The sequence below is a fragment of the Aegilops tauschii genome, chromosome 3, assembly GCF_002575655.3.
Source record: "Aegilops tauschii subsp. strangulata cultivar AL8/78 chromosome 3, Aet v6.0, whole genome shotgun sequence".
NCBI classification, from domain to species: domain Eukaryota; kingdom Viridiplantae; phylum Streptophyta; class Magnoliopsida; order Poales; family Poaceae; genus Aegilops; species Aegilops tauschii.
The window spans coordinates 589,329,423-589,401,511 of record NC_053037.3 but is presented as its reverse complement, the minus strand read 5'-3'; the positions used below and the strand labels follow the sequence as shown (position 1 = coordinate 589,401,511).

General features: G+C 43.8%; 1 protein-coding gene across 2 annotated transcripts; it reads right to left on the bottom strand.

The window, feature by feature from the left end:
• Nucleotides 1-31,589: 31,589 nt before the first annotated feature.
• Nucleotides 31,590-44,590, bottom strand: LOC109733490 (hexokinase-3). 2 transcript variants are annotated; one of them, XM_073511210.1, is made up of 14 exons: nt 44,446-44,590; nt 43,287-43,356; nt 41,337-41,498; nt 41,218-41,260; nt 41,020-41,135; nt 40,301-40,540; nt 34,453-34,600; nt 34,206-34,373; nt 33,749-33,823; nt 33,184-33,339; nt 32,987-33,085; nt 32,777-32,904; nt 32,265-32,346; nt 31,590-32,147 (listed from the first exon to the last, which is right to left on the bottom strand). In XM_073511210.1, exons 1-14 carry the CDS (start codon nt 44,573-44,575, stop codon nt 31,755-31,757), a joined length of 2,010 nt encoding a protein of 669 aa, XP_073367311.1. In that variant the 5' UTR covers nt 44,576-44,590; the 3' UTR covers nt 31,590-31,754. The 2 variants fall into 2 exon arrangements, with proteins under 2 accessions (XP_073367311.1, XP_020148303.1); XM_020292714.4 differs by lacking the exons at nt 40,301-40,540; nt 41,020-41,135; nt 41,218-41,260; ... (1 more) ...; nt 43,287-43,356; nt 44,446-44,590 and adding an exon at nt 37,753-38,285.
• Nucleotides 44,591-72,089: the final 27,499 nt, after the last annotated feature.

The window sequence follows — 72,089 nt, the reverse complement described above, 5'->3', positions numbered from 1 at the left end:
AGAGGTTGGTTTCATCATGACAAATTCTTAGAGAACATTTGCCAAATTATGAACACTTTTGTTTTGTAGTTTGAAGAAAAAAATACTTTGACTTTAATTTAAAATTTTGAATTTTGAACGTGGTTTGAATCAACGCGAGTTTATCAACAGTAACCGTTCTGACGTGGCATCATTAGTAGAGGTTACTGTAGCTTAATTATCCGGGCGTCACAATTCTCCTCCACTACAAGAAATCTCGTCCCGAGATTTAAGAGGGGAGTACGGGGGAAAGTTCTGGTTACGGAATTCTAACGAATCTTCTCGGTCTTGGTTGCTCTTCTGAAGAGGTTGATCCCTTTCGTGGATGTCTTCATTTCTCTGCTTCAAGTCACCATGATCAAGTCGTCATCCTTTCTTCGGGATCTCCAACGTACTTACGAATAGGTAATGGGCAGCTCGGCTACGACAGAATGCTTATGAGGGAAAACAATCTGGGGTTAACCCATGAATGAGCATAAGATTATCTCTCGAGTTGAACATATGAAACACATCGAGAGTAAGGTACGAAGGTACAATAAGAGGTTCCAAGCGGATAGATAGTTGCTCGAAGTCTGAACCAGAATGAGAAAGGGGTTCAGAGTAGCGAGAGTAAGCATTGCGTCTGATACCAGAATAGAGCACTAGGAAGGTGGCCCGTGAATTAAATACGAAGCCAAGAGCGAGGAATAAGTTTGGAAACAGGGAGTATAGGAGAATCAGGTTTCGATCCTGTGGAGCTGTAGGTTATGGGCCCACCATGTGGGTTAAAAGTAGGAAGGGCGGAGACGTCTTGCGTGATCATGTAAGCAAGGCATGTCAGAGGATAGCCTGTCTTTTATGTCGGCAACAACATCGGTACCAAGGGCGAGGGACGAAGAGAACCATTTTCCTGCTCGTCGAAACGAGGCGGACCAATAGGCAAAGTTCTCGTCCATCGGTGGTTACCGGAATATCATCGACAATAGTAACACGGTCTTACTGACAGAATTGTACACCGAGGTGTTTACATAAGCAGGAGAATATTACTGCTTAGATCATATAGATCACCAGAAAGGTTAAACCAAACAATGGAAAGGAAAATATGATTATCAGATTAAACAGAACAATGGAAAGGAAAATGTGTTTAAACACATATTTCAAGGGTATATCCTTCCCAAGGACAAGCAGAGCATGATATCCATGACATGATATAATGTAGAAAACTCTTTAGGTACGGGAGAGAATTTTCATGACATTACCCATACAGCGGTGTTTGGATAATTGAGCAGGAAACATTTAGCATTGGGCTTCAAATGTTCCTATTGAAAATCGGAGTACCATAGACATGCTTCGAGATAGCATTGACATGGTCAACAGGTGAAGATCAGACTTTGGAAACAAAAAGGATCCATCAGGAACAACTTATAGAATAAGTCTTACAATTTCCTCACGGAAGAATGACTAACCTTGCCAAAAAGGAAACTATAACAATAGGTCCTCCGGCCAGGTGTGCTAGGCATGACATCACCTTACCGGGCCATATAAAGACCAATGTAATAACTCTTGGAAATATGTTCCAACCATCATATCTGACCGAGATTCAGATCTGATTGGTGTTAGGATAACTCAGACTTAGGATGCCTGAGAAGAAAGGTGCAACACAAATTGATGGGATGACATTGTAAGATTCTCGGGAAATGAACTATGAAAGCAAGTTCCGAAACAAGAGTTCATCATTAACCCAAGGAGAGGTGAGGAGGTGACTGATTGACTCAGCGACAATCCATTGAGACTTCCAAAAGATGGATTTCCACAACTATGTGAACAAGCAGATAACATTAGCTAGATCGACTTAATGATGTATGCTCGAGGAAAACATACACAGTTAAACATTGGTTGAAATGTGCACTCGAAATATGGGCTAGGTAGCACGATCAATGTTCGAATGATGATTCATTAAGCCATAGACGTAGAATGAAACTATAGACCAATAACTTCAAAGCAATAGGGTTGCTAGAAGTTTAGAATCTACACATCACAAACCATTTGTCGGTATTCCGTTTAGAAACTACACGGGGACCAAGAAAGAATGGTGATGGGGAGAAGTATCACTGTACCAAGATGTCATACGAGGTGGTGAAATTCTTACGACATTCTTGACATAAAAGATGGTAATACTCCAAGGTAGAACATATCATAAGCTAGATAGCAAGGAAATCAAGGTACAACACAAAACACGAACAAGTTTGTGTTGAATGGAAGGCAATAAAATGGTCGATGATAAAACAAATCATCGAGGGCAAGGATGGTATTTCTCATCCAGAATTCGATAGATATCTTGGAAGAGCTCAGAATGTTGATGATGTTCACGACACATTTGTAGCGAGAATTTATGAAGAGGTAATCGATCGGCGATGACATCAAGTCAAAGGAACGATGAAGCGAAAAGTTATTGGAACCAGGGGTACGACACAAACTCGAAATCAAGCTTGTTGTTCAAGGCGAAATGATATGACGAGGAAAATCGACGTAAGCTTAGCTCATCGTCGAAAGTGGTGCTCCGGGAATAAAAACCAGGTAGCACAGTTAAAATCGGCACGATAATGATGTAGCCAATCAGGCTAGGAATGATGTGATCGGGTACAAACTCATAAGTAAAGAAGATTACTAAGAGTTGTTTAATCGCAGTGCGGACTCGATTCAGTTATCGGTGGTTTTGAGTGTTTTAAAACTCGAAGCCCGTGAAAAAATTGGAATCAGGAGAATGTAGCACTTGATGAAGAACTCATAAGAAGTTATGCAGTTCCGTGATAATCTTGAGATACCAAGGGGGTAATACTCGACGACAAATCAAAGTAGAGGTTGGACTGGGGTATTACTCTGCAGAAGACAAGTGCTCAAACTTGCACGAGAAATGGTATTTAAAGGAGAACATGGTCAGAAACCACGATCATAAATGATCGAACCACGGATACAAGATGAACTTATAACAAGGGGGGTAATTATTTTTACAAGCAGCTTCCATGATAAGTTATACATCGTGTCCATGGGCATGAACGCAAGGTTCAAGGTCGACTCCCACTTCTTCAATGTATAACCTTCCATTCACTCCTCGCTTTGGTAAAGGCATTAGTGTTGAAAGTTTTACCTGGTGAAATACCAGATGAGTACGACTCGTGAAAACTTCTGAGTTCACACATATTAAGGAAGGCATAGGTTCAACCCGTCAGGGTATCGTGGAAACATATACCACCAGCTTCAATAGTAAATACCACCAGCTCGAAAACAGAGCATGGTTGACAAAACAGAGGATACAATTTACCAAAGGCATTATATACCCATGGAAAGGCTCACAAGGTTATTCAATAGGAAGGACACTGTCGGATAAAATCCAACAAAGGAACCGATGGTCCACAAGGGATCTGATGTGAGCATCGGTACTCAACCAGAGGAAGAAGAATGCAAGGAGATCTGATTATAGAAACAACTGACTAACTCAAAGTTCAAATGCAAAAGAATTATGATTTCCAAATCAGGGGGTCAGAAGCAACGCTCTGATCAAGGATGGATAAGTTGAGTAGGCTTAGGGGTACAATCGATGGCAATTTGATAGGTCGAGATCCAGCTCATGTTAAAAATGAGGTCTGAGCCGGAAGGATGAATTCTAGAATCTGATTGAGGATTGCGAGCATTCGCAACATATTGAATCAATGGACTCAAAAAGATAATGACAAGGGGTGCTAATAAGATTTCGAGACTTATGGGATTAATCATAATGCTAGTAAGCAAGAATTTCAAGAGCAATAGGCTCCTGAGGATTTTCGAAAGATCGAATGTTATTCTGAACACTTTTGTGATATACTTGAATCAACTGGGGATGAGCGGATACTCGGTAAGTGCGAGGATTATCCGTAGGGGTATTCAGGTGACAAAGAACAGTAAGGTAGTAAGCTCAAAGGATTCTCGGAACAACAGAGAGAATTTCGGGGTATCTTGTAATAACAAGATCAACTGGGAAACAATGTATGAATGGCGAGTATACGTGGTTATCCATAGGAGTTTATCGATGAAAGGGAATTGCAAAAGCGATGAACACAAGTTCTCGGGTTATCAGCGGAGAGTATCTTCAGGGTCTTCACGTGCAGCAGACGATCATCAGTAATAAGGGGCTCTCCGGGTGAAAGTGACAACGAGATCCTAATGTCAGATTTAGCAAAATTCAATTAACCCGAATAGAAGAGAGATCAGAGTCCCAGAGTATAGACAAGGAGTAAAAGATCCTAATACCACCTAATGGCGACGTGGGCCCGTAAGCCACACAGCCATGTTAGTAAAAGTTTTTCAATGACTAGACTCGACTTCGGCTAAGGAGTTGGAAAGGGGACTCCTACAGGCAATCGGCTCTGATACCAACTTGTGACGCCCCCGATTTGACCGTACACTAATCATGCACGCAAATGTGTACGATCACGATCAAGGACTCACGGGAAGATATCACAACACAACTCTACAACATAAATAAGTCATACAAGCATTATAATACAAGCCAGGGGCCTCGAGGGCTCGAATACAAGTGCTCGATCATAGACGAGTCAGCGGAAGCAACAATATCTGAGTACAGACATAAGTTAAACAAGTTTGCCTTAAGAAGGCTAGCACAAAAGTAGCAACGATCGAAAAGGCAAGGCCTCCTGCCTGGGACCTCCTAACTACTCCTGGTCATCGTCAGCGGCCTGCACGTAGTAGTAGGCACCTCCAGTGTCGTAGGTGTCGTCGTCGACGGTGGCGTCTGGCTCCTGAACTCCAGCATCTGGTTGCGGCAATCCGGTATAGAAAGGGGAAAGGAGGGAGAAAAGCAACCGTGAGTACTCATCCAAAGTACTCGCAAGCAAGGAGCTACACTACATATGCATGGGTAATTGTGTAAAGGGGCATATCAGAGGACTGAACTGCAGAATGCCGGAATAAGAGGGAGATAGCTAGTCCTGTCGAAGACTACGCTTCTGGACATCTCCATCTTGCAGCATATAGAAGAGAGTAGATTGAAGTCCTCCAAGTAGCATCGCATAGCATAAACCTACCCGGCAATCCTCTCCTCGTCGCCCTGTTAGAGAGCGATCACCGGGTTGTATCTGGCACTTGGAAGGGTGTATTTTATTCAGTATCCAGTTCTAGTTGTCATAAGCTCAAGGTACAACTCCGGGTCGTCCTTTTACCGAGGGACACGGCTATTCGAATAGATAAACTTCCCTGCAGGGGTGCACCACATAACCCAACACGCTCGATCCCATTTGGCCGGACACACTTTTCTGGGTCATGCCCGGCCTCGTAAGATCAACACGTCGCAGCCCCACCTAGGCTCAACAGAGAGGCCAGCACGCCGGTCTAAACCTATGCGCGCAGGGGTCTGGGCCCATCGCCCTATGCACACCTGCACGTTGCATACGCGGCCGGAAGCAGACCTAGCCTAGTGGCGTTCCAGTCCAATCCGGCGCGCGCCACTGAGTCGCTGACGTCAAAAGAGCTTCGGCTGATACCACGACGTCGGGATACCCATAACTACTCCCACGTAGATGGTTAGTGCGTATAGACCAAATGGCCAGACTCAGATCAAATACCAAGATCTCGTTAAGCGTGTTAAGTATCCGCGAACGCCGACCAGGGCCAGGCCCACCTCTCACCTAGGCGGTCTCAACCTGCCCTGTCGCTCCGCCACAAAGATCCACTTGCGGGTACTCCTACGAGCCGACCCAACTTTAATCATCACATGTGTCATGTATATAGTATATAAGTATATGCCCGTGTTCACCGCCCAGGTGATCACGGCCCGATAGTATAGCACAGCAGACGGACAAGAATGTAGGGCCACTGATGGAAATCTAGCATCCTAGACTAAGCATGTAGGATTGCAGGTAAAGGTAACAACAGTAGTAGTAAGGATAGGCTATGCATCAGAATAGGATATCGAAAGTAGTAACATGCTACACTACTCTAATGCAAGTAGTAGAGAGTAGAGTAGGCGATATCTGGTGATCAAGGGGGGGGCTTGCCTGGTTGCTCTGGCAAGTAGGAGGGGTCGTCAACACCGTAATCGAACTGGGGGTCGCCGGCAGTCTCAGGGTCTACCGGAAAGAAGTAAAGGAGGGGGAACACCATAAATAACAGAGCAATCAAAAGTAACACAAAGCAAGACGCGGCGATACGTTGTGCTAGGGGTGACCTAACATAGGGATAGGTGATACCGGCGGAAGGGGAAACATCCGGGAAAGTATCCCCGGTGTTTCGCGTTTTCGGACAGATGAACCGGAGGTGAAATGTTACAGGTTTGCTATGCTACGGATGTGTGGCGGACGAACGGGCTGCGTATCCGGATTCGTCTCGTCGTTCTGAGCAACTTTCATGTAGAAAGTATTTTCATCTGAGCTACGGTTTATTTTATATGATTTTCTAAAGTTTTAAATCATTTTAAAATTTATTTAATTTATTTAATTCAACATTATCCAGAATAGTGCCTGCTGACGTCATCATGACGTCAGCAATCAACAGGGCGTTGACTGGGTCAAACTGACGTGCGGGACCCACCTGTCATTGACTGATTAATTAATTAACTAACAGTTTAATTAGTTTAGTTATTAGATTAGTTTAATCAATCAAAAATTAATTAGGTTAATTAATTCTTTAATTAATTAATTATTTTTAATATATTTTATTATTATTATTATTATTATTATTATTATTATTATTTTCTTTTCGTTCTTTTTTCTGTTTTACAGGGGCTGTCCCACATGTCATAGGGTACAACTAAAACTAAGTCTAATATAAATTAGTCTAACAAAGGGGCTTGTTTAACTAGGGATTAGCCCGTAAGCTAGCAAAGGGCCGGCCACACACGGTTGTGGCAAAAGCCAGCCACACATACGCTGCACACACACCACACAACACACTTGGCCATGGCCGGTAGCAGCAGCAGCCGGTGGTAGTGGGCAGCAGCAGTACCAGCAACAGAGCAGCGTAGCAGTGGCCTAAGCACGAAGCAGCAGTAACAGCAACTAGCAGATACAGCAGTAATAAACAGCAGCAGAGAGCAGCGGCACAAGCAGTTAAGCGCAGCAGGCAGCGGCGAAAAGTAGCAGTTGCGGGCGCAACGCACGACGACGGGAGCGGCGGGGTGCGGCCAGGGGACGGCCGGTGCGCGGCCTGTCGTGGCCAGGGAGCGCATACCGGGCGTCATGGCACGAGGCGCGAGGGCGGACCGCGGCCAACGGCCGGAGCTTGGGCGACACGGGCATGGCCGAGCGCGAGGCTGCGGCGCAGCCGATGCCGAGGAGCAGCAGCAGGGCAAGCACGCAGAGCAGGGGGCGCGACCCCGTGCAGATGCGCACGCGCGAGGGCGCAGACTGGGGCGGACAGGGACGCGGGGGAAGGCACGGCCACGACGAGCTCGTAGCCATGACGGATGACGGTTGGTGAGCGCGAGATCGACGGCAGTGGCTTACGACGGCCTACGGAATGGATTCGAGAGGGGGAGGAGGGGACTCGAACAGGAGCTCACTGCCATTGCAGGGACGGCCCGAGGACGACTCGAGGTGGCCGGACGCATCGCACTCATCAACAAGATGCGGCTGTCATGGCAGAGAAGACCGCGTGATGGCGAGGTAGTAGGTCGTCCGAGCTCTAACCGATAGGCGAGGGCGACGGAGACGGCGATGGCGGAGTTCCTCGACGTCTTGGCGCGACGAATGGAGGCCAGTGGCCGCGGGATCGACGATGATGACGACGACCGCGAGCTCAGCCTCTTCCAGTTCATCGGATATGAGCGAGGGAGAGGGGGATTTGTGGACTAGGGTTACCAGGGAGGGAGAGGGAGGCTCGGGGCGTCAAGTAGGCGCCGGGGTAAGCCGCGGGATGTCCAACACGCATCCACAGCCGCAGCCATGGTGGTCGGATGCGTGCCACGACCTCTTGTTGTGAACAGGGAGGAGGATGGCTCTTGGTGGGCTGGGCCTTGTGTGCTGAGGCCACTTATGGCCTAGTGGCACAATAGGCTTTATTCATTTTTATTCTTTTACTGTTTTACACTCTCGCTACTGTTTTCTATTTATTCTAGCTAGCAAATGAGTTTTGTTACTTATGAAACTTTGCACATAAATCAGGCACAACAATATTAGATGACACAAAAAGTTTGGGGCCAAAAGGAGTTGTCTAACCAATTTTTAGAAATTTGGAAAGGCCAATTTTAATTGTTGCTGGATCAATAAGTTAAATCCCAGGGGCATTTTGGAAATACAAAAGAGGTTGGTTTCATCATGACAAATTCTTAGAGAACATTTGCCAAATTATGAACACTTTTGTTTTGTAGTTTGAAGAAAAAAATACTTTGACTTTAATTTAAAATTTTGAATTTTGAACGTGGTTTGAATCAACGCGAGTTTATCAACAGTAACCGTTCTGACGTGGCATCATTAGTAGAGGTTACTGTAGCTTAATTATCCGGGCGTCACAGGCGAGGGCGCGAGCGACGACGGGCACGGGCGACGGCGACGGCGACGGCGGGGGCGGCGGGCGGCGTCGGGGCTGCCTGGCGGCGTCGGGGCGGCGGGCGGCGTCGGGGCAGCCTGGCGGCGTCGGCGTCGTCGGGGCGGCAACTGCTAGGTGAGAGTGAAAATTTCCTAAATGTGAACTTATATAGCAAAGCCTTTAGTCCCGGTTCGTGGCACCAACCGGGACTAAAGGTGGGCATTAGTTCCGGTTGGTGCCACCAACCGGGACCAAAGCCCTCTTTTTAGCAGCCCAAAGGGCGGGAAGCGGCGGCCTTTGGTCCCGGTTGGTGGCACCAACCGTGACTAAAGGGGGGCATTGGTCCCGGTTGGTGGCACGAACCGGTACGCATGCCCCCCTTTAGTCCCGGTTGGTGGCACCAACCAGGACCAAAGGCCTTGTGCTGCCCCGCGTCAAAAGTTTAGTCCCACCTCGCTAGCTGAGAGAGAGCCGCACCTGTTTATAAGGTGCGGTGCGCCTGAGCTGTCGAGCTCCTCTCTAAAGCAGGCTTACGGGCCTAACCTCTCTGTACATGCCTGTGGGCCTACTGAGCCTTCTGCGGGCCTGAATCCTGGCCCATGGATGGGTTTCTAGTCGTATTCAGGCCGTGGTGGCCCAGTAGGTGGCATAATTTTTATTTTTTGCCTTTTTTTTGTTTTCTTTTTTGCTTTATTTATTTTGTTTTGTTTCTACTTACAACAAAAAACTTATTTATTTTATTTTGTTTCTAATTACTTATTTATTTTACTTTATGATAATTCTTTTTGCTATTAAAGTTTCTAACAAAAAAAGTTCTTTATGAAAATTATTTTTGCTTTCAATGATTTTGAACAGAAAATACTTCGATAATTTTATTTGCATCAATTTTATATAATTTTAGTTTCAATAATACTAGAGGTTGCTTATAATGTTTTGAACAGAAAATACTTTGATAATTTTGGTTTCATAAATTTTATTTATGTTATTAAAGTTTATTTTATTTTGTTTCTACTTATATATTTTATTAAAGTTTATATTATTTTGTTTCTAATTACTTATTTATTTTATTTGTTATTTTTCATGCATCATTTTTCATGCATTTACTGATTCTTTTGAGCTATAAGACCCTAAAATTGAAAAGCATTTCAAATGAACTCTGAAAAGGTTGAAAGTTGGCATGGTATCATCATTTCATCCACATAGCATGTGCAAGAAAGTTGAGAGGGTTACGGCAAAAACTAGATGCACTTCGTGTACAAAACGGACAATATCTTTCGAAGTATCAGGATTTCATACGGAAACTCGTCTGTTACAAAGGGATTTCATTTTTTAAAACTTATTTGAACTCCTGACTTTTTGTGTGTTCAAGCACCATTCAAAGCCACATCTCATCAATTTTCAACCCTTTCTGACTTCATTTGTTATTTTTCATGCATTTACTAATTATTTTGAGCTATAAGACCCTAAAATTGAAAAGCATTTCAAATGAACTCCGAAAAGGTTGAAAGTTGGCATGGTATCATCATTTCATCCACATAGCATGTGCAAGAAAGTTGAGAGGGTTACGGCAAAAAGTAGATGCACTTCGTGTACAAAACGGACAATGGTATCATACTCGTCTGTTACAAAGTTGGCATGGTATCATCATAATAGTTGCGGGAGAAAGTCTTCAGTTTTTCTTCGCTTGTGTCATTTGCTTATTGCGCCGTAACCATGGATAATCTTCATCGTTTATCAGGATGCTTGGGTCAGCCTTGACTTTGAAGGGAGGAATTTCATGAAACTTTTCATAATCTTCAGACATGTCTGTCTTGCCCTCCACTCCCACAATGTCCCTTTTTCCTGAAAGAACTATGTGGCGGTTTGGCTCATCGTATGATGTATTCGCTTCCTTATCTTTTCTTTTTCTCGGTCTGGTAGACATGTCCTTCACATAGATAACCTGTGCCACATCATTGGCTAGGACGAACGGTTCGTCAGTGTACCCAAGATTGTTCAGATCCACTGTTGTCATTCCGTACTGTGGGTCTACCTGTACCCCGCCTCCTGACAGATTGACCCATTTGCACTTAAACAAAGGGACCTTAAAATCATGTCCATAGTCAAGTTCCCATATGTCCATTATGTAACCATAATATGTGTCCTTTCCCCTCTCGGTTGCTGCATCAAAGCGGACACCGCTGTTTTGGTTGGTGCTCTTTTGATCTTGGGCGATCGTGTAAAATGTATTCCCATTTATCTCGTATCCTTTGTAAGTCAATACAGTCGAAGATGGTCCCCTGGACAATGAGTACAACTCATCACAAACAGTGGTGTCACCTCTGAGACGTGTTTCCAACCAACTGCTGAAAGTCCTGATGTGTTCACATGTAATCCAGTCGTCACACTGCTCCGGGTGTTTGGAGCGCAGACTGTTCTTGTGTTCACAAACATACGGGGTCACCAAGGTAGAGTTCTGTAGAACTGTGTAGTGTTCTTGAGACCAAGAATATCCATCCCTGCATATTATTGAGTCCCATCCAAGCGTGCCTTTTCCAGTCAGTCTCCCCTCATACCGCGATTTAGGGAGACCTATTTTCTTAAGGCCAGGAATGAAGTCAACACAAAACCCAATGACATCCTCTGTTTCATGGCCCATGGAGATGCTTCCTTCTGGCCTAGCGCGGTTACGGACATATTTCTTTAGGACTCCCATGAACCTCTCAAAGGGGAACATATTGTGTAGAAATACGGCCCCCAGAATGACAATCTCGTCGACTAGATGAACTAGGACGTGCGTCATGATATTGAAGAAGGATGGTGGGAACACCAGCTCGAAACTGACAAGACATTGCGCCACATCACTCCTTAGCCTTGGTACGATTTCTGGATCGATCACCTTCTGAGAGATTGCATTGAGGAATGCACATAGCTTCACAATCGCTAATCGGACGTTTTCCGGTAGAAGCCCCCTCAATGCAACCGGAAGCAGTTGCGTCATAATCACGTGGCAGTCATCAGACTTTAGGTTCTGAAACTTTTCTCTGGCATATTTATTATTCCCTTTATATTCGACGAGAAGCCAGTCGGGACCTTCATACTGAGCAGGCATTCAAAGAAGATTTCTTTCTCTTCTTTCGTAAGAGCGTAGCTGGCAGGACCTTCATACTGCTTCGAAGGCATGCCGTCTTTTTCGTGCAAACGTTGCAGGTCCTCCCGTGCCTCAGGTGTATCTTTTGTCTCCCATACACACCCAAGAAGCCTAGCAGGTTCACGCAAAGGTTCTTCGTCACGTGCATCACGTCGATTGAAGAGCGGACCTCTAGCTCTTTCCAGTAGGGTAGGTCCCAAAATATAGATTTCTTCTTCCACATGGGTGCGTGTCCCTCAGCGTCATTCAGAACAGCTAGTCCGCCGGGACCCTTTCCAAAGATTATGTGTAAATCATTGACCATAGCAAGTACGTGATCACCGGTACGCATGGCGGGCTTCTTCCGGTGATCTGCCTCGCCTTTGAAATGCTTGCCTTTCTTTCGACATTGATGGTTGGTCGGAAGAAATCGACGATGGCCCAGGTACACATTCTTCCTGCATTTGTCCAGGTATATACTTTCAGTGTCATCTAAACAGTGCGTGCATGCGTGGTATCCCTTGTTTGTCTGTCCTGAAAGGTTACTGAGAGCGGGCCAATCGTTGATGGTTACAAACAGCAACGCGTGCAGGTTAAATTCCTCCTGTTTGTGCTCATCCCACATACGTACACCGTTTCCATTCCACAGCTGTAAAAGTTCTTCAACTAATGGCCTTAGGTACACATCAATGTCGTTGCCGGGTTGCTTAGGGCGTTGGATGAGAACTGACATCATAATGAACTTCCGCTTCATGCACATCCAAGGAGGAAGGTTATACATACATAGAGTCACGGGCCAGGTGTTGTGATTGCTGCTCTGCTCCCCGAAAGGATTAATGCCATCCGCACTTAAACCAAACCATACGTTCCTTGGGTCAGCTGCAAACTCAGCCCAGTACTTTCTCTCGATTTTTCTCCACTGCGACCCGTCAGCGGGTGCTCTCAACTTCCCGTCTTTCTTACGGTCCTCACTGTGCCATCGCATCAACTTGGCATGCTCTTCGTTTCTGAACAGACGTTTCAACCGTGGTATTATAGGAGCATACCACATCACCTTCGCAGGAACCCTCTTCCTGGGGGGCTCGCCGTCAACATCACCAGGGTCATCTCGTCTAATCTTATACCGCAATGCACCGCATACCGGGCATGCGTTCAGATCCTTGTACGCACCACGGTAGAGGATGCAGTCATTAGGGCATGCATGTATCTTCTGCACCTCCAATCCTAGAGGGCATACGACCTTCTTTGCTGCGTATGTACTGTCGGGCAATTTGTTATCCTTTGGAAGCTTCTTCTTCAATATATTTCAATAGCTTCTCAAATCCTTTGTCAGGCACAGCATTCTCTGTCTTCCACTGCAGCAATTCCAGTACGGTACCGAGCTTTGTGTTGCCATCTTCGCAATTGGGGTACAACCCTTTTTTGTGATCCTCTAACATGCGATCGAACTTCAGCTTCTCCTTTTGACTTTCGCATTGCGTCCTTGCATCGACAATGACCCGGCGGAGATCATCATCATCGGGCACTGGTTCCTCTTGATCTTCAGCAGCTTCCCCCCTTGCAGCATCATTGGGCACATCGTCTGGTTCCTCTTGATCTTCAGCACCTTCCCCCGTTGCAGCATCACCGTATTCAGGGGGCACATAGTTGTCATCGTCCTCTTCTTCTTCGCCGTCTTCCATCATAACCCCTATTTCTCCGTGCCTCGTCCAAACATTATAGTGTGGCATGAAACCCTTGTAAAGCAGGTGGGTGTGAAGGATTTTCCGGTCAGAGTAAGACTTTGCATTCCCACATATAGGGCATGGACAACACATAAAACCATTCTGCTTGTTTGCCTCAGCCACTTCGAGAAAATCATGCACGCCCTTAATGTACTCGGAGGTGTGTCTGTCACCGTACATCCATTGCCGGTTCATCTGCGTGCATTATATATAATTAAGTGTGTCAAAAACCATTACAGAACATCATGAATAGATAATTAAGTGACCAAATTAATAGAAGTTCATCATCACATTAAAACCAAAGTACATACATAGTTCTCATCTAACAACATATATATAGCTCTCCAGAGCATCTAATTAATTAAACCATACATTGAAACTATATAAAACATTTCAATGCGAAAACAAATGCGATCATAATCGCAACCAAGGTAACAATTGATCCAACGACATAATGATACCAAGCCTCGGTATGAATGGCATATTTTCTAATCTTTCTAATCTTCAAGCGCATTGCATCCATTTTGATCTTGTGATCATTGACGACATCCGCAACATGCAACTCCAATATCATCTTCTCCTCCTCAATTTTTTTTATTTTTTCCTTCAAGTAATTGTTTTCTTCTTCAACTAAATTTAACCTCTCGACAATAGGGTCGGTTAGAATTTCCGGTTCAACCACCTCCTAGATAAATAAAATCTATGTCACGTTGGTCGGCATATTTGTCATAAACAATAAATGAACCAAATAGTTATAAAAAGATAATATATATACCACATCCGAATCATAGACAGGACGAGGGCCGACGGGGGCGGATACCAAAACCATCGCACTATGTAATAAGAAGGAATAATAAAAGTAATAAAATTAGACAAGTATCTATCTAAAGTAAGAATTTTTTTTCTTTCAGAAAGAAGGTAAGAACAAGAGGCTCACCACGGTGGTGCTGGCGACGAGATCGGCGCGGGCGATCGACGGCGGTGAAGACGGGGACGGGACGGACCGCTAAACCTAGACAAATCTCGAGGAAAATGGAGCTCGAAGGTCGAGTTTCGAGAGGAGAAAGATTAACTAGTGTGGCTCAGACATTTCATCGAACACCTCATGTGCATAGGAGGTGAGCTAGAGCACCCAAATGCCCTCCCCTCGCCGACCAGAAAAAACAGAGCACTGTGGAGTGCTCTGCTGTGGCGATGGGGTATATATAGGCAACTCATTGGTCCCGGTTCGTGGCACCAACCGGGACTAAAGGCCTTTGGTCCCGGTTGGTGCCACTAACCGGGACCAATGCCCCCCTTTAGTCCCGGTTGGTGGCACCAACCGGGACCAAAGGCCTTGTGCTGCCCCGCGTCAAAAGTTTAGTCCCACCTCGCTAGTTGAGAGAGCTCGAGAGTGGTTTATAAGCGCTGTTGCGCCCACACTCTCGAGCTCCTCTCAACTGCAGGCTTTCGGGCCTAACCGTTCTCTTTGCCTGTGGGGCCTACTGGGCCTTCTGCGGGCCTGAATCCTAGCCCATGGATGGGTTTCAAGTCGTATTCAGGCCGTGGTGGCCCAGTAGGTGGCATAATTTTTTCTCTGTTTTTTGTTTTCTCTTTTGCTTTATTTATTTTGTTTTGTTTCTACTTACAACAAAAAACTTATTTATTTTATTCCATTTTGTTTCTAATTACTTATGTATTTTACTTTAATTATTTTATTTTTATTTATTTTACTGCTGCTATTTTTATTTAATTTATTAAGGTTTATTTATTTTAGTTACTATAGTTTATTTTATTTTATTTTATTAAGGTTTATTTATTTTTATTTATTTTATTAAGGTTTATTTATTTTATTTACTATAAAAAATGAACATAGATGCACCTATAGAGAAAATTCAACCTAAATTCATAATAAATTTCTATGAAATTCAAAGAAATTTACTGTGAATTTAGGTCAAATTCCCTGTATAAGGGCATCTATTTTCACTTTGAGAGGAGCTCAACAAGGCAGAGAGGGACGGGCTTATAAACCGGTGTGAGCACCCTTCGGTTGGTGAGGTGGGACTAAACTTGACCGCTACTAGGACCAACCCTTTAGTCCCGGTTTGTGGTATGAACCGGGACTAAAGGGTGAGCCTCTGGTCCCGGTTCAAGCCACCAACCGGGACCAATGGTGGTGGGCCAGGAGCGAGGCCCATTGGTCCCGGTTTGTCCCACCAACCGGGACAAAAAAACCGGGACCAAAGGGCCGGAAGAACCGGGACCAATGCCCCCACGAGGCCCGGCAGGCCCCTGGCCGCACGAACCGGGACCAATGCTCACATTAGTCCCGATTCGTGACTGAACCGGGACTAATGTGAATATTGCCCTGTGACCAAAGCCCAGTTTTCTACTAGTGGAGGGCAATACATGAGAGTCCTTGGAGGACAAGTAAACGAGTTGTACTCGTACGCGTTGGTACCAATGCAAAGGCCCACACCGTATGTACTACGTCTAGTCCAATACGGTACTAGAATTTGGATCACAATTTAACAATCTCCACCTTGAGCCAAATTCCCTCCAGTAGTCGAAGAAAGTGAATAACTCCATCCAAATCAGCATAAACAGCTTGTGCGTCAAAGTCCATAGGACTAGTGAGAAATACCAACTAAGCCTGAGCAAAGCTCAAACTTATTGGTCGGAACTGGCTTTGTCATCATATCCGCAGGATTATCATGAGTACTTATCTTGCATACCTTCAAATTGCCTTCAGCAACAACATCTCGAATATAATGAAATCTAACATCAATGTGCTTTGTCCTCTCATGATACATTGGATTCTTTGTAAGGTATATGGCACTTTGACTGTCAGAAAATATGTTAGGGCAAGATGAATCTCCACAAAGCTCAGTGTACAAACCTCTCAACCAGATAGCTTCTTTGCATGCCTCAGAAATAGCCATATACTCGGCATCAGTAGTGGAACAAGCCACAATAGACTGCAAAGTTGCTCTCCAACTCACAGCACAACCACCAATGGTGAAAACATAACCTGTGAGTGATCTTCTCTTATCCAAATCACTAGCAAAATCAGAATTAACAAAACCAACAAGTCCATCTCCAGTTTTCCCAAACTGTAAATAAGCATTAGAAGTACCTCACAGGTATCTGAAAATCCACTGAACTGCTTTCCAATGCTCTTTTCCAGGATTAGCCATGTATCTACTGACAACACTCAATGCATATGATAAATCCGGACGAGAACAAACCATGGCATACATAAGTGAACCAACTGCACTCGAATAGGGAACTCTAGACATGTACTCAATATCTGCATCTGACTTAGGACATAAAGCTGATGATAACTTGAAGTGTGCAGCTAACGGAGTACTTACTGGCTTGGCATTATGCATATTAAAGCGACGAAGAACTTTATCAATATATCCCTTCTGACTTAGATATACTTTTCCAGATGGTTTATCTCTAGATATTTCCATGCCAAGTATTTTCTTTGCTGCACCCAAATCCTTCATCTCAAATTCATTACTCAATTGCTTCATTAGTTCATTAATCTCTGACATACTCTTTGCAGCAATTAGCATATCATCAACATAAAGGAGCAAATAAATAGTTGAACCATTAACAGTTTTCAAATAAACACAACTATCATAATTAGACCTTTTGAAACCTTGAGAGAGCATAAAGGTGTCAAATCTCTTGTACCACTGTCTAGGGGATTGCTTCAATCCATAAAGAGATTTCTTTAACTTACAGACAAACTTTTCTTTTCCAGGAATAACAAGACCTTCAGGTTGTTCCATATAAATATCCTCTTCTAATTCTCCATGTAAAAATGCAGTTTTAACATCCAATTGTTCAAGCTCAAGATCATGCATGGCAACAATACTGAGTAAAGTGCGAATAGAGCTATGCTTCACAACAAGAGAAAAGACTTCGTTATAGTCAATACTTGAAATCTGACTGTAACCTTTAGCAACTAACCTTGCTTTATATCTTGTCCCATCATTAGGAGAAATACCTTCTTTCCTCTTGAAAACCCACTTGCAACGAATAGGTTTTTTCTCTCTAGGTAATTTTACTAAATCCCAAGTGCCATTCTTTTCAAGTGATTCCATCTCATCATGCATAGCGGTCATCCACTTATTACTATCACTAGAAATAATAGCCTCAGAATATGAAGAAGGCTCAACATTACCTTCAATTTCTTCTGCAACAGATAAAGCAAAAGAAACAATATTGCACTCTTCAGTTAACCTGTCAGGTTTAGTAGTACCCCGCCTAACTCTGTCACGTGCAAGATTCCAACTGGGTGGAACAATAGGCTGATTTGGAGTGGGAGTGACATTATCATCATTAACGACAGGTTCATCATGTGCATCAACAATTTCATTACCAGATGTATCACCTGAATCAATAACATGCTCCACCTGAACAGTAGGCTCCTGAACAATAGACTGTTGTTCACTCTCAATGGGAACATTAGTAGATGAAACATCATGTAACATAGCAGATTCATTAAAGATAACATTTCTGCTAATAACAACCTTCTGGGTTTCAGGATCCCACAATTTAAAACCTTTAACACCAGACTTATAACCAAGAAAGATGCACTTAACAGCCCTAGGCTCCAACTTTCCATTATCAACATGAGCATAAGCAGTGCAACTAAAAACTCTCAACTGTGAATAATCAGCAGGTGAACCATACTATACCTCAATTGGAGTTTTCTTATTAAGAGCAATAGATGGTGAACGGTTAATAAAATAACAAGCAGTGGAAGCGGCCTCAGCCCAAAAACGCCTATGCAAACCTGCATTGGACAACATGCAACGGGCTCTGGAAATAATGGTCCTGTTCATGCGCTCAGCAACACCGTTTTGTTGAGGGGTATAAGGAACGGTGTAGTGTCTGACAATGCCTTCAGACTTGCAATAATTCTTAAATTGCTTAGAACATAATTCCATACCATTATCAGTGCGAAGTATCTTTACCTTCTTTTCAGTATGTCTCTCAATCATAATCTTCCACTCCTTAAAAGCTGAGAATGCTTCATATTTATGATTCAAGAAATAAGGCCAAACTTTTCTCGAATAATCATCAATTATAGTCAGCATGTAACTAGCACCACCTAGTGACTTTCTGCGAGATGGTCCCCATAAATCAGAATGAACATAATCAAGAATACCTTCAGTTGTATGAACCGAAGTGTTGAACTTCGCCCTCTTGTGTTTGCTGAAGATACAATGCTCACAAAATTTCAATTTACCAGTTTCATATCCATCAAGAAGACCTCTCTTATTTAACTCTGCTAAACCAAGTTCACTCATATGTCCAAGACGCATATGCCAAAGGTTAGCAGCATCACAATCAGAATTCTTTGAAATAACTGGAGTAGCGTTACCTGAAACGGTAGAACCTCGAAGGTAATAAAGACCATTGGTCGAACTCAAATCACCTTTCATCACAATAAGGGAACCTTTGGTGACTTTAAAAACACTATCTCCACCTGAATACTTGTATCCCTTTGCATCAAGGGCACTCATAGAAATAAGATTTCTCTTCATTTTCAGAATATACCGAACATCTGTCAAAGTTCTGATTATGTCATCAAACATCTTGATTCGAATAGAACCTATGCCTTCAATCTTGCAAGGTGAATTATCAAAACCCAAAACGGAACCAGCAGAAGTAGTGGAATCAAAAGTATTAAACCTATCTCTATGTGGACACATATGAAAAATGCATGCAGTGTCAAGTACCCACTCATCATTGGTCTCAGCACATCCAGCAATAACGACAAGAGCATCATCGGAACTATCGTCACGAGCAACGTTAGCAGAATTTTCACTTTGTTTGTTACCTTTTCTCTACTTTTGCCTCTGTTTCCATTATTGGAGTTCTTCTCCTTTGTCCTGCCACGAACAGATAATCCCTCGGCTTGGGATGAACTTGAACCATTATGAGGCACCATTAATTTCATCTTCTCCTTTGAGTTCAAAGCTTCATAAACTTCATTAAGTGTGAGAGTATCACGACTGTATAATATGGTGTCTCTAAAATTGGTATAAGAACTTGGCAGGGAACAAAGTAACATTAAAGCAGTATCTTCCTCTTCATACTTAACCTCCATTGCAGCTAGATCAGATATGATCTCTTTAAATTCTGAAATATGATTCAAAACATTACCTCCCTCGGGTAACCTGTGCAGGAATAATTTTTGCTTCAGATGCATCTTGCTGGTGAGATCTTTAGTCATGCAAATCCCTTCCAGCTTTAACCATAGAGCGGCGGCAGTTTTCTCGCTCAAAACTTCTTGCAAAATATTATTATGCAAATGGAGTTGAATTTGTGACAAAGCCTTACAATCAATTCTTTTCTCCTCATCAGTCCAGTCCTGAATTCTGTTCTTCCCAAAACTATCCAGTGCTTCATCATAGTCAGACTGTGCCAACAACGCCCGCATCTTGATTTGCCACAGGGTAAACCTTGTGTCACGGTCCAGCAGCGGAAGATCGTACTTCATGGATGCCATGAGTCGATAAAACTGTGTACACAAAGTAGTACAAGCCGATAGAAAAATTCTTGATAGAATTAATGTTGCGGGGCAAAGAACTAGAGAGATAGCACCTGGTAGTCGCTGGTGGCCGTAGCAATTGAAAAACTGTAGAAAAAAGAAAATCTGGACTTCTGAATCAGCTTGGCCTCGTGAGTAGTAATACTCAACTAGTACTAGCAGGTCACGTGGAGTAGTACTAGTACTTTGACTGCTCTGTGTTGATCCGGTCTTCACGTCACGATCGGAAGCAGCCTCAGGTTGCGCGCGGCAGCAGCGGAACTCGGATCGATGTGCGTGCTTGGGGACTTCAGCTTGTACGCAGCAGCAACAACTAGCGGATCGGACAAGACGGCTGCAACTTAGAGCGATTTATACGCGTGCGTACGGACAGAGATTCTGTCGGTCTCGGCTTCCTGAGGCGGCACGCTGAAAATTGATCCGGCTTCGAATTGACGGATCGCCTGAGACGCGTGCGGCTGCGCACACGTCGGAACCCTAATCTCCTGTCTCAAACTCGTATGTAAAACTTGACTCTGTATACCACTTGTTAGATAATAACGAGAAATAAATAAGACAAAGAGACATGGAGATTTAACTTGGAAACTCTTGCGGGAGAAAACCATGGACACACAAAGGCGCAATCACTATGAGGAGGAGTATTACAAGCACGAGACGACAGACCGTCTGAGGTGCGACTACATGGGGTATATAAGAGGGCAATACATGAGAGTCCATGGAGGACAAGTAAACGAGTTGTACTCATACGCGTCGGTACCAACGCAAAGGCCCACACCGTATATACTACGTCTAGTCCAATACGGTATTAGAATTTGGATCACAATTTAATAGTGCATCTGAAAGTCTAATAATTCGATTGAACATGCATTTTCAGGCAGGTTTAAACCAGTCGGAAACCAATAAGGCCGTGGTTGAGGTCTTGAGGAGGAAGAAAGCTTGGAGGGGCGAACGAAACGCAGTGGTTGGGGACGGACGCTGTTGCCGGGTTCGCTGTATGAGCAGAAGGAAGAGGAAAGCCGGCAGTTCCCATTTAACTCCTACATAGGCATCTAGTTTTTTATTCATGTTTGACATGAACCCACAGGCGTCAAATGGTTTTTTTTAGAAGGCAGGCGTCAAAATAGTTGGCGCAACGCCTGCAGGGCAGGCGCTTTCTCCCGAGCCGGCCCAGTTAGCGTTGTGTGAGGATCATCAGCTTTTTGTGTTGATTTATGTCACCCCATGACCCAGCATGTATAATTTGATTAGGGTCGCCACTTGTGGCTCATTTCACCCCATGACCTAGCATGTATATCTCTCCAAATGTCCAAATGAATCAACAAAGTTTTGGCTCCCCTAAAATAAAAATAAATCAAGTTTTTGTATTGATTTTTTATCTCGGTTTCTTTTTTTTTGTTTTTCGGTATCAAGGATAATTATTTTCCTTTCGATTACGTACCAGTTTTTATCCATGAACATCTTTAAAATATAAGCTAGCTTTTATTCAAATATACGGTGAACATCCTTTTAAATGTAAGCTATTTTTTATTCAAATATATTCCTCAGTATATTTTAAACATTTTCTAGTAAGCAGTGAACATTTTACAAACATAGACTGAACTTTTTTACAACACACAGAGTACATTTTTTCAAATAAATAGTAACGTTTTTCCTATATTTATGTTAGTTTTCATAATATATTTATTCTTTAAATACTTTTACTCATTTTAACTGATTTATAAACATATATTTTCTTCATAAATAGAAAAACATAAATGGGATGCTCCACTTCCAGACCATATAGGCTGGTGTAGGGGTCTTGGGCCGCGGCAACTATATATCACCTTCAGCGAGACCGTAGGATGTCTCGCTTAAGCGGCTACAGCAGTTGGCCGGGCCAATTTGTGCACAGTTAAGAAGAAGAAAAAAGGGAGAACGAGGGATACTGGAGCTGGCAGCGAGCCCGGCAGCCCGCCAACTGTTTGTGTTAACTAGTGGGGGCGCGACCGTGTACAGTGCAATTTGCAAACGCCTGCAGCAGTCCAAACTGGTCTATGTTATTCCTTCCTGGTCTTCTTGTTTTTCGAAAGGTCAAAAAAATCAGTGCTGCGACAGGGATTCGAACTCCAAACCCTTTCGCAGGGAGCGCTCAGGGCTAACCACCAGGCTATACACCCGCACATGTTGACTTAGTTCACTTCTCCTTTTTATTTCGTCCTTCAACTAGGTTTATTATTATAATTTTCCTTGATCTTTTTTGTTTTCTTTATTGCGCCATTTTTTAAAATTCGTGAACTATTACTTTAAGTTTGTGAATTTTTTTAAAAAATTGATGATTTTTTTTCAAATTCGATGAACTTTTTTGAAATTAAATGAACTTTTTGTGAAATTCGATGAACTTTTTTTAAAATTCCATGAACTTTTTTTCAAATTCTATTAACTTTTTCAAATATGATGAACTATTTTAAAAAATTGATGAACTTTTTTCGAATTGGATGAACTTCTTTTCAAATTCGATGAACTTTTTTCGAATTTGATGAACTTTTTTCAAATTCGATGAATTGTTCTTCAAAATTGATGAACTTTTTAAATTTGTGAACTATTTTTCAGAATCGTTGAACTAGTTTTCAAATTCGTATTCTTTTCAAAATTTGATGAACTTTTTTCGAATTCTATGAACATTTTTTAAAATTGAACTTTTGTTATAAATCTATGATTTTCTTTTTCATTTTTATGTTTTATTTTTTGAAATGATTTATATGGTACAGAAATTATGTTCATGCTGTTTTTTAGGGGTATTGATGTTAATGCTGTAATAGGAGGAGTATTAAATAGCTTGGTTTTTTATTGTAGATAGCAACGTGTTCCTATTGCAGTGGTTTGCTGCGCTGTTTCTTTCGGCCGCGTACACTTGTTCGTTGGTTCGAATCCCACAACCTACAAATATTTTTCTACCACGATCGTTTTTAGAGGAGGCTGTTGGGCCGGCCCGCTAGGCGACCCACGTGAGCGCCGCAAACACTAAGGGCGTGTTTGGTTGCCCGCATCGAGCCCAACCAGGCCCGCGCGGGAAGGGGCGGTCCTGTTTGGTTGCCTGGTTTTCCTGTTGGGCCTGCATCGCACGCTCCTCAAAGCAGCCCAGAGCCTGGCTCGCTGGAAACCCTCGGATCGGCAGTTTCTCGCGAGCCAGGCTGAGTGCGGCGCGAGGTCGCACGGGCGGGAGCGAGGCGCGGGCGAGGGGGATGGCAGGAGATGGAAATCTGGCGTGCCGTCCCGGCGCCAAATTAGCCTCACCCCCCTTTCAGTCGCTCACCCATAGCCACTGCCCTCATTTCTTCCCTGCTGCCTCACCACCGGCGGCGGCTGCGATTTCAGATCTGCGCTATAGGCGGCGACGGCGGCGGAAGAGGCGGCGGTGTTTGCAGTGGATCTGGTGCTCCCCTTGTTGTTGGCCACCGTCTGGTCGACCTACTCTGTGACATGGCTCCTCCTACGCCGTCCTCGTCTCCGATGCCGGTAAGCAGCACCCCCTCCCCCTTTGTTAGCTCAGTGGTTAGGCCTTTAAGCTAGGTGTAGGATCGATTTCCCACTGAACGAACCGTCGATGTCGACTAGGTTATGGACGCACGGATGAGGCTGATAATCCAGGCAGCAGCACTGATTACTGTGATTCAGGCATGGGTCATGTTCATGCACCAGAGAGCTGTTCGTCATGCTGGGAGACCGTTGATCCGCTATGGTCCATTGTTTTCCCGGGAACAGGAGAGGATCCAAAATCTGAACTACATCTACAACTGCAATGACGTCGAGGCTCTGTGGATGCTTAGAATGAAAAGAGCACCATTTGCCAGGCTTGTCGAGACCTTCAGGAGCAGGGGCCTGTTACAAGATAGCATCAACACCAGTACCGAAGAGCAAGTGACCATGTTCCTCCATGTTGTTGGCCATAACCAGAGGTTCAGGGTCATTCACAACACGTTCAGGAGATCAATGGAGACCATCTCTAGGTACTTCAAGCAGGTGCTTTTTGCTGTTGGGGAGCTTAGAGGAGAGATGATCAGGAGACCATCTGGCCAGACTCCACCCAAGATTCGCGGAAGCCCAAGATGGTATCCATACTTCAAGGTGAGCATTGACAATATACACTTTTCATGGCTTGATATGCTTGTATTGTTCAAGTTCAGCACTAACACAGGCTAGTGATGCCATTTTCAGGACTGCATTGGGGCAATAGATGGTACTCATGTCACTGCCAGAGTTCCTAGGTCACAGTCTGCAGCATACAGGGGGAGGAAGCACTACACAAGCCAGAATGTGCTTGCTGTTGTTGACTTTGATCTGAAGTTCACATATGTGCTGGCTGGCTGGGAGGGGTCAGCGCATGATGCAAACATTCTTACTGACAGCATGAGTCGACCTGATGGGATCAACATCCCCGACGGCAAGTTCTACCTTGGAGACACTAGTAGAAAACGAAGCTTTATCACCGGTTCGTAAGGGCCTTTAGTGCCGGTTCTGCAACCGGCACTAAAGAGTGGAGACTAAAGCCCCCCCCCTTAGTACCGGTTCGGCACGAACCGCCACTAAAGGCCAACCACGTGGCGTGAGCTCGCGCTGTGGTATGGGGGACCTTTAATACCGGTTGGTGTTACCAACCGGTACTAAAGGTTTTTAAAAAAAACTGAAAATTTTGGAAAAAAAAATTGAATTTTTTTCGATTTTCAATTTTCTGAATTATTTTATGATTTAGTCTCTAATCACCACTCTTAACTACTCAAGTGTGGATCACTCATTCCAAATCGTCTAACTTCCCGGCCGGTCACCCATCCTCTCACTCCCCCAGCCTGAGCACGCTTAACTTCGGAGTTCTATTCCCTTTACTTTCCAAGTCTGCACTTGTTATTTTCCTGACAAATGTAAGCTGACAATCCTATTAACCCTCGGCAGTTTAGCTTGAGCATTAGGTCACACGTTTCACCGTTTGAGTTTGAAACTATTATTCTAAAAAACAGTAATTATTTAGTAACACTAATATTTTTTGAATAAGTTTGAGCACAATTTGACCATAGTTTGACCAGATTTGACCAAAATTCAAAAAATTGAAATAATTATTTAGTAACACTAATATTCTTGAATAATTATGTAGTAACATTAATATTTCTTGAATAAGTAGTTTGACCATAGTTTGACCAGATTTAACCAAAAAAACTGAAATTTGAGCATATCTTTTTTTCCTTTTGGAATTTGAGGATTCTAAAAAATTGCAAACATGCCATAGGCCGTCAAAATCGTATGCGGATTTTCGTGCTGAATTTTTTATATATTATACTTTTTTTATGACATCGTATGCAAAAGTTATAGCCGTTTTACATTTTTCCTACACTTTTTGCAAAACATGTCCAAATTGAAGTTTTCAAATTTTCCAAACTAGTAGATGTAGTAATATAACTACCTCTCGAAGGATTTTATTTTTTGAAGTTTTTATCATTTTCTTTTGATTTTCCAAAACTGAAATGGCGATACACGTGGGGGGGTAGAGTTTGAAAATTGCCTTATAGTCCCGGTTTATGTCTCCAACCGGGACTATAGGTCAGACCCCTTTAGTCCCGGTTCATGGCACGAACCGGTACTAAAGGTTAGCCCTTTAGTATCGGTTTGTGCCACGAACCGGTACTAAAGGTGATCATGGGGCCCCGGCCCTGACGCCAGCCTGCCACCACCCCTTTAGTACCGGTTCGTGGCACGAACCGGTACTAAAGGTTCAACACAAATCGGCATTAATGCATAGCCGTTCGAACCGGCACTAATGGTACCATTAGTACCGGGCCAAAATCAAACCGGGACTAATGTGTCTCACATTAGGTCCTTTTTCTACTAGTGAGATGCTGGCTATGCATGTCGGCCGGGTATTCTTCCACCCTTCAGGAAAACAAGGTACCATCTCAACGAGTTCTCTGGTAGGAACTTTCCTAGGACTGCACAGGAGCTGTTTAATCTCAGACACTCCAGCCTTAGAGTAACTGTTGAGAGGGCATTTGGAGCTCTGAAGAATAGGTTTAAGATCCTGGATCAGAAGCCATTCCACCCATACTCCACTCAAGTTAAGCTAGTTCTTGCTTGTTGCATTCTGCATAACTGGATCCTCCAGTGGGGCTTTGATTAACACGTGCCTGAGGAGGAAGAGGTCGAGCCTGACGATGTTGTTAGCTCTGGCCATGGTGTGGAGGCATTTGGCAATGACGCTTGTAAGAACAAAAGGTTGGAGTGGGCAGAGGCAATGTGGCTTAACAGAGGTCAGTGCAGGATTTGAAGAAGAGGAAGAAGAAACAGCAGCAGCAGAAGCAGAGAAGAAGAGGAAGAAGCAGCAGCAGCAGAAGCAGAAGAGGAAGATGAAGCAGCAACACCGATGAACTATCCCCTATTTAGCCAATGGCTCTTAATAATTTGATCTGTCATTTGATTGTAGTTAGGATGAACTGTCATTTGTTTAACTAGCTGGCACTATGTTCAGATTGTGTGTGGTAAGGTCACCACTAGTTAGAAGTGGTGACAACACCTTATGCAGGTTCCAACCAAACACCATGTCATATGTGCATCTAATGCGATGCGGGCAACCAAACGCTGGGTTAAAAATGGTTGTCTCATGCAACTAGGGGCATGCAGGCAACCAAACCATGTGCATCTGGGGTTTTTTGGCCTGCATCCCCTCAAACCGGCTCAATAGAGCCAGGCTTGCCGGGCCAAGCTGAATCGGCAATGTAACCAAACACGCCCTAAGCGGCGCAGAAGTGCGCCGAACAGGACCTCCCGACGCGACCTACTTGAAGCAAGTCAAGCCAGTTTTCTCCGGATTATTTTTTATCGGAAAAGCTATTTTCCGGACGGCAGGAATTCTGCAACAGATCCGCACGCATCCGATGTCGTTCGTTTCAGATCTTGCGGCCGTGATTTCAGGGCGGTTTTTTTGGATCAAATAGATCGTGTGGGCGCATTTTTCTCGACCCGGGGCGATTATTTCGACGTATTGTTGGATCTTACGCGGCAGCTATTTTAGAAAGTTTTTTGGGGGGTCGATTTTAGAATGTTTTATTAGTGGGAAAGGAAATAGTGGCCTGATTTCCGGATTGTGATCACATGAGCAATTTTAGGAAGTTTTTCTAGTGCGACTTCAGGTTGACTTTTTAAGCAGAAAATAGCGAAAAAATTACTTGTACCAAGAATCGAACTCCAACCATCTACTTGTGTGTTCAGCAAGCTAACCAATCCAGGTACTATTACTTCTTGTTGTGAGTTAAAGTCAAAACTTGTTTTAATCTGTTGCTTTGTACTAATACCTAGACATTGACGAACATTTGCTCTATTAAAAGACTAACTAGCCTATGCACCGTGGCCTAATAACTGACATTCAAATACCAAACACTACGGTAACTCTGATATGAGGAAAAAATATACTACCGAACTTTTATGTAAATAGCATGATAATATAGGCTTCCCGACCTGATAACTTAGGTACAAACAACACGATAACTTTGCCTCGTGACTTTTTCGTTGAAAACAAATCATCGATAACTTTTGTGTAAATAGCATGATAATATAGGTTTCCGGACCTGATAACTTAGGTACAAACATGATGATAATTTTGAACCCGGGAAAAAAGATGTTAAAAAACATGCCACCAATAATTTTTGTGTAAATGACATGATAATATTGGCTCCCGGACATGCTAACTTAGGTACAAACACCACGATAACTTTGCCCCGGAAAAAAAGTTGTTGAAAATATACCACCGATAACTTATGTGTAAATAGCATGGTAATACACGCACGTGGGCCTAATCACTTGGGTACAAACACCACGATAACTTTGACCCGTGGAATTTTTTTGGTTGAAAACATACCTCTGACAACTTCTGTGTAAATAGCATGGTAATATACACATCGTGGACCTGATAACTTAGGGACAAAACACCGTGTTAACTTTGACCTAGGAAAAAAGTTGTTGAAAACATATCACCTATAACTTATGTGTAAATAGAATGGTAATACACACACCTGACCTGATCACTTAGGTACAAACACCACAATAACTTTGACCGGGGGGGGGGGGGGGGGGGGGGATTTGTTGAAAACACACCCCCGACAACTTCTGTGTAAATAACATGATAATATACGCGTCGCACACCTGATAACTTAGGGACAAAACACCGTGGTAACTTTGACCTAGGAAAAAAGTTGTTGGAAACATACCCCCAAATAATATCTATGTATATAGAATGGTAATATACGCATAGCAGAGCCGATAATTTACTTAGCCTAAACATGATAACTTTTGACCGAGAAAAAAATCCTCAGAACATACTAGCATGATCTAGTTTCAACTAACATGACATCTAGTTTTAAAGGTCTTGCCAAGGCGGATTTTTTTTTATGAAAATGAATTTTGAATCGGGCAGATGGTTTGAGTTACAAAACATTTCAAAGTTTTGAAATAGGGAGAATCTATGATGACATTAGGTTTTCTACCCCGTGTAACATATGAAAAGATGCCCTCAGTAACATATGTGTAAATAGCATGGTAAATTACACATCGCGGAGCTGATAACTCATGTAGGAATACCATGGTAACCATTTTGACCCTCGGGAAAAGGTTGTTGAAAATATATCCCGGTAAGTTTTATGTAAATAGCACTTTTTTACGCATTACAAACCTGATAACTTATGCACAAGCCCCGTGATAATTTTGACTCAGTTTTTTTTATTAAAAATGTACCACCGATAACTCTTGTGTAAATAGCACGATAATTTACACGCCACACACCTGATAACTTATATATGAACACCCCGATAACTATTGTTTCAGTTAAAATAAGTGTAGAAACATCCCCCGATAAGTTTTAGATAACTAGTATAATATGAGGGTCACAGAGACATCATGTATCCGTCCGCAAAAATTGTGCAATACAGAAATCCAAGGAAAAAGCTGGAGAAGCATGTTTCCTGTACTATTATGCATAGTAAACAAATGTCCAAAAATTGGTTAGTTTATTATTTGATTTGGTCCGACCGTTCAATTTAGTTGTGATGCGAATTTCTCTTTCAAACATGTACTCGAATTCTATAAGGAGACATATATGCTGAAACTTGTCTGACGTTATACGTAGTAGTAAAATACAAGCTAACGCATTACGACATCAAGATGAGAGCTTAGCGCGGGTGGTTGTGTAGTTAGGGATAGAAGCCCGAGGTCTTGTGTCGACTCCGTTTGCTTTTTGACACTTTTTTGCGTAATAAAAAAGCTGCGATGCGGGGGAGAATCGAAAGAAATCGCTGTAGCGCGAGAAAAGTTCGGTTGTTCGGATCTGTTGCTTAGGAGCCTAACGTTCGGAAGTTAGCACTGTCTTTTTTTATTTTTTTATTTTCTTTACTATTTTTTCTCATTTTTCTTCACCAGTTTTTTCGTTCTTTTTTCATTTGTTTACTTTTTCATTTTCTTTTTATCTTTGGTTTATTTTTGTTTCTTCTTTAGTTTTCATGCCTACACTTTTTATATGTCAACAACAATTTACTAATATACATTTAACATTTTTCAATACAAATTTAATATTTTAAAATATATGGACTCCATCAGGCCTAAGCTTTTAGCTTGGATACATAGCCTTCCTTAGACTTGTTTAGTTCTTGTAGGTAAGTTTGTATATATTTTCCCTCTCTTGTAATTAGTAGTTTTTTTTGTACTTTGAACTTTGAGACTGGGGCTGTGGGGCTTTTGCCTCACAGTAAATAGTAAAAAAAACTTAAAAATGCTTGATTAAGATTTTTTTTAATGCTATACTAAAAAAATATAACACATGGTAAACATTTTTATACACATTTAATTTTTCTAAATACTTGATTAACATTTTTGAAATACTTGTTCAACATTTTCCTAAATGCTTGATTAACATTTTTGTATAAAGATTATAGAAAATCATCATTTTTTTACTACATGGTCAACAGCTTTATACACATTTGACATTTACCAAATGCTTGATCAACCTTTTAGGAATACTTGTTCAATATTTTTTTCAAATACTTGACTAAAAAATTTATATACATGACAAAAAAATTAACATTTTTTAGTACATGATCAGCATTTTTCTACACATTTAACATTTTTCAAATGCTTGATCACCATTTTTATATACTTATTCAGAAAAAATTCAAATGCTTGATTAAAATTTTTAAAGTATAAAAAAAATTTGGGGGCATATTTTTAAAGTATAAACAAAATTTTAAAAATAAAGGAAAAACGAAACAGAAAACGTGGAAAAACAGAAGAAGAAAAAAAGAAGGCTGTGGCCTCCCGCGCTCCTGGGCCGGCCCATCCTGGTCTTTCCTACAGCGAGGGTTCCTACCTCTCGCGAAGGCGGGACATAGGGGTGCCCGTCTTGGGCAAGTGTTTATGGAAACGGATTTTGTCTGGGCCACCCTTTGGTCCACCCAAAATAAGGTCGACTGCGTCATTTAGCCCCTAGAGTTTTTAGTGGGTTTAATTTTGGTTTACTTAATTGTCTTTCTTTTCTTTTTCTCAAAAAAATATTGTCTTTTTTTTTACAATGTGACACATGTGGTAAGCAAATCAAACAATTTACCACCTGACACGTGTGGTAACCAATCAAAACTACTTTAAAAAATTGTGTAAATTTTTCGAGATGAAAGCTAGAGGATTTTGACACGTGTGGTAACCAATCAAAATTGGAGGAAATTATTTTCTGAGATGTAAGCTAGAGGATTTTGACTTGTGTAGAAGCGTTCCGTAAATTCTTGCCATTGCCTCGGATAGCTTGCGTGTAGCTCACAACATCAAGCAATCGCAGCATGCACATACATATCGGCCTGCAGAAAACGGCGAGCGAATGAAGAACATACTCCCTCTGCTAAGACAAGAATTTTGAGACGGAGGTAATACATTTTGCCATTTAAGCTAGTATATGTTACTTGAACGCAAGTTGGTGCATGCTAGGGCCGGAAAGAACACGGCCATGACATACTACGGGAAAAGAGAGTCACAAAAACAGTACTACGCATGATATGACCCGGCGAGCGCACTGCCTGGGAAAAAGACAATGCAACTAAGGCAGGACAAAATACTCCCTCCGTTCCAGAATATAAGGTGTATTGGTTTCCGTGCAAGTCAACCATTTGAAAGTTTGACCAAGATTATAGAACAAAATAGAAACATCTGCAATACCTAATAGATAAAATATGAAACTACCTTTCATGATTGATCAAGTGATATAAACTTTATATTGTGAATATTGATATATTTTTCTAAAAACTTGGTCAAACTTGCACTCGTTTGACTTTTGAAAAAACAAATACACTTTATATAAAGGAACGGAGGGATAACTGAAATACTTCAAAATTATCGCCTGGATGCCACACGGAAATTCTAGACACAAAGAGAAGAAAACATGAGGCAAGACATCATGCTTGTCAAAATTTATATGCAATACCCACCTCATAGGAAGCTTGGTGGGCAGCACCAGTATTTTCCTATTAAAATAATCAGTACTTCAAAATTCCAACCATTTTCCTTTGTTCCAAAGCGAAGAGAAAAAAAGGCAGCAGCAAACCAATTGCCAAACAATAAATACAGAAAACAAGAAATGCAACGGGCAGAACAATTGCCAAACAAGAGACAAGCAGCTAACCAATTGCCAAACAAGACATAGGAGAAGATATTTTTATTGAGCCAGAACGGGGAGACATCTCTGCACAAGACCCGATTTCATATATATATTATATGAATTATAGATATCAAACAATGTCCCTTTTTACATTTGCACAGAGGGCCAAGCTGTATCACCATGTCTCTCTGATCCACCACCCCCTCCCTATATGGTACCTCCTCCCCCTCCACCTTGTTGCTGTCTATTCGACGAATGCACCGCGGCCATAAGCGCAGCCCCGGTCCCCGGCCCATCCACCATCACCCGCAGCGTCACCGTCCGCGCCACCTCCTCGCCCAGGATCTCCACCAGGGCTTCGTCCAGGTACTCCTTGAACACCGGGTACTCCTGGTACAGGCTGCCCTCGATTGCGACCACCGTCTCCTTGGGCTGCTCTCTCATTCTTCCGCTCGAGGAGGCCGCGCTGGCGCTCCCGTCTCGGCCCAGCTTTTTCAGTATGCCCACGATGCCAGCAGCGGCGAGACGGGCAGCTCTGTGGGTCACGATGTCGCAGATTTTGACCACCAGCCTCCGGGTCTTCAGAGGGGCATTGGGGATCTGGAATGGGAACAGTCAAAAGATGAGGAGAGAGTCGCATGCCTTGGAAAAATACAGGACTGCTGTTAGAGCAGCTGCATGGGATTTATACACAAGGTGCAGCGGGGAAAAGCTTACCTTCAGGTGTTCTTGCAGTATCCTTCTGACTTCGCTCAGATCTTGTGAATCGTCCTCGCAAATTGCTGCCAGATATGGTGTGCTGGAACACACAGTAAGATGAGATAAATGCCACTATTCAAAATTAAAATACTGAATTAAAAATGCAGCTTAATATCCAGAGTCTCGGTTAAGCAGATAAGCAACAATGTAACACGGGAGAAATATTCCAAGAAATATTCAGCTAATTGTAACACAGACTATTGGGTCGAAACTGGTAATGGTAAGTGCTGACAAGCTACAAAACCAGGTAATCCTATAACATTGATATGGAGAAATATTCAACTGATATTAAGCAAACATTTCATGCATGGTTTATAAGGCAGTAAAGCAACCTAAAGCGAGCACCACCCGCTCTGACGCTTAAGCAACGCCTAAGAGACTAAAGCAGGCATATTTCTAAGGCGCTGCCACGGCGCCTTACCGCTTAAGCGTCTGAAGCAGGACAAGGATTTCGTGTGTGGAAATACTACCTCAAAATAAAAGGGGTTGACAGACTTTCGGCACCATCACCAAAAATGTCTGATTCTTGGGCCATTCTTTGGAGTACCAGTCTTGCAATTTCCCCAAGGTAAATACCTGAGATCATTTTCTCAAAGCCCTGTATCACAGACAAGCAAGTTACATTGTATTAACAACACTACAAAGATGCAATAAGATTGAACTTTGCATAGCCTACTTACCTGATCATTGCGATTTTGTGTCTCGTCGTCCAAAGAGATGTCATAAGGAGTTCTTGGCAAATGTGATGACCAGAAATTTCCCCATTCCATGTTAACTACCTGGTGCATAGAATGCTTTGTTGTAAGAGACTTGTGTTTCAGTTTATACAATAAACTATGTATAAGCCAATTACAGATAAAGCAGAAAAATAACATACCATTCCTCCAGAGTTTGTAGGAAGACCCTGGGACTTGATAATTGCATCAATGCGTTCGATATAGCAAGCGTTGGTGCCAGCCCCAATGATCACAGCAGCCACTGTATCCTTGTAATAATAATGCCCTAGAGCTAATGTCCCCACAGTATCATTGACCTAAGTACAAAATTAATATAAAAGATTAATCATTTAAATGTGTGACAATGTACAGATATTTTCAGAAATACAAGAAGCATAACAGAATCCGTGCTAATACATGTAGCTTTGAGAATGAAAATATATGACAGCAATTTTTTTGCATAATTACTTTAATCCAATTAATATTTTGCCATCCTAAAATATAGAACTGTAAAAGGAAGGCATGGCATCGGGCAAAGATATTTTTGGATTTTAAAATGCTTCATTTGCATTTGAAAGTGTATCTAGACAAAAATTACATGTAATAGCACGGGTAGTGGGCACACAATAATCATAAACTCAGCAAGTCAGTTATCTGTGGTTTTCAGCTGAATGAAAGCACGAAAGTAACTAAGTATTAAGCCAACAAAAGTTGGGTAAGACCTACCAGTGCAGTAACTCGCATATTTGATCCACACCTAGCAAGCGCCTCATCTAAGCACTGAGAGACATCTTTCCCAACCTGAGGATCCATGGTTCACATGAGTTAGAAATGAACATTTCAAGAACAAGTAGACAAGTAAATATACACCAAAAGAAAACAACGTGTGATTCCGGAAGGATGAGAAATAAAGGGCTAATCATAGGTGTTGATACCAACAACCATTGGAAATTTACATGTGTAAGTAAACCCCCATTTTCCATACAGAACATACAGATATTAACCAGAATAATTTCATAAACTACTCAATCTCATCAAGACCATTTTAACAACTTTATCATCCTATTATAATCACTAGAGACATTTACCAATATTACAACTTCTTAAATGATGTAGGACTGGATGGATAACATGGAAAACAACATACAGGAAGGTATTATTCTGTGCGGGAAAAAAAACTTACTGTGTCTCCAACTGAAAACCCCTTAGTCCACCTAATTAATGACCCTGAAGAAACTGAATTCTGTCTAACAGGGAAAGAAAATGTAAACCCAAGTGGCTTTTGGGCATCTTTTCCATCTTCTCTTTCAACAAAATTCTTGAGTGTCAAGGCAACAAAGTTGAATAAATCCTGCAGTTGAATTAATCCTCAGAGACATGTACCAAATACATATCTTACAAACATAGAAATAATACATCAAGACAAGTACCTGACTTGTGCCCATCAACTCCTCAGGGATGGCATGAGTTTCAACCCTCTGATTAATAACGGCTGTAGATCCAACATCAATTTCAACCCTCAAGACTCTAAAGTCCATTCCTCCAAGATCAATGGCATAACATACACCTTCTTCATCCCTGTCAAAGTGCATTACCATAGAAGATTCAATGTGACTGTTGAATATGCAAAATGCAAAAGAGAAGGGGGCAGAAAAGCTATTGGCATTATGAATAATATCTCTCCATTGGTCATAGCATATTTAATAAATGAACCATTGCAACTTCGAACAGAGTGCCAGCAAAGAGAAGCTCTATTTGACGGGAAATAATCCAATTGCTGAACCATTCAGAAGAATAATAATTAAAACATAGTTTGTAGCTGTGTTTGGTTTACGAAGGATCGTAGAGAGAGAAGTGTTTGTGCAGCGCAAGCCATTCAATTCAGTAAAGGGAAATCAGACGTGCTTTACGCAATAAACCGATCATGCCACACCATCCCATGGACTAGGTCGTGCAGCTGGGACACGTCAAGTGCTAGCTAAACGCACGGAAATGAAAAACACAACAAAATCGTGTTCTCATGCATCAGAAAACAGAAAAAACGCTAACTGAAACAACCTAGCGTCTATGCTGCCATGGCAGAGAAAACAGCCTGGAGTGCCGCCATGGCTCAGTCATTCTGTTAACTGAATGAACCAACACGAATGAACTATCATCCCAACATCTAAGCATGCAGAGACACCTTCATAGCAGATGAAACAACCTTCATGGCATATGTGCATCATGTGTTAGCTGCCAGCACACCTGCTTACTGCTCACGCTCTGTGTCGACTGTTGTTACCAGACTAATGTGTAACAGTAGACTATTAGGCAAGATGCTACAGTTGGCTCATCAATGTCATAAAACGTGTTCAAATATTTACATGTCAGATTTGCAAACCAATATTGTACCATAGTTAATTAGTTATTCTGTTTCCAGAGAGGAGATGGGTGGGGGTTAATACACACTGCAGTGATTAAGGTCTGAACTAACAAAATGAAGAGGTTTTCCAGGTGTACAGTTGCTGTGTGGTCCAATGTGCAATTATACATAAAACATGAACATGCTTAAACAGGTCAACACACTGATACATGGTCACTAAAGAATAGTCAAAGAAAGAAAAAAAATAGATGTCCCACATTGATGTTTTAGATTGCTTCCCTATGAAGAAGTTTTATATATTTTCAAATATGATTTTGGTCAAATATTAGTCAATACTATATTGCTTCACATTTCATAGGACACACATCTAGCGAGGAAATACATACTAAAAGGTTTTATATATTCTCAAGTATGATTTTGGTCAAACATTAATTAATACTATCGCTTCACATTTCATAGCACTCTACATCTAACAAAGAAATACCTACCAAGAAGTTTCCCTGTGAAAGAGTTTTTATATTTTTTCATTTTCAAATATGACTTTGGTCAAATATTACTTCATACTATATGATATTGCTTCCCATTTGACAAGACACTACATCGAGCGAAGAAATACCTACTAAGCAGCCACACTGGCAATGATCAAGAAACATCAAAGAACTAAAATCCAAATGTATGACAGAAACAAAAGTACAAAAGGCCAACCAAAACCAATGTGGATCTGTCTGTTGTGCAGTTATAGGTTCTACCAGCAGGCCAAGCTGTTGCAAGTGCAACAATCCAATAAGCCACCGATCGCAATTACGCCAAGACAAGAACAAGTTTGGTGAACAGCTTAATGAACGACGGAGCTCGGTTTCTGTTTCGGCCTTCGCCGCACCACAATGCTTGGCCTCAAATCAGATGAACGAACCCCAGAACAGCACAGCCTTGGACCTTCCAACTCCATTACGTCTTCCTTCTACAGTAGAACACAGAGGAAGGGAAAAAAATCTAACAAAAAAGGATGTGATTCGACACACAATCGACAGGAGATATTCTCCCAACTAAGAGCGCGGCCTCCCAAGCAATGATTCTCATCTGACAGAGAGCGTCACCGGCCACATTGCGATTGTGGAATACAACCTGGCCTGTGAACCCAATGCCGGCCCGCCGGCCACTCTCAAGTGTTGGTAGATTCATGTACTAAAGATGCCCCTTTATGGTGGTCCGGGCAACAACCCCGCCCGCCATGAATGCAAGCTCAAAGCAACAGGGGGCAGTGCATGCCCCAGGCAGCAGCGTACGCACCCACATGCCAAATTCTTGGCATCTGGCATATTGATTAATTTCGCCCCAGAGCAGCATCAACGCCACGGCATAGCACAGCAGGCGGCATCATCAGGCAGGCATCAAAACTAAACGAATCCTTGCAAGAATGGCGATTGGAAACAGAGCTTGCAATCCAACGCAGAGACAAAGCAACAGATGGATGCCGTTCCAAGAAGTTGGAAGTGGCAGCATTGTGGACTGACGACGCAGTGGCGAGGAATTGAGAAGGCGGGTGGGCGGATGCGCGCGGCATTATGCGGAATCGAATAAAGAGTGGGCATTTCCTTTTCTTTATGAACACAATAAACATCAGGGGAAAAAGTAACGGCCCAGGTGCGTTTACTGTTGGGGGTGAATGAACGCGTCGGAAAGGCGGATGGGGTTGCGACCCGGATACGTTTGGCATTCCACAACAGGGCCAGACATGGCCGCCGAGCAGGAATCGCAAAAGGGGGGAAAACAAAACATGTGAAACCCATCCGACTTAGCAGCAGCGGTGTTCAGACCGACGGCCAGCCCATCCAGAGGATGGCTGGCAGTGGAAAACCGAACCAATGCATATCGCTCGGTCAGAACTCGACGGAGAAATCTCTGAAGTGGTGTGCGCTCGCGGCGGCGGCAGCTCGTCTCGCGTGAAAGAAAAGCGTGAACCACGGCGGAGGGAAGGGGCGAGAGCCCCGGCGAAGGGGGGGGGGGGGGGGGGGGGTGGCCACATTCGCATGCGGAAAAGCGGATTGGCGAGGCGAGATTGGAGGGCATGATCCAACCACCGGAGGGAGGGAGAAAGAAAGAAAGCGTTGGTTCAAACAGATAAAGATGGCACGAACCAAACCAAAGGCTTTACATGTTTCCTTTTTTCCGCTCCGCCGAAGAATCACACCGAGTTGTTGTTTAAAACCAAGATAAAAGCAGGGACCAAGAAACCCGAGAAAAGCAGCGCGAGGAATCGGCAGGAAGGAAGCGGGCAAAGGAAGAAAAAAAGGCGGCGGCGCCGGCCGGAGCAGCAGCAAGGGAGGGGAGGGGAGGGGAGGGGAAGGAGGGACCTTGGGGGCCGTACCCGTTGGGGAGCGCGTCGACCAAGGTGAGGAGCATCTTGAGCTTGCTTCCGCCGTCGGAGGCGAGCCCCGCGTGCATCTCGACGACCATGGCGTCCACCACCTGGCGCAGGCGCGCCGGCGGCGTGGCGCAGCCCTCCTCGAACTCCCGCAGCAGCGCCACCGCCCGCCGCCAGCGCGCCCTGGCCGCCACCCGCTGCGCCACCATCACCGCCGCGATCGCGCACGTCACCGCCGCGCACCCCGCCGCCACCCCGAACCCCGCCTTCCCCATCGCCGCCGCCGCCCCCTCCGCCGATCAAGCCGCCATCCTAACCCCTCTCCCTCCCCTACCAACTGCTGCTCCCGCCCGGCCACCGACCACGCCGGAGGGAATGGCGAGGGGGGAGGATGGAACAGGGCGGGCGGCGGGCGGCGGGGTGGGGAGTAGTCCGGTCCGGTCGGGTCCGGTCCGTAGTGGGGGTGGGGCAGCGAAGGGGAAAGGAGACGGGAGGCGAGAGAAAAATAGAAAATCAGGGGAGAAACGAAAGCCAAGAGCGTGGCTGCGGCCTGCGTCCGCTTTTATTTATGCCGGGGACAATCTTCCTATCCCACCCTCGGCCTTCCTCCATATTGCCAATCCGCCCTCCGTCCATGTGCGCTTCGGTTTCAATTTTTCGAAATCTTCTTTTTGCTGCCTCCCCTTCTCCGGTGGTTTGACCCGCCGCCTCCCCTCCCATCCCCGGTCCGTCGGGTTTGGGTTTAAAATAAAGCTGCGGATTTGCAGCCCTGATGGCTTTATTTTTTAGCCCCATCTCGTGGCATGGGTGGCCAAATTTTGTGACCATGGTTTTTCTTTCTATATATATTTCATTTCCATGTATCATGTGATCCACTTACGTTAATTAACTTGCCTTTTGCGTCACTTCCATATATCATCAATTCCATGATTTACGTACCATGCATGGCATCCTACATTAATTTGTTATTTTTTGGTATGTTTAGATTATTTTCTGTACGCATTTGATCGTGAATCGCATCACATCCCACATTCTTTGTTATTTTGGTAGGTTTATATTATTTCTTGTACACATCTGAGCATCAAGATAAAGCTGCGGATTTGCGGCCGGGACGGATGGCCTTTTTTATTACTCCATCTCATCCCATGGGTTGCACATTTGTGACTGTGGTTTTTCTTTCTTTTTCCTATCTTTGGAAATGCAATGGCTTCAACACATCACTCTCAAATCTTTGTCTCAATTAACATGCGGTGCTCGAAATAGCATGGTGCACCTCGTCAGCTCTAGAGAATGGATGTAGACATGTGGCAACCCAAAAGCTTAAATCCTTTTCTTAAAGTCAATCACCGAGGAGAGTTTCTCCGCTTGAGAACATTGCTCCGGACGAAAGAACTTGTTGTAACTTTTAACGTTCGTTGGTTTTGTTGATGATTAATCTCGATGTTACAGTGTGTTATCTCGGCAAAAAAGATTAAGTTTTTCATCTCTGTATGTTCCCTGGGAAAATGAATGAGAGCACAATCCAGCAACAAAACGACCCTTTGCTTACCTTATTTACAGCCGTGCAATTTTACATTTCAATCTGGCGACAAATTAAAACATACCGTTCTCATATATAGCGATGTGTGGTGTTAGGTGGCTTCGTAATTTTGGTAGGCAAAGTGTTTGGGCACAAATATAAAAATAATCACTAAATTGGCTTACGAATCTTCGAGATAATCACGAATAGTTGCCAAAAGCTGATGAATTTCAATCTTGCTGAAACATTGTGTGCCTAAGCAAAATGGTGTAGGCATTTGAAGATGCCAACCAAGGAGCCAAGTTTTAATATTCTTTTATTTAACGATGAGTATTTCTCCTATATTTTTGCCTACACGTGTTGTACTATGTTATCTACAAAGACATCGGTTCTAATAAATCATTGGCATGTCAAATATGATAAAAATATATAGTGTTTCTTCTATATTTGTGCAAAAGGTTAGGGTGTTTTTACATTTTATAAAATAATACAACGACATTATTGATGAGAAAATCCTAAACAAAAAGCTTACGCAAAACATTGATTTTTGTAAACAGAACAAAATAAAACTTAATAGCGCACGCCAGCTACTACCAACCCAAAAGAAAATCAATCATAAAAGGGCAACAAAGCAGCATCGCTCATTTGGCGATGACGTTGCATCCTTAACAATGCCAGAAAGCCATGAACCACGACAAAGCAACCTGGACGGTACATGACGCAACGACACAAAAGTGGCAGCTGCAACAATTACTGGCCTTGCCAGCAAGCCATGAACCACGACAAGGCAACCTGGACGGCATATGACACAATGACACAAAAGTGTCAGCTGCAACAATTACTGGCCTTGCCCGAAAAGGTGGCATGACATCCTCAACAATGCCAGCAAGCCATGAACCACAACAAAGTAACCTGAACGGTACATGACACAACAACGCAAAAGTGATAGCTGCAACAATTACTGGCCTTGCCCAAGATGGTGGCCTTACATCCTCACCAATGCCAGCAAGCCGTGAACCACGACAAACCAACCTGGACGGCACATGACACAACGACACATAAGTGCCAGCTGCAACAATTACTGGCCTTGCCCGAGAAGGTGACGTTACATCCTCAGCAATGCCAGCAAGCCATGAACCACGACAAAGCAACCTGAACGGTACATGACACAACGACACAAAAGTGACAGCTGCAACAATTACTGGCCCTGCCCGAGATGGTGGTGTTACATCCTCACCAATGCCAGCAAGCCATGAGCCACGACAAACCAACCTGGACGGCACATGACACAACGACACATAAGTGCCAGCTGCAACAATTACTTGCCTTGCCCGAGAAGGTGGCGTTACATCCTCACCAATGCCAGCAAGCCATGAACCACGACAAAGCAACCTGGACGGTACATGACACAACGACACAAAAGTGCCAGCTGCAACAATTACTGGCCTTGCCCGAGATGGTGGTGTTACATCCTCACCAATGCCAGCAAGCCGTGAACCACGACAAACCAACCTGGACGGCACATGACACAACGACACATAAGTGCCAGCTGCAACAATTACTTGCCTTGCCCGAGAAGGTGGCGTTACATCCTCACCAATGCCAGCAAGCCATGAACCACGACAAAGCAACCGAACGGTACATGACACAACGACACAAAAGTGCCAACTGCAACAATTACTAGCCTTGCCCGAGATGGTGGCGTTACATCCTCGCCAATGCCAGCAAGCCGTGAACCATGACAAACCAACCTCGACGGCACATGACACAACGCCACATAAGTGCCAGCTGCAACAATTACTGGCCTTGCCCGAGAAGGTGGAGTTACATCCTCACCAATGCCAGCAAGCTGTGAACCATGACAAGGCTACGTGGACGGCACATGACACAATGACACAAAAAGTGCCAACTGCAAAAATTACTAGCCTTACCTAAGAAGGTGGCATTACATCCTCAGTAGTGCCAGCAAGCCATGAACCATTACTAAGCAACCTGGACGGCACATGACGCAACGACACAACAATGCCAGCTGTAACAATACTGGCCTTGCCCGAGAAGGTTGCGTTACATCCCAGCAATGCCAGCAAACCATGAAGCACGACAAAGCAACTTGGATGGCACATGACACAAGGACACAAAAGTGCCAGCTGCAACAATTATTAGCCTTGCCTGAGAAGGTGAAGTTACAGCCTCACCAATGCCAGCAAGCCATGAACCATGATAAAACAACCTGGACGACACATTATACAACAACACAAGTGCCAGCTGCAAAAATTACTGGCCTTGCCCGAAAAGGTGGTGTTACATCCTCAGCAATGCCAGCAAGCCATGAACCACGGCAAAGCAACCTTGACAGCACATGACACAACGACACGAAAGTGCCAGCTGCAACAATTACTGGCCTTGCCCGAGAAGGTGGCATTACATCCTCACCAATGCCAGCAAGCCATGAACCATGACAAAGCAACCTGGACGGCACATGACTGATACGTCTCCAACGTATCTATAATTTTTAATTGTTCCATGCTATTACATTATCTGTTTTGGATGTTTAATGGGCTTTACTAAGCACTTCTATATGATTTTTGGGACTAACTTATTAACCCAGAGCCCAGTGCCAGTTTCCGTTTTTCCCTTGTTTCAGTGTTTCGCAGAAAAGGAATATCAAACAGAGTCCAAACGGAATGAAACCTTCGGGAGAGTTATTTTTGGAACGGAAGCAATCCAGGGGACTTGGAGTACACGCCAGGGAATCAACGAGGAGGGCACGAGGCAGGGGCGCGCCCACCCCCTGGGCGCGCCCTCCACCCTCATGGGCCCCTCGTGGCTCCCCTGACCGACTTCTTTCGCCTATATATATATCCATATACCCTAAAAACTTCGAGGAACAAAATAGATCGGGAGTTCCGCCGCCGCAAGCCTCTGTAGCCACCAAAAACCAATCAGGACCCTGTTCCGGCACCCTGCCGGAGGGGGGATCCCCCACCGGTGGCCATCTTCATCACCCCGGCGCTCTCCATGACGAGGAGGGAGTAGTTCACCCTCGGGGCTGAGGGTATGTACCAGTAGCTATGTGTTTGATCTCTCTCTCTCTCGTGTTCTTGAGGTGATACGATCTTGATGTATCGCGAGCTTTGCTATTATAGTTGGATCTTATGATGTTTCTCCCCCTCTACTCTCTTGTAATGGATTGAGTTTTCCCTTTGAAGTTATCTTATCGGATTGAGTCTTTAAGGATTTGAGAACACTTGATGTATGTCTTGCGTGGGATACCCGTGGTGACAATGGGGTATTCTATTGATCCACTTGATGTATGTTTTGGTGATCAACTTGCGGGTTCCGCCCATGAACCTATGCATAGGGGTTGGCACACATTTTCATCTTGACTCTTCGGTAGAAACTTTGGGGCACTCTTTGAAGTACTTTTGTGTTGGTTGAATAGATGAATCTGAGATTGTGTGATGCATATCATATAATCATGCCCACGGATACTTGAGGTGACATTGGAGTATCTATGTGACATTAGGGTTTTGGTTGATATGTGTCTTAAGGTGTTATTCTAGTACGAACTCTTGAATAGATCGATCCGAAAGAATAACTTTGAGGTGGTTTCGTACCCTACCATAATCTCTTCGTTTGTTCTCCGCTATTAGTGGCTTTTGAGTGACTCTTTGTTGCATGTTGAGGGATAGTTATGTGATCCAATTATGTTATTATTGTTGAGAGAACTTGCACTAGTGAAAGTATGAACCCTAGGCCTTGTTTCAACGCATTGCAATACCGTTTGTGCTCACTTTTATCATTAGTTACCTTGCTGTTTTTATATTTTCTGATTACAAAAACCTATATCTACCATCCATATTGCACTTGTATCACCATCTCTTCGCTGAACTAGTGCACCTATACACTTTACCATTGTATTGGGTGTGTTGGGGACACAAGAGACTCTTTGCTATTTGGTTGCAGGGTTGTTTGAGAGAGACCATCTTCATCCTACGCCTCCCACGGATTGATAAACCTTAGGTCATCCACTTGAGGGAAATTTGCTACTGTCCTACAAACCTCTGCACTTGGAGGCTCAATAACGTCTACAAGAAGAAGGTTGCGTAGTAGACATCAATGACACAACGACGCATAAGTGCCAGCTGCAACAATTACTGGCCTTGCCCGAGAAGGTGGCATTACATCCTCACAAATGATAGCAAGCCATGAACCACGCCAAAGCAACCTGGACGGCGCATGACACATCGACACATAAGTGCCAGCTACAACAAATACTGGCCTTGCCTGAGAAGGAGTCGTTTGTCTGTGCTAAAATCGACAGATCTCAGGTAGGGGGTCCCGAGGTGTAGGTCTAGGAACAATGGTAACAGGGTACAAAGGGAGACGGTGTTTTACCCAAGTTTGGGCCCTCTCGGAGAGGTAAAACCCTGTGTCCTGCTTTGATTGTATTGATGTGACAGGGTACATAGTACAAGATGATCTATCTCGAGATCGTATTGAAGGAAATATGCCCCTAGAGGCAATAATAAAGTTGTTATTTTATATTTCCTTATATCATGATAAATGTTTATTATTCATGCTAGAATTGTATTAACCGGAAACTTGATACATGTGTGGATACATAGACAAAACACTGTGTCCCTAGTAAGCCTCTACTAGACTAGCTCGTTGATCAAAGATGGTTAAGTTTCCTAACCATAGACATGTGTTGTCATTTGATGAACGGGAACACATCATTAGGAGAATGATGTGATGGACAAGACCCATCCGTTAGCTTAGCATGTTGATCGTTCAGTTTTATTGCTATAGCTTTCTTCATGTCATATACATATTCCTTTGACTATGAGATTATGCAACTCCCGGATACCGGAGGAATACCTTGTGTGCTATCAAACGTCACAATGTAAGTGGTTGATTATAAAGATGATCTACAGGTATCTCCTAAGGTGTTTGTTGGGTTGGCATAGATCGAGATTAGGATTTGTCACTCCGAGTATCAGAGAGGTATCTTTGGGCCCTCTCGGTAATGCACATCATAATAAGCCTTACAAGCAATGTGACTAATGAGTTAGTTGCGGGATGATGCATTATGGAACGAGTAAAGAGACTTGTCGGTAACGAGGTTGAACTAGGTATGAAGATACCGACGATCGAATCTCGGGCAAGTAACATACCGATGACAAAGGGAATAACGCATGTTGTCATTACGGTACGACCGATAAAGATCTTCGTAGAATATGTGGGAACCAATACGAGCATCCAGGTTCCGCTATTGGTTATTGACCGGAGAAGTGTCTCGGTCATGTCTACATAGTTCTCGAACCCGTAGGGTCCGCACGCTTAACGTTCGATGACGATTTTGTATTATATGAGTTATGTGATTTGGTGACCGAATGTTGTTCGGAGTCCCGGATGAGATCACAGACATGACGAGGAGTCTAGAAATGGTCGAGAGGTAAAGATTCATAGGTAGTATGATGATATTCGGACACCTGAAGTGTTCTGGGGGTACCGGGTACATATCGGATCACTGGAAGGGGTTCCGGGCATCCCCCCCGGCAACTACATATGCATTAATATACTATTTTATATGATTTTTGGGACTAACCTATTAACCTAGAGCCCAGTGCCAGTTTCTATTTTTTCCTTGTTTTAGAGTTTTGCAGAAAAGGAATACCAAATGGAGTCCAAACGGAATAAATCTTTCGCCATGATTTTTCTTGGACCAGAAGACACCCAGGTGACCTGGAGTACAAGTCAGAGGAGCCTCGAGGTGACCACAAGGGTGGAGGGCGCGCCCAGGGGGTGGGGCGCGCCCCCCAACCTTGTGGGCCCCTCGTAGCTCCCCTGACCTAATTCTTTCGCCTATATATATATATATACTCTTATACCCCAAAACATCCAGGGGAGCCATGAAACCACTTTTCCACTGCCGCAACCTTCTGTACCAGTGAGACCCCAGCTTGGGGCCTTTTCTGGCATCCTGCCAGAGGGGGAATCGATCACGGAGGGCTTCTACATCAACACCATTGCCTCTCTGATGAAGCGTGAGAAGTTTACTTCAGACCTACAGGTCCATAGCTAGTAGCTAGATGGCTTCTTCTCTCTCTTTGATTCTCAATACAAAGTTCTCCTTGATGTTCTTGGAGATCTATTCGATGTAATACTCTTTTGCGGTGTGTTTGCCGAGATCCGATGAATTGTGGATTTATGATCAGCTTATCTATGAATATTATTTGAATCTCCTCTGAATTCTTATATGCATGATTTGATATCTTTGCAAGTCTCTTCGAACTATCGATTTGGTTTGGCCAACTAGATTGGTTTTGCTTGCAATGGGAGAAGTGCTTAGCTTTGGGTTCAATCTTGCGGTGTCCTTTCCCAGTGACAGTAGGGGCAGCAAGGCACGTATTGTATTGTTGCCATCGAGGATAACAAGATGGGGTTTTCATCATATTGCTTGAGTTAATCCCGCTACATCATGTCATCTTGCTTAATGCGTTACTCTGTTCTTATGAACTTAATACTCTAGATGCATGCTGGATAGCAGTCGATGTGTGGAGTAATAGTAGTAGATGTAGAATCGTTTCGATCTACTTGACACAGACGTGATTCCTATATTCATGATCATTGCCTTAGATATCATCATAACTTTGCGCTTTTCTATCAATTGCTCGGCAGTAATTTGTTCACCCACCATAATAATTTCTATCTTGAGAGAAGCCACTAGTGAAACCTATGGCCCCTCGTGTCTATTTTACATCATATTAGTTTTCTGTCAACTTGCCAATTTCTGTCACCGTTCCCTGACTTTGCAATCTTTTAATTTTCGTTGCATAAACCAAAAATACCAAAAATATTACTTCTCGGTGGCGCAAAACTTGGAGTCGAACTCGTGTTGCGGGAGTCTAGAGTCATGCTCCGGATCCGGCGGCAGATCGCTTTCCTGGGGGGGGGGGGGGGGTGGTCATTCAGGACGGATTCAACAAGGAGCTACTTTGGACATGCTAAAAAAGATTGGGATAAATTGGAACCTTACAGGACAGTTCGGATCCATAGTACATCTGCCTTCTGATGACCTTAGACAAGTGCTCGGCGGTGACCGCCGTCGTGGTAGCGATACGAGCAGGAGCAGCCGCACCGAAACCATCAGCACCACTCGTCCGCATTCCCCCAAATGTCAGCGCCACGCGAGGGAATTTGGAGGCTATGTAGGGACTTGGGGGAAATGGGGAAACTGTGGGGATAAGCTAACGGTCGGGAACTACTTACGGCACTATATGTTGTATACGGCACACTGTTTATACATGTCGTTTGTGTTAGGTATAACAACGTCACACACGATTTCCGCACCAAACCGTGTGAGAAGACAACGTAGGTGAGACACGATTGCCGTTATATAACCGTATGTGATGTACTACCCTGTACATATAATTGTGTTACACTGATACCGTGTAAACAACCGCTCTGCGGATATCCGTCAAAAAATAAAACAGCCGCTCTGCATCTAGAGATGGCGGTGGCGGCCTAGGCAGCGGCTACCGGAGAAGAGGTCAATCCTCGGTTGGCGGGCGGTGGCGGCGTCATAGGAGGTCAATCCTCGGTCTGCGGCGGGAGAGAGGAGGAGCTCAACCATCGAGGTCGGCTGCGGCGTGATTCGAGCACATCCATCACGGTCGATGGCGGGATAGTGGAGGTTGAATTTCAGACGGCAGCCACACTAAGCTTTGCTCCTCGACCCTGCTGTCTCGGCGTGCCGCCTCACCGCGCTTCTCTGTCTGCTAGGTGGAGGTCGCCGCGTGGCTAATTAATTAAGGTATTCTTTTCGTGAGTGGCTTAATTAAGGTATTCAATTCCTAAAGGTAGTGTTGTACTAGTACTCTGCGTATAAATTGAGTGGCCATTAATTTTTGTCATTGCATGTCTAGATAACAATATGGAGCGCCCTCAGCAATTATGAAAATAAAACCTTGTGATTTATGGACGCATCTTTGGGCAGCAGTTAATTCATGTATTAATGTTGTTGTTTTGTTTTTGTAGCGACCCGACCCGAAATCAATCAAGTCTCTGTGTATCTGTACCATCCCAAGATCATGCTGGCACACACAATACAATGAATATACCAAAGTGCAATCACACATGCTTTATTACATCGAATCTCATATAGAGTCTTTTTTACAATAGAATAAATTCGGCCAAAAGCCAACTCGTGAGATAAACTACCGCGGAAGACGTAGACGATAGTGAGTCCATCCGACTCCATAGGGCAATCATCAAGCGTAGAGCGTAGCCTCACTCCTGGTCAGAATAAACCTCTGCAACATAAGATGTTGCAGCTGTGTAGGTCAGCATTTTGAATATGTCGGCAAGTCACAGAGAGGAAAAAATAATAAAATGCTATCACTATATGCAGTTTTGGCTGTGGGGCTCTAAGTTTAAGTTTTTGCAAATAGCAAATTTTTTCCCTACAACAAAAGGACTAGATTTTAATTACTACAAAATATTTGTTGTTAATGAGATGGTTCTGCCAACCAATTCTCACATCCCAAATTATTAATAAACCCACTCATTATAATTAATTGTGTTGAGGCTGGCTGATAGTATCATCTCCGGTGCTCAAGTTGTCCATAACCGGGGACACAACTAATTGATTAGATTGTTACTCTGCAGAGTCTTGTACACTTTACCCGCAAGATCCGATCCCTCCTGTTATGTCCTCGCACTGCCTGGTGTTTGAGAACGGGACGATCAAAACATGGTCTTCCAAAACGGTCCTCCGGCCGAAAGTCAGTGCTCATCCAATCCTACCGTTCGTCTACTTCTGCTAGCAATATGACCAACCAAAGTCTCGACTAAGGTCAACCAAGCCAGAGCCCATAATGGCTTGCGGTTGCACACATAAGCTTTCCGGCCTTGAAGTATCCATCCATCTCTTTGAGCCTGGGTGGCATTCCGTCGGGATGATCACAGGTAGATACCAGGATTCCCGGGCATAACCATGATAGATATCAGGCTGCCAGATGCTTTCCAATCCACCCAGAGGTATATTGAGTCCTTGAAGTCTTGAAGTCTTGAATCATCATGCAGGTCTTGAATTATTTAACCTCACAACACTTCTGAATCTCACAACCAAACCTCATCAACTAAAGCATAGCAAATATGAAGTACGTCCCTTCCCGAGCAATGGTAACAGGGTGTTGGGTCTCTCCTACCTCATGATACTACCTCAAGTTCAATGCTCACTATCCTACTATTCATGGTGGAAATAAAACTACTTATGCAATAAAACATGGGTACTGGAAATATATGATCAAAGTGAACTTGACTTCTTGACGATGTTGAAACTCTAACGCTTCATAGACACAAGCCTCGCACTCCGGGAATTCTATTCAAAGCAAACAGTAAAGACATAAGCATACAAATATGCAACCATATTAAGATACCAACAAGCTATCATACTTTACACATAAACAATCATACAAAACCAAAGAAAACCAAATGGGGCTAGAAAGTGGACTTTGAGCAACTGGACTTGAAACCTCTAGAAGATCTTCTCATCCCAAATAATTATTCTAATGTGGGTTTAATTAAACCATGATCCCCGGGGCTCTCATGGAAATAACAATTTGGGAACCTATGATCCTCGAAGGCTCTCATAGGTGGGTTAAATTGGAGGTGGTCCAATTTAACAATAGGTTAATTAAAATGCAAAAAACAAAATTTGGCTAGTGAGTAGAAGTAGGACAAAATTGGCTTTATGCAAAATAATCCTTAGAGCTATCCACTTGTTATATCCTTGCATGTAGATGATAGGTCTGTTTTCATACTTTGGGTGTGACTTGCCAATACATTCAATGTATTGACCCTTTGTGGCTGCAACGTTTCATGTTGCAGATCTTTCAGACGAAGAGTAAGGTGCGATAGGTCGTTGTTCTGCACTCAGTTTTGCCATGGAGTTGATGGACTCATTTACCTTCGAAGCTTCCGCAATTATTTTATGTAGATGGCCTTTAGCCATATTATTGTAATAAATACTCTTTTGAGGACCTTGATGTAATAAAGTGTGTGATTGAACTCTGCTATAATTCCTCGAGTACTGTGTGTGTCAGCATACCGATCCAAGGATGACACTTAAGCACAGAGACTTCGATCCATTGGGATCGGGTCACTACAGTTTTTAATTACCATTCGTGTGGTGCAGATGGAACGATCTCGGTGGATGAAGAACCGGAGAACCGCATATTTTATCAGTGGTATGATAGAGTTCATTAATTTGGCTGAAAGTACAAAGAGGATAATTGGTGATGCAGATTACATCTTGTGTCAATGTACTGATTGTGCCAATATAGAGTCACATGAAGTTGTAGATGTCCAGCGGCACTTAGTCTCTTGGGGATTCATGGATGGTATACAGGTTGGACCAAACACGATGAAGAGGAGGTCATGGATGAAGATACCCAGGGCTGCGAGATGCCAAACCCCGATCAATGTCACATGGATGTCGAATCTAACATCGGGGCAGAGGCGTCAAGCTATCAATGGAACACCAGAAAGCCGAAACACCCACTGGAAAACCAAGAAGTCGACGTAGATGACGATGATCTTGATATGCCAGATTTTGCTGCTATGATTGCAGATTTCGAGGGCCCACAAAAGGATATGATTGGGTACAAGGATCAACCAACCATTGATGCGAACTCCAAGAAAGAATTGTATCCATGTTGCAAAACAAATACTCCAAGTTGAGTGCCACCCTGGCACTTCTCAGATTTAAAGCAACAAACGGTCTATCAAACAAGGGCTTCACAGAGATGTTAGGTATTTTCAAAGAAATTCTTCCGGAAGATAATGTGCTCCCTAGAAGCACGAATGAAGCGAAGAAAATTGTTTGCCCATTGGAACTTGAAGTACAGAAGATACACGCTTGTTTGAATGATTGTATATTGTACCGTGGTGAGTACAAAGATTTGCGTGCATGTCCCACATGCAAGCATGCACGATACAAGCGCAGGTGAGCAAATGACAAGTACAAATTGGACGACTGATGTCTACTACGCAACTTTATTCTTGTAGACACGTGTTGGGCCTCCAAGCGCAGAGTTTTGTAGGACAGTAGCAATTTTCCCTCGAGTGGATGACCTAAGGTTTATCAATCCGTGGGAGGTGTAGGATGAAGATGGTCTCTCTCAAACAACCCTGCAACCAAATAATAAAAAGTCTCTTGTGTCCCCAACACACCCAATACAATGGTAAGTTGTATAGGTGCACTAGTTTGGCGAAGAGATGGTGATACAAGTGTAATATGGATGCTAGATATTGAATTTTGTAATCTGAAATTATAAAAACAGCAAGGTAGCAAATAGTAAACAGGCACAAAAACAGTATTGCAATGCTTAGAAACAAGGCCTAGGGTCCGTACTTTCGCTAGTGTGATCTCCCAACAGTGTTGACATAGTTGAATCATATGTAAATCCCTCAAGTGCGGCGTAGAGTTCACTCCAAAATTACTTGTTATATGGAAATTGCTGTCGGGCACGAAACCACCACAAAGCTATTCTTTAGAATAACACCTTAAGATGCAAATCAACCAAAGCCCTAATGTCACCTAGAATATCCGTGGGTTTGATTATACGATAAGCATCACACAATTTCAGATTTATCTATTTGATTCCCAAGGAGTGCCCCGAAGTATCTATCGGACAGTCAAGATGAGAACGTGTGCCAACCCCTATGCATAGGCCCTAAAGTCACGGAACCCACAAGTTGATAACAATAATACACATCAAGTAACTCAATTGGATAACCCAATGTCACTACAGATATCCTCATACAAAACACGTATTAAGTGCTCTCGAATCCTTAAAGACTCAATCCGATAAGACAAATTCAAAGGGAAAACTCAATACAAGATAGAGAGGGGAAACACCCCATATGGTTCATCTATGTCAACAAAGCCCGCGTTACATCAAGATCGTTCCATCTCAAGAACACGAGAGAGAGATACAACACATAGCTACTGGTACATACCCTCAGCCCCGAGGATGGACTACTCCCTCCTCATCGTGGTGGCCGCCGAGATGATGAAGATGGCCACCGGAGATGATTCCCCCCTCCGACAGGGTGCCGGAATGGGGTCTAGATTAGTTTTCGGTGGCTACAAAGCCCTGCGGCGATGGAACTTCTGATCTAGGTTAACCCCGATGGGTTTTGGAATATTTGGGAATTTATAGTGCAAAGAGGGGGTGCGGGAGGCCACCGAGGTGGGCACAACCCACCTGGCGCGCCCTGGTGGGTTGTGCCCTCCTCGGGGCACCCCCCAGGTGCAACTCTGGCCCATTGGGTTCCTTCTGGTCCATAAAAAATCTCCGTGGAGTTTCGCGGTGTTTGGACTCCGTTTGATATTGATTTCCTGCGATGTAAAAAACAAGCAAAAAACAACAACTAGCATTGGGCACTGGGTCAATAGGTTAGTCCCAAAAAATGATATAAAGTTGCTATAAAATGATTGTAAAACACCCAAGAATGATAAAATAACAGCATGAATACTTCATAAATTATAGATACGTTGGAGACGTATCAACGACGAGATCAAGACAGGAATCCCGTTCAAGGTTGTTTGGTACTTGCCTTTAATTCCAAGGTTGAGGCTTTTGTTTGCAAACCCTAGAGAGGCAAAGAGTTTTTGGTTGCATCATGATGAGCGAATTGCGGATAAGTATAAGAGGCATCCGAAAGATGGGGCTCAATGGGAATTAATCGACAACAAGTTTCAAGACTTTGCCAAGGATCCTAGAAGTATAAGGCTCGGGGAGTGTACTGACGGGATGAATCCTTTTGGCGATATGAGCACCAATCATAGCACATGGCCGGCGCTTCTGATGACCCACAAGTATATGGGGTCAATTGTAGCCTTTTCGATAAGTAAGAGTGTCGAACCCAACAAGGAGCGGAAGGAAATGACAAGTGGTTTTCAGCAAGGTATTCTCTGCAAGCACCAAAATTATAAGTAACGAGTAGTTTGATAGCAAGATAATTTGTAACGAGCAAGTAACGATAGTAGTAACAAAAGTGCAGCAAGGTAGCCCAATCCTTTTGAGGCAAAGGACAGGCCAAAACGGTCTCTTATGATAAGCAAAGCGTTCTTGAGGGTACACGGGAATTTCATGTAGTCACTTTCACCATGTTGGTTTGATTTGTGTTCACTACTTTGATAATTTGATATGTGGGTGGATCGGTGCTTAGGTGCTGTTCTTACTTGAACAAACCTTGATTAACCCCCTCGCAAGCATCCGCAACTACGAGAAAAGTATTAAGAATAACTTCTAACCATAGCATTAAAACTTTTGGATCCAATTGGTCCCTTACGGAATAGCGCATAAACTAGGGTTTAAGCTTCTGTCACTCTCGCAACCCATCATGTAATTACTACTCCACAATGCATTCCCTTAGGCCCACATATGATGAAGTGTCATGTAGTCGACGTTCACATGACACCACTAAGGGAATCACAACATACATACTATCAAAATATTGAACACATATCAAATTCACATGATTACTTGCAACAAGATTTCTCCCGTGACCTCAAGAACAAAAGTAACTACTCACAAATGATAATCATGCTCAAGATCAGAGGGGTATTAAATAGCATATTGGATCTGAACATATAATCTTCCACCAAATAAACCATATAGTAATCAACTACATGATGTAATCAACACTACTAGTCACCCACAAGTACCAATCTGAGGTTCCGGTACAAAGATTGAACACAAGGAGATGAACTAGGGTTTGAGAGGATATGGTGCTGTTTAAGATGTTGATGGAGATTTCCCTCCCCAAGATGGGAGAGTTGTTGGTGATGATGATGACGATGATTTCCCCCACCGAGAGGGAAGTTCCCCGGTGGAATCGCTCCGTCGGAGGGCAAAAGTGCTCCTGCCCAAGTTCCGCCTCGAGACGGCGGTGCTCCCCCGAAAGTATTCTCCTTATTTTTTCTTTGTCAAAATGACTTATATACTAGAAGATGGGCACAGGACATGGCCTGGGTTGAGCACAACCCACCAGGGCGCGCTTGGGGGGCCAGGCGCGCCCTGGTGTCTTGTGCTCACCAGGTGGCCCCCCTTCGGTAGTTATTTGCTCCACTATTTCTTATTTATTCCATAAAAATTTCCCGTGAAGTTTCAGCTCATTTGGAGTTGTGCAAAATAGGTAGCCCGACGTAGCTTTTTCAGGTCCAGATTTCCAGCTGCCGGAATTCTCCCTCCTTGTGTATACCTTGCATATTATGAGAGAAAAGGTATTAATTACTCCAAAAAGCATTATTATACATGAAAAAATTATAAATAATAGTAGATAAACATGATGCAAAATGGACATATCAACTCCCCCAAGCTTAGACCTCGCTTGTCCTCAAGCAAAAACCGAAATCGAAAAACATGTCCACATGCTTAGAGAGAGAGAGAGGTGTCGATAAAAACAAAATACAGACATACAAGCATCATGTAAATTATTATAACAACAACAAACTTTAACATAAAACTTTTATCACAAAACTTTTATCATAGACTTCTCATGAATAAGTAACAATTCATCACAACATCGAAGTATAAAGCATAAACTCTATTGGAAACCAAAAAACTATGTTCTCAGTCAACTTTGCAACTACAATTCATCATCTTTTCAGGAGGGGTCACGTATCCACTAGTAGAAAAAGGGTCAAATGTCAAGCACATTAGTGCCGGTTTGCTTTTGAGCCGGCACTAATGTGTGCATTAGTGCCGGTTCATACGGCTAGCCAGCCGCTTTCATTAGTACCGGTTCATGGCCGACCTTTAGCACCGGTTCGTGCCACGGACCGGTACTAAAGTGAGTGGTGGCAGGATATTGTCAGTCCGGGGCCCCTGCAGCACCTTTAGTACCGGTTCGTGGCACGAACCGGTGCTAAAGGTCGTCGTACATAAGCCCTTCGTCCACCCGAGCTTGCTCTGTTCTTCCCCTTTCCCCTCTCCTCTCTGTTCTTCCCCTCTTCCTCTCGAGCTCATCACACATTTTGCCCAAAATTTGTCAAGATTTGAAGGCCCCCATCCATTCAAATGATCACAAAGGTTAGCAACTTTGTCCTTTCATCTCTCATTGCTAGATTAGCTCTTGCAATGCTTTGTATAGTGATTAATTTATGAGTTTAGTAATTTGGTAGAAAATATATTTGCTAGTATTTGATTTATATGCAATTTGTGGTCAAAACTAACACTTAGTTTGCATATGTAGGTGTGGTTTACTTAGTGCCTTCTAAATCTCCGTCGTAACCACAGTCGATCGCCCGCACCGTTCCGTCGCCGGCACCACCTTGTGGTGAGCCTCTTGTTCATGAATGGTTTACATTACCAAATTGATATTTGTGTGATTTGGATATATAGTTACTCGTATAATTATCTTACCCGTACGTTGTTTGTTATACATAGTGCCATGGTTTTGATATCCGTCCCCGTCGGCCCTCGTCCTTGTTATGATTCGGATGTGGTATATTCTCTTTTAAAACTAGTTGTTGCATTTCGTGTTTATGACAAATTATGCCCATCAAGTTGACATAGATATTTTTTTCTAGGAGGTTTGTGAACCTGAAATTCCAACCGACCCTATTGTCGAGAGGTTAAATGTAGTTGAAAGAGAAAACGAGTATTTGAAAGAAAAATTGAAAAGAATTGAGGGGGAGAAGATGGAATTGGAGTTGCATGTTGCCGATGTCGTCGATGATCACAAGATCAAGATGGAGAAAATGCGCTTGAAGATTAGAAAGATTAGAGTGAGGCTTGGTATCATTATGCTGTTCGATCAATTGTTACCTTAGTTGCGATCTTGATCGCATTTGTTGTTGCATTTAAATTCTTTAGTTAGAGAGTTATTTGTTTGTTGCATTTAAGTCTTGTATGAACTTTATGTATGAACTTGTATTAATTTGGTCTATTCGGTGTTGTGTAATGAAGATGAGCCGACAATGGATGTACGATGACCGATGCTCTCCCGAGTTCATTAATGGCGTGCAAACTTTTCTGCTTGCGGCTGAGGCAAACAAGCGGGCGGATGGTTTTATGCCTTGTCCATGTTTAGTCTGTAAGAATGATCACAATTACTCTACGTCAAGAACCATTCACGTCCACCTGTTTAAGTCCGGTTTCATGCCCCACTATAATGTTTGGACCAAGCACGTAGAAAGAGGGGTTATGATGGAAGACAATGAAGAAGAAGAGGACGACGACAACTATCCTGGCCATGGGTTCCCTGAATACGATGATACAACAATGGGGGAAGAAGCTGAGCCGGCAATGCGGGAAGAAGCTGAAGAAGAGGCATCAGATGAGCCCGCTGATGATCTAGGTCGGGCCATTGCCGATGCAAAGAGAAACTGCGCAAGTGATTTGGAGAAGAAGAAGTTGCAGCCATGTTAGAGGATCACAACAAATTGTTGTACCCGAATTGCGAAGCTGACAAGAAAAAGTTGGGCACCACACTGAAATTGCTGCAATGGAAGGCAGAGAATTGTGTATCTGACAAGGGATTTGGAAAGTTGCTGGTAATGATAAAGAATATGCTTCCAAAGGACAACGAAATGCCCAAGAGTACGTACGAAGCAAAGAAGGTTGTCTGCCCTCTAGGGTTAGAGGTGCAGAAGATACAAGCATGCCCTAATGACTGCATCCTCTACCGCGGTGAGTACGAGGATTTGAACGCTTGCCCGGTATGCGGTGCATTGCGCTATAAGATCAGGCGCGATGACCCTGGTGATGTCGAGGGCGAGCGCCCCAGGAAGAAGATTCCTGCCAAGGTGATGTGGTATGCTCCTATAATACCACGGTTGAAACGTTTGTTCCAAAACAAAGAGCATGCCAAGGCGATGCGATGGCACAGAGAAGACCGTAAGAAAGACGGAAAGTTGAGAGTACCCGCTGACGGGTCGCAGTGGAGAAAAATTGAGAGAAAGTACGGGAAGGAGTTTGCAGATGATGCAAGGAACGTATGGTTTGGTCTAAGCGCAGATGGCATTAATCCTTTTGGGGAGCAGGGCAGCAACCATAGCACCTGGCCTGTGACTCTATGTTTGTATAACCTTCCTCCGTGGTTGTGCATGAAGCGGAAGTTCATTATGATGCCAGTGCTCATCCAAGGCCCTAAGCAACCCGACAACGACATTGATGTGTACCTAAGGCCATTAGTTGAAGAACTCTTACAGCTGTGGAATGGAACAAGTGTACGTGCGTGGGATGAGCACATGGGGGAAGAATTTAACCTAAAGGCCTTGCTGTTCGTGACCATCAATGATTGGCCTACTCTCAGTAACCTTTCAGGACAGACAAACAAGGGATACCGCGCATGCACGCACTGTTTGGATGATACCGACAGTATATATTTGGACAATTGTAGGAAGAATGTGTACCTGGGACATCGTCGATTTCTTCTGAGCAGGCATCCTGTAAGAAAGAAAGGCAAGCATTTCAAAGGTGAGGCGGATCACCGGACGAAGCCTCGCCACCGTACTGGTGCTGATGTACATGATATGGTCAAGGATTTGGAGGTAGTGTTTGGAAAGGGTCCTGGCGGACAACCTGTTCCTAATGACGCTGACGGACGCACACCCATGTGGAAGAAGAAATCTATATTTTGGGACCAGCCCTATTGGAAAGATCTAGAGGTCCGCTCTGCAATCGACGTGATGCATGCGACGAAGAATCTTTGCGTGACCCTGCTTGGCTTCTTGGGCGTGTATGGGAAGACAAAAGATACACCTGAGGCACAGGAGGACCAGCAACGTATGCATGGAAAAGACGGCATACATCAGGGTCATGCCAGCTATGCTCTTACCAAAGAAGAGAAGGAAATCTTCTTTGAATGCCTACTCAGTATTACGGTACCGTCTGGCTTCTCGTCGAATATAAAGGGAATAATAAACATGGCAGAGAAAAAGTTCTAGAACCTAAAGTCTCATGACTGCCACGTGATTATGACGCAACTGCTTCCGGTTGCATTGAGGGGGCCTCTACTGGATAACGTTCGATTAGCCATTGTGAAGCTATGTGCATTCCTCAATGCAATCTCTCAGAAGGTAATCGATCCAGAAATCATACCAAGGTTAGAGAATGATTTGGTGCAATGTCTTGTCAGTTTCGAGTTGGTGTTCCCACCATCCTTCTTCAACATCATGATGCACGTCCTAGTTCACCTAAGCGAAGAGATTAGCGTTTTGGGTCCTGTATTTCTACACAATATGTTCCCCTTTGAGAGGTTCATGGGAGTCTTAAAGAAATATGTTCATAACCGTGCTAGGCCAGAAGGAAGCATCTCCAAGGGCCATGAAAATGAGGAGGTCATTGAGTTTTGTATTGACTTTATTCCTGACCTTAAGCCGATTGGTGTTCCTGAATCGCGGCATAAGGGCAGACTGGATGGAAAAGGCACGCTAGGAGGGAATCAAAAAATATGTATGGACGGACATTCTCTCACTGAAGCACACTACACAGTTATACAGAATTCCGCCTTGGTGGCTCCGTATATGGACGAACACAAGAATTTTCTATGCTCCAAACACCCGGAGCGGTCTGATGACTGGATTACACGTGAACAAACCAGGAGTTTCGCCGGCTGGTTGCAGACACATACCATGCATGACGCCTCTATTGAAGATGACCTGTACTCGCTGTCCCAGTTACCATCTACGAATATAATGACTTTCAAAGGGTACGAGATAAATGGTAATACATTTTACACGATCGCCCAAGATAAGAAGAGCACCAACCAAAACAGTGGTGTCCGCTTTGATGCAACAACCAAGACGGGAAAGGAAACATATTATGGTTACATAGAGGAGATATGGGAACTTGACTATGGACGTGATTTGAAGGTCCCTTTGTTTCGGTGCAAATGGGTCAATATGACACGATATGGGGTAACGGAAGACCCGCAGTATGGAATGACAACAGTGGATCTCAACAATCTTGCGTATGCAGACGAACCATTCGTCCTAGCTAATGATGTGGCACAGGTTTTCTATGTGAAGGATATGTCTACCAAGCCGAGAAAAAGAAAACATAAGGTAGCGAATGCATCATACGATAAGCCAAAGCGCCACATAGTTCTTTCTGGGAAGAGAAACATCGTGGGAGTGGATGACAAGACAGACATGTCAGAAGATTATGAAAAGTTTGATGAAATTGCTCCATTCACAGTGAATATTGACCCGAGCATCCAGTTAAATGATGAAGATTTTCCATGGCTACGACGCAAAGGGACATACGCGAAGAAAAAGTTTCACACCCAAAGATCTGGGATGTGATCGGCTTCACTATCATCAATTTCTTCTGTGTTTCACACCCAGGAGGGAATCTCTGTAATAGTTAGGGTAGTTATGTGTTTTGGCATTTGAAACGCGAAGAAATATTATGTGCAAACAAATTCTTTCATGCATTTACTGATTTTTTCAGCTAAATGACCCTGAAATTGAAAAGCATTTCAAATGAACTCAGAAAAGGTTGAAAGTTGGCATGGTATCATAATTTCACCCACATAGCATGTGCAAAAAAGTAGAGAGGGTTACCGCAAAAACTGGATGCACTTCGTGTATAAAAAGGACAATCTCTTTCGAAGTATCAGGGTTTCGGACGAAAACTCATCCGTTACAAAGGGATTTCATTTTTTAAATAACCTAAGCATTACCAAATTGAATATAATGATAAAACACACTAATATTAAACATAAGGAAAAAGAATCACTGAAAATCTATTTTCAAAGTTAAGTTATTCACAAACTAGTGATTCACACAAATTTCAAATAATTCAAAATGTAAAGTATTCAAATTTGTAAACTACCGGCACTAACAGAAAGTTTGTAATTTTTTGTACCTAAAGCAAAAATATTCCCAAAGAAACTCTAAATACAGCAAAAAACAACTCAAAAATAAATAAACAAAAAATAAATAAAGTTCAAAACATAAGAAAATAAAAAAGCCCACCTACTGGGCCAGAGCGGCCTGCATACGACTAGAAACCCAACCTGTAGTTGGGCCAGGATGCAGGCCCGCAAGCCCAGTAGGCCCACAGGCAGAGTAGGAGAGGTAGGCCCAGAAGGCCTGCTATTGAGAGGAGCTCAATGCAGTGCCCGCGTCGGGGCTTATAAACTGGTCCTGACGCTCCTCAACTAGCGAGGTGGGACTAAACTTCGGCGCGCCTCGCCTGGCAGCGCACACCCTTTAGTACCGGGTGGTGGCTCCAACCGGTACTAAAGGGGGGTCTTTAGTACCGGTTGGTGCCACCACCCGGTACTAAAGGGGTCCGCTTCCTGCCGCTTGGGCTGGCCAAATTTGACCTTAAGTACCGGTTGGTGGCTCCAACCGGTACTAAAGGCCCATCCTATATAAGCAGCACTTAGAAATTTCGTCAGTTTTCATCTGCTTCTTCTCCTCTGCCCTATCGCCCGCCGCCCCCGTCGCTGCCCCCGTCGCCACCCCTCGTCGACGCCCCCGTCGCCGCCCCGTCCCCGTCGTTGCCGCCCCGGCCGTCCCCGTCCCCGTCGTCGCCGCCCCGTCCCCATCGCCGCCATCCGCATCATCGCCGCCCGTCGCCGTCCCCGTCGCCACCCCCCGTCGCCTCGCCTCGCCGGTGAGCGCCTGCCCCGGCCGCCATGTCCACACACACATTGTTAATTAGTTGTAAAATTGTTAGTAATTTTTATGTTTTTAGTTATAGAAATATTTATAGAAATGTTAGATTTTTTTGTTTTTTAGTTATAAAAATATTATTAGAAATGTTAGAAAATTTTCTGTTTTTTAGTTATAAAATATTAGAAATGTTATAGAAATGTTAGTTATATAGAAATGTTATAAATTTTTCTGTTTTTAAGTTATAGAAATATTTATAGAAATGTTAGCAATTTTTCTGTTTTTTAGTTATAGAAGTGTTAGAAATGTTATAGAAATATTAGTTATATATATAGAAATGTTAGAAATTTTAGAATTAGTTTTAGTTAGATGAATTAGATTAATGTCAAATTGTTAGAATTTGCATATAGAATTTTAGTTATCACAATCCAATCAGTTAAAAAATGTTACTTTTTGCGGGCATGTAGTATTTGTTCTCGACGATGCCCGGCCCGCATCCTCGCCGTCGACCTGTTCGCGACGATGTCCGGCTGACACATATCTGGGATTGGGCTCCGCCGGGCTGGCACTGGGAGGTGCTACCTGGAGGGGCGCGCCGCTTGGTGAGGAACCCGGCCTCGGGTCCCGTCATCGATCCTGATCTCCTTTGGTGGCGTTCGCGTGGGCCACATTCGGTGCAGAGGGAGCCGGCCCCGCCGGAGGTGGTGCGTCGTCGTGTCAGGGAGGAGGACGAGCACGTCTATCGCTACATGGCTGCGATGGACGCCAGGTTCTCCAATACCTGGCAGGTTCTTTGGGCAGATGACCGGAGATATGATCCTGTGATGGTTCCTTGTCTTTGGTTGTCCACCGCCCGCGCCCCAGGAACCGCGAGTGGCCTAGATTCTTCTATAGTAGTCGATCTTTATTAGCTACCTAGCCAGTGATGTATTCGAGATTATATATTATTCGAGACGATGTATTCGAGATTATATATTATTCGAGACGATGTATTCGAGATTATATATTATTCGAGATGATGTATTCGAGATTATATATTATTCGAGACGATGCATATTATGTACTATATGATTCAGTTTTTCCTTATTGATTGCATCCATGCATTATAATTTGAATACTTAATTGTTTTATATTTCTTCTGTATTAGTTAAATAAAAGCTATGGCGGACAATACCGGCAGAGAGGGAGAAGAGGCCCTGTTCGAGATCATACGCAGCCCTAGCAGGCCAGATGATCTGAATGAAGCAAATGACGGCTCCCAATATCTGAACAATACCGGGGAGGGTGATGATAAGATATTCGATCTCGACGACCGAGCTGATGAAGTCATGAACTATGATTATGATTATGATGACGCAGATAATGATTATGATGACGAATACAATGTTGATCTTGAAATAACAAAGACTACCGGCGAGGTATATTTATATAAGCAGGCATCTAGTGATCATCACATGTTTTTTTATTTGAAGATATATTAACGAATCGATCTTTCTTTTTTTAGCCCTCCGGATCGAGCAAATCTGCTTCTACAGACAGCAGGACAAAGCGCGGCCCGAGCAAAAAGTTGAAGGAGGGTGTAAAGTACAACATCGATTCCATCAAAGCTAGTGGCGAACCCCTCACGCCAAAGAACATTGCGAGCAAGTTCGTTCGTCAGTGCGGAGTTCTTGTGAAGGACCAACTCCCGATCTCCATTCAAGAATGGAAAGAGCCAAAAACTAAACGCCCAGATGTTACTTGGGTCGACGACAGAGCAAAACAAAAGCTTTGGGAATCTCTGATGGAACATTTCACCCTACCAGATTATTTCACTGATGCAGATGTGCAGAAAGTCAAGGACGCTGCTCTTAAGAAGATGGCAATTGCATTCAACACCCACAAGAAAACTGTATGGGCCAACTACCTCGCTACAGAAAGGAAGACTCCAGAATTCAAGGGAACACTGGAGAAGCAAAGAGAACACTGGCCCACTTTCGTGAAATTCAAGGAATCAGAATTATCTAAGGAACGGTCGAGAAAAAACAAGGCCAATGCCGCAAAAAAGATGCAGTTCCATAGGCTGGGTCCAGGTGGCTACGCGGTGGCAATGCCTAAGTGGGATAAGTCTAAGCAAGAGATGGAGGATGCAGGGGTCACTCCGGTTACTAGGAGCTGGCCCCCCAGGTGCAGAACTTGGTTCTATGCGCATGGGGGGTGCGTTGGACCCGAAGACAGGCCTGGTTTCGAAGAAGGCAAGTCTAAACGGAGCAGAACAAAAGTTACTTGAGGCAATAGAAGATGCTCGAAAGGGGGTGTTCACGCCCAATAGAGAGAACGACGAGCTTACGCGCACCCTGGGAAATCCTGAACACCCGGGAAGAACACGAGACAAGGGCGTTATTCCCTGGTATGAGGGCTTTTTGGAATGGAACGACGACTACAGGACCCGTGCAAGAAAGAAGATGGAGGAGGAGAAGAAGAGGAAGCTGGAGGAGGAGTAGAGGAAGAAGGACGCGGAACGCCTTCAAGGCCTAGAAGCAAGGCACACGGACTTGGCACTCAAATTCCAGCAGCAGCAGCAGCAGCAGATCGACTCACTTAGCCAGGAAAGGGGGTCTCAGCAGCGGCAGCAGCAAGCGGATGATCATCCAGCATTGGATAGCACTGTCCCATCCATGCCGAGAAGCAGCGTTGGTTCCGCCCCGGGCGACACACTGCTGGGTACATACCCTGTGGATGACATCATAGAGAACACTAACTGTGAGCTACACTACAAAATGAAGAACATATCCATGAAGGTGGCGAACGCCGTTGCTTTTACAATTACCCCCGGAGCAACCTTCTATTGCGCCCCGATTCCAGAGGGCTATGCTCGTGTCTTGGTTGATGAGGTGGTGGGCCCATATTCGGGGCTAGAGCTTGACATTCCTGGAGGTGACGACGAGCAAACACTGGGAGAGGCCATACATCGTTTCATCCTATGGAAAAATGATTGCATCATCTTTCGAAGTCCACTGACACCGCGTCTGCCGACTCCTCCTCGAAGTCCGCCACCGTGTCAGCAGACTCCCGCTCCTCCAAGTCCGCCACCGTGTCAGGCCACACCTCCTGCTTCAAGTCCGGCACAGCGTCAGGCCACACCTCCTGCTTCAAGTCCGACACCGTGTCAGGCCACACCTCCTGCTTCAAGTCCAGCACAGCGTCAGGCCACTCCTCCTGCTCCAACTAAGCCACGTCAGCCGTCTCCACCGCCTAAGCAATCACAGAAGAGACACGCCGCAGCTATGGTGCGTAGCGGTATGAGTCGAGGTAGTACAGAAAGTACAGGCGGAGACAAGCGATATAAATATGGTCCAAGCAGCCTCGCTCCTCTTCCTCAGAGGCCTTACGACATGACCGAGGAGCAAAATGATGCAATAGTGTGGGCCGAAGTGGATGCTCATTTTCGACCGAAACCGGCAACGCCGCCGAGGGAGAAAGTGCCTGAGGAAAAGATTGACCACTTCCTTCTTATGGCTAGACCACCAGCTCCCAAGCCTGTTGACTCAGACTATGAGCGCCAAATCAAGAAGGCACATCGAGCACGACTACAGAAAGAAGCGAGCTCGTGCTCGAGCCAACAAGCAGCTGTCAAAAAATGCGGGAAAACCGTTCCCCAGCTGGGAGAACAGGCGGCGCAATCGACCCCCCCCCCCGCTTGTTGTGCCAACAACACATAAGAGTACGCGCGCCCAATATTATTGTGGGCAAACCGTTTACGTTCCCGAGCTGCGCGATGTGGTAATAACCGAGGAGCATATAATGCAGGCTGAAATGCTCAAGATCACTGTTGGACAACTCCTCGAGATCGAGCCCATGCCTCCGCTTAGAGAGGAGGAAATAAAACGGAAATATGTCCGGGGCCAACCTTTGGTCGAGCCCGAGGAGGTCAAGAACCTCCCAACGAGAATGTATGAATTGCATGATTGGTACATGAAAATTACCAATATTTCCAATTGAGAGTCCCTCATGGTGCAAGTCAAGGAAGATCATTACTTCCATAAGAAAGCTCTGGCCATTGAGTATTCAGAACTATTTCAGTTATTCAATCAAGATGCACTCGACAAATCTATCGTCAGTTGCTATTGTCTGTAAGTGATTTCTTTCTGTAATTTAAGTCTCAAGCTAGCTCTAGTGCTCATTGATTGATCATTAATTACCTGTAATTATATATCCTCACTATATATTCTTTTCTGTGGTATTATGCAGGATGAAGATGTATGAAATGAAAAAAGCTGGACGCTATGGCATTGGGTTCATTGACCCAAATACCGTTAATGAATACACATGGAAATTGGAATGGTGTAGACAAGATGTAGAGAAATGCATGCTAGAGTTCTTGAAGCGCCTCAATAGCAATGAAGATATACTACTTCCTTACAACTTCGAGTGAGTCACACTGTCTTGTACTACAAATTTTGTTTTTGCTTACTAGCTAGATATTAATAAGTGTATAGGGTTTAGGGTTATAGTTGATTAGTGTTATGCACATGCCCGCTTAATTTATACATGCAAACATATGCGCATGCAGCTTACACTGGATCTTGTTAGACATTAAAGTTGACGAAGGAAAAGTTGAAGTACTCGACTCACTACTTAAAAAAAATAGTGACTACAGCATCATGAAGGGGATAGTCGACCGGTTATTTCAATCATTATTAACTATATCTCGGCCTATTTAGTTCGTCATTTCCTGATATGAACTATTTTTAATAACCCCTTTATTAATTTTCTTTGCCGGCGGGCAGGGCTTGGGCAAAGTACATCAAGGTGACTCCAGGAAAATGGCGACAAAAGCTATGTTGGTATCGACCCAAGGTAAGTAATTAAGTAGTACTAGCTAGCTAGCTACCATCTCTTTAATTCTTGTTTCAATACCATTAATTAATTAACATGCTTGATTAATTATTATCTGATTAAATTCTATTGTCGTAAAGGCCCTGAAGCAGGCGCCGGGGACTGAAGTGTGTGCATACTACGTTTGCGAGAACATTCACATGATGGCGTCCGAAAGGAGCAGATCTGATAGACAGGACTGGGTACGTTTGCCAGAACAATATTCACAAATCTTACATGATTGTCCATATCTAGTCACACAACTAATACACATGCATATTGATCTCCTTCTTAACAGTTCAAAGAGGTGCGGGACAAGCTCCTCTCAGAGGAGCACACACGAGCACTTCAAGAGGAAATAGCGGGATTTTTGCTCGACCAGGTCATAGATCCCAAAGGAGAATACTATTACCCACTACCGCCCCCATGAACCACTTGTCATCGTGCTCCAAAGACACCAAGGCAACGTGTAGGAGAAATTGTATATATATATATACATGTGTATGTGTGAATAATTAATGGTGGTTGTGAGACATTCGATTATATATATATGATCAGTTCTATGAGAAAATCTATTTATATATATGCATAACGTGTACAATATGTAGTATCGTAAAATACCAGCAAACAAAAAAAGAATTAAAGGGAAAACACAAAATTAATGGAAAAATAAAAATTAAAACCAAAACCCCCCAAACATTTAGTACTGGTTGGGGCTACCAACCGGTACTAATGGTCTACCAGCACCAGGGCCTGGCTCGTGCCACGTGGTGGCACTTTAGCACCGGTTCGTGCTGAACCGGTACCAAAGGGGGGGGGCTTTAGTCTCCACTCCATAGTGTCGGTTGCAGAACCGGCACTAAAGGCCCTTACGAACCGGTGATAAAGGCCTGTTCTGCACTAGTGATCGGAGCCTTTAGGCAAGTCCACATACTCAACCCTCATATAGTCCTATATGATTGCTAACACTCACCGCATACACATGAGCAAAACGTTTCAACCGGACACATAGAAAGATAGGGGCTTATAATTTCGCCTCCCAACGTATTCACCTCGAGGGTGATGGCAAAAATAATAACTCATGCTACTCATATTCAACTGGATATATGTGCCTAGATCTTTCCTCACCAAATGATGCTTGCGAAAAGAGAAAAATAAAAAGGAATAGAGAGAAAAACTTTGACTCTTGCATGAAAGTAAATACATAAAAGTAAAGGATAAGCCCTTCGCAGAGGGAAGCAGAGGTTGCCATGCGCTTTTTGGTTGTATGCTCAATCCCTTAGTGCAAAAGAACATCATGTAATATTGCCCCCCCGTGATAGCAACCTTTATTATGCAGTCTGTCGCTTTTATTCTTTGCCATCACAAGTTCGTACAACACTCAATTTTCTCTTACACTAAATGATCTAACACTTTTAGAAGCAAATTTTATTGCCTTATTGCACCAATGGCAACATACTTGAAGGATCTTACTCAATCCTTAGGTAGGTATGGTGGACTCTTGAAAACAAGATTTGGGATTAAGGATTTTGGATGCACAAGTAGTATCTCTACTTGGTGCGGAATTTTTGGCTAGCAAAGATAGGGGCAAGCACCACATGTTGAAGGATCTATGACAATATAACTTCTATGTGAATATGTACAAACATAAATCATTATGTTGTCTTCCTTGTCCAACGTCAACAATTTTGGCATATAATAGTTTGATGGGGGCTCACAATCACAAAAGATTTTCAAGATAGTGTATTTGCATGTGAATCTTCTCTTCTCTTGTTAATTCTTTCATGAATTGCATCATTGACCAATGCTATGTTTGTCAATCTCTAATAAAATTTTCTACTTATACTTTTCCTTATGTGGTGTCATTACTTACCATAAGATTAACATATGATCTTTTTCATTTATTTCCTTTCTTTTTATTGAAACATGAAAGTAAAGAAAGCAAAACTCAAACTAAACTTCATTATATATCTGATACGTCTCCAACGTATCTATAATTTTTGATTGTTCCATGCTGTTATATTATCATTCTTGGATGTTTTATAATCATTTTATATCATTTTTTGGTACTAACCTATTGACATAGTGCCAAGTGCCAGTTGCTGTTTTTTGCATGTTTTTTACATCGTAGGAAATCAATACCAAACGGAGTCCAAATGCAGCAAAAAATTTTGTGGATTTTTTTGGACCAGAAGACAAACAATGGGCCGAAGAAGCACCTAGGGGGGGGGGGTGCTCCGAGGGGAGCACAACCCACCAGGGCGCTAGGAGGCCCAGGCGTGCCCCAGTGGGTTGTGCCCACCTCGGGTGCCCTCGGACTGCCTCTTTACTCTATAAATACCCCAATATTCTAGAAACCCTACGGGAGTCGACGAAAATCAATTCTAGCCGGCGCAGAGTCCAGAACCACCAGATCCAATCTAGACACCATCACGGAGCGGTTCACCACTTCCATTGTTGCCTCTCCGATGATGCGTGAGTAGTTCTTTGTAGACCTTCGGGTCCGTAGTTAGTAGACAGATGGATTCCTCTCTCTCGTTTGATTCTCAATACGATGGTATCTTGGAGATCCATATGATGTAACTCTTTTCGCGGTGTGTTTGTTGGGGTCCGATGAACTTTGATCTCTTTTATGCATGATTGCTTATAGCCTCGTATTTCTTCTCCGATATTTGGGTTTGGTTTGGCCAACTTGATCTATTTATCTTGCAATGGGATGAGGTGCTTTGTAGTGGGTTCGATCTTACGGTGCTTGATCCCAGTGACAAAAGGGGAACCGACACGTATGTATCATTGCTACTAAGGATAAAATGATGGGGTCTATCTCTACATAGATAGATCTTGTATACATCATGTCATCGTTCTTATTGCATTACTCCGTTTCTCCATGAACTTAATACACTAGACGCATGCTGGATAGCGGTGGATGTGTGGAATAATAGTAGTAGATGCAGGCAGGAGTCGGTTTACTAATCTTGGACGTGATGCCTATGTAATGATCACTGCCTGGATATCGCCAGGAGTATTTGAAGTTCTATCAATTGCCCAACAGTAATTTGTTCACCCACCGTTTGCTATTTTTCTCGAGAGAAGCCACTAGTGAAACCTACGCCCCCCGGGTCTCTGTCTCATATATTTGCCTTTGCGATCTACTTTTCCTTTGCATTTATTTTCAGATCTACAAAACCAAAAATACAAAAATACGTTGCTGCAATTTATTCTTATTTATTTTATTTGGCGTTCGATCTATCAATCTACTACAAATTTACCTCACGTCCGTTTGCCTATCTTGAGGCTTCGTACCCCGGAAGGGATTGACAACCCCTTTAACACGTCGGGTTGCGAGAAGTTGTTATTTGTGTGCAGGTGCTGTTTACGTTGTGTTGCTTGGTTCTCCTACTGGTTCGATAACCTTGGTTTCATATCTGAGGGAAATACCTACCGCCGCTGTGCTGCATCATCCCTTCCTCTTTGGGGAAATACCGACGTAGCTTCAAGAGACATCAGCTAGCTATAACAGGCTTGACAGCAAGCAAATATATGCATTCCTATCGATATGTTTAAAACTGGATTGATGAAATGTACTGCACAATAAATAATTGCACATATAGAGCATCACATTGTGAACAACTTAAATAAACAAGGCATGCTGCAAACAACCAGATATAGCAATTAAAACCGGACATATTCTCACTACACTACAAAAGGGACTCGACAAAACAAATCATGGGTTTCCCCCAGTGAAGAGGCACGACAAAAAATAATAATGGGTTTCCCCACTTGTGACAGATGGGCTCGTTCCCGTGGGAAGAGCACGGACCCTGGATGCGCTCCATGTTGTCGTAGATGGGCTCCTCCCCCTTGGAAGAGCACGGCTGTAGGGTGCCCTCCCTGATGTCGCAGATGGGCGCTTTCCCCTTGGAAGATCAGATGGGCTCTTTCCCCTTGGAAGAGCCGGAGAGTGTGCCCTCCTCGTGGTCACCGTCGATGAGGTCTGACTTGGAAGCTGTGGATCCCAAGCCAGTGTCGCAGAACGTGTCCTTCACAAATGACAAAAGGGGCTCGATGGCGATGTAGGATGGCAAATTGTTGACAGCGAGCCAGAGGAGATTAGCGGCGGGGCCATGGATGAGATTGACGGCAGTTGAATCCGAGGGGTTGGGGGTGGGCCACTTAACCTGTGACATAGCCCGCCTCAGGCCGTCGCTGTCGATGACCTCGATGTCGTAGCTGGAGGCAAAGACATGCCCGCATACTCTAGCCTGCTGCTTGAGTGCCTGCCGCCAGTAATGGTCGTCAGTTTCCTCGGCGACGTCAGGCGAAGAGACCGCGATACACCTGTTTTGGGCCAGTCGCTCCTCGAGCTCCACGGGAAGCGTATCGGGGCTTAGGCTGCGGCGCTCTGGAGTGGGGGATTGGGATGGGGATCTGTGGGAAAGGGGGCGTTTGGCAGGCGTCATCTAAGAAACTCAGGGCGGCCTGGGTATGGAGATCGGTGGGTAAGCTGCACGGGCAAACCGGCAGATGTTGACAAGGGAGGCCTTGCGGTGGCGGCGGCGGGGGGGACCTTGCTAGGGTTTTGAGCGAGGGAGGGTGTGTGTGTGCGCGCGCGCACGCCCGAGGAGGTTTTGGTGTGTGTGTGTGTGTGTGTGTGTGGAGGGGGGCGGGGGTGTTTGAGGAAATGATGCGGGTACTGAAAATTTTACTACGTGCGAGTCAAACGCGGGAGTGAAATGCCGGGGCTATTGAAAATTTTGATGATGGTGCAACGCACACTGTCTAGAGATAACAACTGTGTGTTATGAAACAGAAAAACCCTCGAGCCGGGCAGATATTTTCGAGGGATGCAGGCGGGATTGGGAATAAGAAACAACACACACCGTCGAAACACAATAACCGTGTGTTATCAAACAGAAAAAGCTGCAGGCGGGTAGATATTTTTGAGAGGGGAAGCCTCGTGGAGCCCAATGCACACGGTTCAGGTTAGTTTGGGTGAACCGTGTCTGTTGCGTCATCCGACTTGTCTAATGTTCATAAATTTTGCGAAAAATGACGCGGGAGAGGGTCAGTACATGAGCACACTTGCATGTGGACGAAATTTATGTATGAAAAGAGTGGTTTCATTTTGAAATACCAAATGCAACTTCGATGTGGCACCTATCTCGCAAAGCGAACGGTATTGCTTGTCCCCACCCCCCTCGTGTTGGCACGAAGGGAATCCTAAGCTATGAATGCATGCCCCCTCCCACCCAACCGAGGTTCACCTAGCAAAGTGCGAAGTAGCTAGCAGCCCCCCTCCCTTGTGTCAGCGCGAATGGAATCCTAAGCTATGAATGCATGCCCCCCAATCGAGGTTCACCTAGCAAAGTGCGAAGTAGCTAGCAGCCCCCCTCACTCGTGTTGGCACGAAGGGAATCCTAAGCTATGAATGCATGCCCCCCAACCGAGGTTCACCTACCAAAGTGCGAAGTAGCTAGCAGCCCCCTCCCTCGTGTCGGCACGAAGGGAATCCTAAGCTATGAATGCATGCCCCCCAACCAAGGTTCACCTAGCAAAGTGCGAAGTAGCAGCTAGCAGCCCCCCTCGTGTCGCCACGAAGGGAATCCTAAGCTATGAATGCATGCCCCCCAACCGAAGTTCACCTAGCAAAGTGCGGAGTAGCAGCCCCCCACACACTTTCAGTCGGCGGGCCAGAGAGGCATATCTCACCAAGATGGATCATAAAACGGACCAAGAATAATCCACCTTGGTCATACAACCTCTCTCTTGTTGTTGGTCAAAGTGATGGCCGTCCGTGCGACCCTGAAGATGGGCTAGCTCGCCATAATCACGCAAGTAGCTAGTCCCCGAAGAGAACCACTGCATGCGTGTGGCCCAAACATATGTATGGAGAGGTGTGTTTTTGAGTAACAATGGAACAACTTTGATGTGGCACCGTGATTTCAAACCAGAAATCCCCACACTGAGTGAGGGTTAGGTTGACGATGCATATATATGTTACACCACACTTCAAGCCAACGACGGGGATTCATGCATGCATGCGTGCATAGTATATGCGCTCAAACTTAGTTAGGTCTGAATCTCACCATGACCTATACTATGATAACACGAACCAAATGAAGAATCCGCCATGGTAACCTATCTTGTTGTCGGTCAAGGTGATCATGGATGTCCACGCGGGCCCACGAATATATAGGCTTGTCGCCGATAACCACGCGAGGGAGTGTACCGTTCGAAGGCAACCACTACATGCATATGTATGGAGGTGATGCGTGCATGCATGTTTGAATACCATTTCACAACATTGATGTGGTACACTAGCTCCCCACACAAAGCGAGATCGGTTCATGACGTGTCGTTGTACTAGCCACTTCGACTCGATAGGAGGGATTCATGCGTACACATGCATGTGTGTGTGCTCAAACTGTATCATGCGTGTCATCCCAGAGCATGACCTATATATATATATATATATATATATATACACACACACACACACACACTAGATCATGATTTTCGCGCGTTGCTGCGCCCATCTATTTTTCCAATATATTGATAGTAACTTTTACAAATATATAGATCTGCAAGAAATAAATTCCTATTTTCAGTGAAAGAACTTCTGAACCATCATGTAGGCGAACCAAATATTTATCATTTTTCATAACTGTCATCTTCTATAATTTCCATGTCATGTTGGCCACTCTCTTTTTTTAGATGATATTCGCCATTCTCTTGGTTTCATGTCTACCAAAATTTATGTAGCATCTCATAAATTGGATCATAAATCTACAACCCAACATTTATGACAACCAATGTGCCAAAAGGTGACCATGGAAGGAAAATGAAGCCAAATGACATTCCATGACACTGACTACTGTACTACTCTTGACAAAACTTCTCAGCAAGATACAGTAAAATGACATCCTTACAAAGTCATATTTTCCCTTAGTTACATATATGTAAAGGAGATAAGCAATACCATTAGAGGATGGAATATCTGATACTACTAAGTAGTAGATGCATTAGTCAATGGGCCAGTGAAAAGCTTCCCAGGGCTCTCAGTGGATGGATTAGCTCTTCCAACCATTGGTGCACTTGATACTCTCAATGCTTAAATCATGTATATTTGTATAGATAATAAAAACAGAAATAATACATATATTGAACCAAAACGCAACAATAACCTTTCTGTTCTGATGAATACAAAAAATGAAAATTTAGTATAAATAACAATAGTAAAAAACACTGCAAAAATACTACTTCCTCCGTTCACAAATATAAGATATTTTAGATATTTCAATATGAACTACATAT

Excerpts from the sequence above, each read along its gene's own strand:
- LOC109733490 (XM_073511210.1), bottom strand. The coding sequence starts at position 44,575 with ATGACCGAGACACTTCTCCGGTCAATAACCAATAGCGGAACCTGGATG. Across the intron at positions 40,541-41,019 it reads TTGTGTCATGTGCCGTCGAG|GTTGGTTTGTCGTGGCTCAT; the intron begins GTTGGTTTGTCA and ends TGTGCCGTCCAG. Across the intron at positions 32,148-32,264 it reads TACTGCAAGAACACCTGAAG|ATCCCCAATGCCCCTCTGAA; the intron begins GTAAGCTTTTCC and ends TTCCCATTCCAG.